General features: G+C 37.8%; 1 protein-coding gene across 1 annotated transcript; it reads right to left on the bottom strand.

Moving 5' to 3' along the window:
* Positions 1 to 27,346: 27,346 nt before the first annotated feature.
* LOC114054166 (carbonic anhydrase 3) lies at positions 27,347 to 47,267 on the bottom strand. Its single transcript, XM_027877326.1, has 7 exons — positions 47,123 to 47,267; positions 46,226 to 46,423; positions 39,584 to 39,702; positions 36,332 to 36,424; positions 33,957 to 34,019; positions 30,843 to 30,998; positions 27,347 to 27,973 (listed from the first exon to the last, which is right to left on the bottom strand). Exons 1-7 carry the CDS (start codon positions 47,154 to 47,156, stop codon positions 27,854 to 27,856), a joined length of 783 nt encoding a protein of 260 aa, XP_027733127.1. The 5' UTR covers positions 47,157 to 47,267; the 3' UTR covers positions 27,347 to 27,853.
* Between the last annotated feature and the right edge of the window lie 24,822 nt (positions 47,268 to 72,089).

The raw sequence follows: 72,089 nt of genomic DNA, 5'->3' as shown, positions 1-72,089 counted from the left end.
GCTGATAAATATGGGTGTGAATCCTGCAACAGTCCATTAAAGAACATGAGTAATAGCTAGATACTATTATATAACAAGACTATATACCTGCACTTTATCTAATCTTTATTGAGCTTGTAACCTGAGAGATCTATATATTACAGCAAAGTAGTTTTCCCTGACCAACAAAACAAGAATTGCACTGAAAGGACACAAGTGGGGGGAAGAAGGAAAAAAAAACCAGATATTGTGATGCCAGGGTTAAAATCTGGAGGTAGTCCTGTCTCCTCAACCAATTCTTTTGGACATTCATGGCACAAAATGTTCTATTAAATGAAAAACTCACAGGGTGCCTTCTCTTTTGGAGTTTTCTGGTCATATTTTCTCCTAGCGTAACTAATAGAATGGCAATATCTCTGGCAGAAGCAGAGAGATAGAGAGAAAGGGCTTGTTGGGAGGTAGGGGGAATAATAGTTCCTACTAAGATATGCTTCTATACTATATAAAAAAAAATCCAAGCACCTGCCTTTGGATGGGTTTGTTTATTCATAGGTTCACAAATACAGCACTGGATGAGACTTCAGAAGTTTAGTCTAGCCCCCTAATTTTCCAAATGAGGAAACTGAGGCTAAAGGAGTTTAAGTGACTTGCTTAGAGTCACACAGCTAGTAAACACAGTGCTTGGAACAGTCTGGGATGTATTAGGTGCTTAATAAATGTTTACTGATTGATCAATAATAAATGTCAGAAGGAGAATCTTAACTGGGGTCATCTTGGCTCCAAGTCCAGCAGCCTATTCAATGTGCTACATCACACTGCTGTACAGGCAACAAGACAGTACTTGGACTGCCCAGCCATTATCTCTCCTGGCACCTGGAACATAGTAGATAATTAATAAATGTGTATTAATTGAATGACTCCGTTCATAGCTAACCATCCCCCTTTTCTAGTCGTATATATCCTTAATGATGTCTTTAATATAATTTCTCCATTCAAATAATTACTCATGATATGATACAGTATATTTATACCCACAACAAACTTTTCCATTTCATTTTGTCCCATTGACACCTTTCAATTTTAATTCTGAGATTATTGTGTTTCATGATTTGTAGCCATATAAAGTCTCTAAGATCATATTGAGTTTTTTGCATTGATTTTGCATCAAAAGCAGCTTGGAATCAAAGTAACATGCAGTTTACCAAAGGCAATCTAACCCGCTCACTCTTCCTCTTAGTCAGTTCTGGGCCTGGAGCATCGTCCATTGGTAGCATTTGTCTAAGACATTGATAGACATGTACTTATGACTCAGTGGGTTGACTGTCCAACTGCATGTAATAATCTGCTTAATATGCATTTTTCTTCTACTTTGTTTTTTCAATGTGTGTAATTAGACTAATCTCTTTCAATGACAGAGGATTTCCTCGAGGAGGTTTTGTAGTATTCTGAAGCTCAATGCAACTAGTACAATTTACAAATATAAGTGTCTGGAGATCCTCACCATCTGTACCATGGCACTAGCAAACACCCTAAGTGAACATATGTCTCCCTACCTTTATGTCTCACTTGATATTAATGCTCAGCATTAACCTACAGTCACATCTATTACAGAATTTTGTATATTTTAATATGTGTAAGAGATATATTTTTAGTAGACTTTAACACTTAATTTTTACTCTAGCAAATTTTTTTTAAAAATCAAGAAATAATAAATACAGTGGTATCTTATAATCTCCGTACTTTTCAGTCAGGTATATAGCAGTGAAGATGTGATCTATTGCAGAAAATCACTTGTGAAAGTATAACTACTCTGTTTTCATGCTTTAATGAACGTGTAACATTAATTATTTTTACCATTTCCTGAATCTTCTCCTCTTAAGATATCTTGAAAATAAATCCTTCAGTGCATTTGTAACTATGCAATCTACAGGACAGATTTCAATTCTATGTATTCAGTCTGATCCATCCACTATGCCTGACTATCCCTTCTTACTGCCTCTGCTGTTTCCTTCACTAGTGCATTAGACACGGAGGAGGGTATAGAGGTGGTACAGCCCAAATGTGGTAGATACACCATTATTGCTAATGAGTACAGAATTACTAACCCATCTATTCTCTTTTACATCTTTTAGTTGTCTCTCTTCTAGTTTTATCAATAAAGACTTTTGAGGGGCAGTTAGGTGGCACAGTGGATAGAATACTGGCCCTGGAGTCAGGAGGACCTGAGTTCAAATCCGGCCTCAAACATATAACACTTACTAGATGTGTGACTCTGGGCCAGTAACTTAACCCCAATTGCCTCTCCAAAAAAAAAAAAAAAGAAAGAAAAGAAAAGAAATACTTTTGAGATGAGCTAGCTTAGCTGGTTAAATTTTGTTCAGTTGTTTTTCAGTTACATCCAACTCTTCATAACCCCATTTGGAGTTTTCTTGGCAAAGATACTGGAGTGGTTTGCCATTTTCTTCTCCAGATCATTATACAGGTGAGAAATTGAGCTAAAAAGGGTTAAGTGACTTGCCCAGAATCACACAGCTAGTGTCTGAGGCCAGATTTAAACTCAGGAAGATATCCACTGCTCCACCTAGCGGCCCCAGTTGGTTAAATATAGCAGTTTAAAAACAACAGCCATTTTCAGTTGCGTCCAACTCTTGGAGACTTCATTTAGGGTTATCTTGACAAAGATACTGGAGCTGTTTTCCATTTCCTTTTCCAGTTAGTTTTACAGATGAGGAAACTGAGGCAAATAGGGTTAAGTGTCTTGGTCAGGATCTCACAGCTAGGAAGTGTCTGAGGCTGTTTTTGAGTTCAGGAAGGTGTGTCTTCCTAACTTCAGGCAGGGCACTCTATCTACTGTGCCACTTAACTGCATTAGGATTTTTTAACATTATCATTTCCTAAATTTTGTTATGAATTTATTTTGAATTTAGAATCCCCACATGAGCATTTTTTTTATCAGAATACTTTACTGGAGATTCACAAGGACCTGATTTAATTTCTTTATGCAATATTATATAGTGAATAGAATAGTGTGGCAGGATGCATCCTAGATATGAAGTAAAAAAACAGGGTTCAAAACTCACTGATGCTATTAACTGTGGTGACTCTAGAAACCTGTGCAATGTCAGGCAAGTTAATTCAACTCTCGGGCCTCATTCTCCTCATCTGTAAAGATAAGGGGTTGGATCAGACGATTTTTAAGGTGCTGTCTAGCTCTGCATCTATGATCCTATAATTCCATCAGACTGGTGCAAAGCGAAGTGCTCTGTATCAGCTGAGTAATCAAGGAAGACTTCCTGGAGGGAGGCACTGGAGTTAGACTCTAAAGATGGGTCAGAATCCAGCAGGTAAAGAAGAGGAGGCACAGCTTTCCGGATGGACTTTCATACATGTTTCCAAAAATAATTCCTTACAAAATAAAATGCTTGTTATGCTACAATTGTGTTAATCAGAATGCTTATGTGAGGGGAAAATGTTGACTTGCAAAGATCAAGTTAATTGTTTAAAGAATTATGGTCATTATAGAAAAATCTGTCACACCATGTATGGATTTGATTGTCTAACTGAACCAAGAAGAGCCAAAGATCATCAGTGCCACAAACAAAGAGCAGCAATCATTTTGTCCTGAAAGGTAAATGTTGTATAGTCATTTTTAGTCATGTCTGACTCTCCATGACCCCTTTGGGGTTTTCTTGGCAAAGGTACTGATTTGCCATTTCTTTCTCCAGCTCGTTTTATAGATAAGGAACTAAAGCAAAAAGGTTTAAGTGATTTGCCCAGGGTCACACGGCTACTTCTGGATTTCAAAGGCTAAAGCAGGGCCAGGTAGGCTGAGGAGCGACTTAGTGCCGATTGTATTCTAAGGAACAGGCTAGCTGAATTTCAGGCTCACCAGCAAAAGTTTGGCTACAGGGTGATTAATTTTCTGGTCCTAGCACCTCATGAAGACTGTCTATTAAGGTGTGAATGGGTTGAAATTTGTGTTCACGGACTCCAACCCATCTTTTTGAAGTACTGAACTCATGTTACTTTTAGTAATATTATGGTTAAAAGAAAAAAATAGGAGCTGGGTACAATTATGTAATGAGCAACTAGGTGGAGCAGTGGATAGAGTGCTGGGCCTGGAATTCCTGAGTTCAAATCTGACCTCAGGCACTTACTAGCTGTGTGACCCTGGGCAAGTCACTTAACTCTGCCTGCCTTGGTTTCCTCATCTATAAAATGAGCTGGAGAAGGAAATGGCAAACCACTCCAGTATCTCTGTCAAGAAAATCCCAAAATGAGGTCACAAAGAGTCAAACACAACTGAACAACAACATAACACAGTTATGTAGATAATATGATAAAGAGTTAGAAAAGACCTGGTGATCATCCAACCGAGAGTGTGCTAGTAAATGTTTAACAACTCTTCCTCAGGAAAAAAGAGAGGTATGAATAACACATTTTAGTTTAATCTGCATTATTAACATTTTTTCCATCACTTTTAATACAACAAAACAAAGCTAATGTTAATAGCTAATTTTCTAAGTCAACATGTGGCAGCGGGATGCTTATGTAGAGTTTAATGGCCCATTTGAATTTGACACCATTGGTCTAGGAAATCAGCAAAATAATAAATCAAACCCTAATTTGTAGCATTTGCTGATTTCTGAGGCATACATGCTAATGATGAAAATATGACAATCAGCTCAGACAGGTTCAAGTTGGTTTCAGCACATGTCTGCATCCAGTTCTTTTATTTTACAGGAAACTGTTACCCAGAGGGGCTAAATGACTTGTCTAGGGTATACAGTGGAAGAGCTACAATTGAGCCCCATATCTTATGACAACATCCAGTGCTAAGTGAAGACAACATCAAAGACATCAGACCTTGGGTTTAGTGCAATGAATGTCAATGGTTTCTAATCCTTCATTAAATTGTGGGCCCCTGGAGGACAAGGACTGTCTTTTGCCTTTCTTTGTATCCCTAGTGCTTAGCACAGTGCCTGGCATGTATAGTAAGCATGTAATAAATGTTTATTGACTGACTGACCTATGGAACTACTTTGTTAAGATTAAAATACACAGCCTTCTTTTCTTTTAACAAATTGTAAATAATAAAAGTGAACATTTGCATGTCCAACCACTCATGGTTATTTTTATATAGTTATATGTTTTAAGGGTTTTTGGGGAGAGGGTGGGTTAGTGTATTTCATTAAGACAAAATTTAGCACCTCCCCAAGAAAAAGGGAAAGTATTATTTTTAATCATGGGACCAATACAGTTTTTAATGGCAATTTTTTTCCCTTTTTTACTGACCTCATCAAATGTACCCCTATGGTTTGGACGACTGAACATATATAACTTATCAAACTGCTTGCCTGCCTTCTCAGTGAGGGACGAGAGGAGGGAGTGTAGGAGAGAATTTGGAGCTCACAATTGTTAAAAAAAAAAAGGTTAAAAATTGTTTTTACATGTAATTGAAAAAAATATTTTTAGTACCTTTAACACTTTGTTTCTATCTCTCTTGCTCTTATGTCTTATAACATCATGCTCTGATGCTTCATTGTAGCCTAGGCTTGATCAAGAGCTCTCAAAGGCTTTTGCAGCAAAGCACAAAACCTGTCAGGTCCTATCAAGTTCAAAGAGATTCAAGCCCAGACCCAGGGACAGACTAAATGTTTGTTATCCAAGGACCACCCAAGCTAAGTCATCGTGAACTTGGTTGCAATATGATGATTTTTTTTAAATCTTACCACCTTTGAAAGCCTGTCTACTGAGTTGAAAAGATCATGGGATCATAGATGTAGAGATGGAGAGAAACTCAGAGGTGATTTAGTCCACTCCTCCCATTTTACAGAGGAGAAACCAAGACCCATGGAGAAAGAGTGTAATCTGAGTGAATAGAAAGAGAATCCACAACCGCTCTGTCAATAGTTCTCCTATCACACCACAAATCTGAGTACAAGGATCAAGTTTTCTTCCTTTTTTGTAAACCCCCAGATGGTGTCATTCACAGTCAATGGATATTTATTTACTTATTTATTTGTTAGGTGAATGGTCAGATAGAATACCTAATTTTAATGGGAATGAGCACTAAGAAATTAACTCTCATATCTAAAATCCAATATCTTTTGATTTCTTGCCAATTTGCCCCTATGAGGAGACTCATGCTGAAAGTTATATTCAAAATATATAGGTCCTGGCAGAACTGTGCTTGAAACCACTAATACATCAATAGTGGCTCTAATGTTTTTATTTATCCTTTTTTTAAAATTTTTTTGATTGGACAATGGGGGTTAAGGGACTTGTCCAGGGTCACACAGCTAGGAAGTGTTATGTGTCTGAGGCCGGATTTGAACTCAGGTCCTCCTGAATCCAGAGCCGGTGCTCTATCCACTGCGCCACCTAGCTGCCCCTATTTATCCTTTTTTAAAAAGTAAAAAGTTTGTGCTGATCCAGCTGTATTCACATCCATCTGTAGAATAGCTTATAAAAATTATGAAAACTAGGTTTATGGTCTACTCTTTTCCCCCTCCATTACTTTATTCTTATTTATCTGCATACATTTCTTCCCAACAGACTATAAACCCTTTAAGGACAGGGCCTATTTTCATTTCTGACTTTTTATTACCAGCACTTAGCATCAGAGATGTTTAATAAATGCTCATTGAGTGACCTGATTAAATCAAATCTAATTGAGCCTTATGGAGCTGTAGCCTATGACCTTACCCTTGTAACTCACTGGTCTACCTACCTTAGCTAATGCTACCTGTAGCTGAGACAGTGAGAGCACAGATGTAATTCTCATGTTCTAAACAGCAGTTTAAACTTTTTCTGTTTCCTGTTCCTCCTTTCCTGCCTTTGAATAAACATTTAACATATTTTAAATATCCATGTTGTGTTAGGTATCGTGCTCGAATTCGATAACCTCTCACCTTCAGCAGGCAGAGCCAAGGTCTTGCACAATTTCTCTTGGATTATGTATTGAAATATTTCTTTTCTTTCTGTCTCTTTGGTACAACTAATCCTTGTCTTATTTTTGTTGCTGCTCAGTTATCAACATGCAAACATTTTGAGCAGGGATCAAAAATTAATTCTATTATCAGACTGCATGCATTTCTTTAAATTTAATTATCAACTATCCAACATGCTCTTTGTCCAGCTCAAGCCAGGAGCCTCTTTTTGCAAACATCCTCCTGTAAACTGAGTGGTTATTTCATAATTCCTCTGGAACTCTCCATCCCTCAGAAGGCCTAATCAATGTTTCATATCAATTAAGCTGTTAAGAGACTTCTTGTACCTCCCCAACATAACGACAAGACTTTTGTTAGAACAAACAAATTAGAGGGGAAAAATGATAACTCTTCCTGACAAAATAATCTTTAAAAATATAATTTGAAAGGACAATATCAGCAGTCAGGAACTGGAAATTTTCATGTTCAGTTTTTATAAATTGCCATGAAATTCCTCACCCAAATAAAACCTCAATTTAACTTTTGAAGTACTCACTATCCCCTAGTGAAACACCCTGTGGATGTTTTTCAAATAACTCTTATCTCCTGTCTAAGTTCAGTTCCAGATAATTGCAGTTGAAGGGAGAGTGGGGAGAGAGACAGAGACAGCTAGAAAAACAGGGACAAAGAGAGACTGATGAATTTTTTTATTGAATTATGCAGAATATATTAAAAGCTGACATTAATAGAGTACTTAAAAGTTTTCAAAGCATATCATATGTACAATTATATACACATTACAAGCACATTATCTTATCTGAATCCCACAAGAACTTTTCAAGGTAGATGCTGTTATTATCCCTATTTTGCAAATGCACAAGCAGGCTAAAAAAGAATTAAGATAATGAGACTGCTATTGAAAATGAAGATGAGATTAAAGTAATAAAGGAAAGAACTGAATTATCCAGATTGACTATTCATTCACATAGCCTAAAGACCCAAGATCATTGACAAGTTTCTACTACATAAGTTTATATGTTGATAAATGAAAGGTAGTGTTGACAATAGAATTTTCTTCTCTAGTACAGGGCTCTCTCTCTTTTCAAATCATTTTTGGAACTATGGATTTTAAAAAATAATACTAATATCCCTCAAATGCATTCCTGTGACGTGGAGTGTAAACCCTGAAGGCTAAGCCAGTAGAGCACAAAGACAAGCTGGGAAGGCTGCAAGTAGGTTTCTAGTGCTGGATTTTATGTCTGTCAGCCAAGCACTGGATAATCAAAATTCACAAAATGTTACCAGTACAGGGTTGGCCACCAGGGAACCAATGAATATTTCTAAGAGGGGATCCCCCTAGATAAGTGAATGATTCATTTGTTACTCATCTCAAGATGAGATGCTTGATATACCTGGTTTCCTGCAAAGTCACCTTCCATATGAAGCCTTTCCTGATCCCCTCAACTGTTCTTATCTTACACCCAAAATTATCTTATATTCATTTGGAAGATATTTTGTATGTTTTTATACCGCCCATGTAGTGTCTCCCATTAGAATGTAAACTCCTTAAGAGGAAGACTTTTTCACTTTTTCTTCATATTGCCAGTGTTTAGCAAAATGCCTAGAATAGCATAGTCACTTAACAAATGCTTGTTGATAGATAGTTTGATTGATTCATTAACATTTACTCCCTGGAGAGCTCTGGCACTGGCAGTTTGAGTCCTCAGAGGGATACCTACTATTACATTTAGGATTTTAAAATAACACTGTGGGTTACTATCCTCCTATTATGTAGCAGAAAGATGCCCATTGGTGTAGTTCTCTTTAACAATCAATAAGTAAACTCAGTTTTTTAGAAAGGCATTTACTCAAATGGCTTAGCAATAGTTGCAAATGTCTTTTAGAAAGGCAAGAATAGTAGTTACAAATCATTTCTCCCCAAAACCTTGGGCATCTTCTTTTACACATACCGACAGTATCCACTGAGGGAAGAGCAGATAAACACTTATAGTATAATATAGCGAGGGACTGAAATGCAGAGCCTTGGTGTCTTTTCTTTCTCAGTGGGGAGAAGGGATCCTTATAAGGATGGCTTTGGAGATAGATGCTTCATAGTGCTGTTCAAATGGGCTGGCTCCTTTTAGTGCATACCGTCTCTGCTGGACATGAAGCTCAATTGGGGCTGCTTTTCATAGGCTGCCAAATCGTGACTGACTGGGTCAAAACTCTGCTAGGCTGGGTCATTCAGGTCTCTTGGTTCCTGAACTGGTTCCTCATTGGACTCAACTTCTGCAGTGAGGAAACTCAGCACTGCTTTTCCTCTGGGCAGCTGCTGATGGACTAGACCAGGAAGATTTTTTGGCCATGCGGCTGTTGCTTCCCAGGCTGAGAAAGGCGGGTTGCTCAGCAACTGAGTTCTTCTCAATATGTGACATCTCTTCTGGATCAGTCAACCCACTGGACTCCCTGAACTCAGTCTTTGATGTGCCACTGAAGTCTTTCACCAAATTAACCACTGGTTCAGCTGAGTAATTTTATGCTAACTTCAGCTGTAGTGTTACAATGCTCTTTTCATCTGGGGTACTTCTGTGGCCCTGTGGGATCAAGAATTGGGCTTGGGATTTTGGTTTCTTTTGTTTGTCCATTTCAGGCAGTAGAATCATTAAACCCAGAAGTTCAAGCTATGAGACCTTGAAGCCCAGCAGGGAAATCAAAGCCAAATTTGCTGCCAGCCCAGCAAGAAAGCCCTTAGAAGCCAGACTGTCAGTCCTAGGATCTGGGCTGAGGGTGGGACTTGGAGTTTAAAGCAATTATTATGTCATGTAGGAACTGAGTTAAGCTGTAAAACCAGCTTCCCTCCCACCCCATCCATCATCTACATCTCTATGTTGATGCTTCCAAAACTTACTTATTTAACTGTATTCTCTCTGCTGACCTTCAATGTCACATCTCCCAACTACCTATTGGATGTCTTAAACGCAACATGTCCAAAACTTTACTCATTATCTTCTCCCCCAAACACCCCCCTCTTCCTAATTTCCCCATTTCTATTGATGGTACCTTCAGCCTTCTCTTCACCCAGGGCCACAACCTAGGTGTAATCCTTGACTCTTCCCTTTCTCTCCACTCCCCGTATTTGATCTGTTGTCAAGGCCTGCCTATTTTACCTTAAAGACATCTTTGGAATATGATCGCTTTCTCCTCTGACACTGCCACCCATTAGTGCAGTGATGGTTCAAGCTCTCATCACCTCATGTCTGGACTATTGAGGTAGCCCACTGGTTAATCTCCCTGCCACAAGGGTCTCCTCACTCCAGACCAAAACGATCTTCCTAAAGCACAGGTCTGACCATGTTACAAACCCCTACTCAATAAGTACATCCTGTCACCCACAGGATCAAATACAAAACCTCTATTTGATGTTCAAGCCTGCCCCCACTACCTCTCCAGTCTTCTTATACCTTACAGGAACTGGATCTTACAATGCCTGAAATGCTCTCCCTCCTTATCTCAAGGAATCCTGGATGTCTTGGCTTCCTTAAAATCCCAGCTAAATCCTACCTTCTACCTTCCTGATCCTTTTTTATTCTCATGCCTTCCCTCTGCTAATCATTTTTTAATTTATCCTTTATATAGCTTGTTTGTACACAGTTGCTTGAATGTTGTTTCCCCCATTATACTGTGAACACCTAGACAGCAGGGACTGTCCTTTATCCTTCTTTGTATCTCCAGTACATAGCACGCTTCCAGGCACATAATAGGTGCTTTTAATAAATGTTCATTGACTGACTGATCACTATGCTCTTTCATCGAGGGGAATGACCCTTAGCTCAGGATTAGCTCTGACATTTGTCACCTCCAAGCAGGACTAGAAAGAAGTCCAAACCCTCTTGTTCAACAATCCTCCCTGATTTCTGACCCCGTTCATTCAGTATACAACTCTACCTTTGCTTATCATGATAATTCCTTAATACAACCAGTAACCTTCCCCAGCTTGCGGATTTTATATAGATGAGTGGTTAGGAACAAAACTATCAACATAGTCTATGCCCTAGAGGTAAGTCCTAAATCTCACTCACTTTTTCACCAATAATTGAGCTATCTGAGCCCTTCCCTTTCTCCCCCTTTCAGAAGTGTAAAATGTTTCTTTTTATAACTAAAAGGATTTCCTTTTTCCATTATCTGTTTTTGCCCCTTCCAATCCCGGCTTTGCTAAGTTTCAACAGGTAGACTCATATCTGGCTGGCTGAATATGAGAAGTTTCAGAACTTTGGTGGACTCCCCTTCACTGCCACATCCATACCTACGCCCATCTCTGAGGCGTCCTGGTTGAGCTAGCTTCTGACGCCTGTACATCATCCATTTTACTTCTTGTTTAAAGGGATATTGCCCTTCCCATAGTAACTCTTCAAGTCTAAGCAACCTCTTCCAGGTACTAAATAAGGGGGATTCCTCTACTGTCTCAACAGTTATAGTTTTGATAGCCTATCAGGAAGTCACAAGCTTTCCCGAGGCCTGTTGAACTGTTCTAAGGACTTAAGGATTTTTTTTCAAGGTCTCGATTGTTGGTTTTGCATTTTTTTTCAATCTATTGCGAACTTTTGAGTGTTCTACCAACCTGAATTGTGATTTACTACTTTACAATAGGTGAAACCAACACCCTAAGAGTAACTTGCCCAAAGTCACACATACTTACCCAAGGTTGGTACATATTGGTACACATAGGTTTTAGATCTCGAAGGGACCATAGTGGTCTTCTAGCTCTACTTTGTCATTACATAGATAAAGAAATACCCAGAGAGGATAAGTGATTTGCAAAGTACCATAGAGTTCCTTAGTGACAAAGTCAGGAGCAGAGCTCATTAAGTTCAGGTACTGCTGATTCATGTTATTTTCCAACATTTATTTGTCTTCTAATTTCTTAGGCACCAAGGTGTCCTTAAGGGAGCAATTGCACTTGAACAAATGCCCTTGAATGCATCCAAACTCCAATGAACAGTAAAGAAATTTATGGGCATGTTGGTACAAAGTATATCAAAGCTTAATGGCCTGAATGGATCTCCCTGAACATTGAGTTTGATACCAGTGAGAATCTGGGTCCATATTTACTCTCTTTCCTGGCTAAAATTGGGTTTTGCTTCACCATCATGTACTGCTCTGGTGAAACTTTGGTCTCTTGTGACTGTCCTTTGAAGTCAACACTTGGTCATGCCATGTGAATGGCCAAAATCCTGCAGGTTCTAGGATTAGAAGCCTACTGGAGTGGAGTGGAAAGAAGACTGGATGTAGCTTCAGAGGACCTGGGTTCATGGAGTCATAAGTTTGGAGATGGAAGAGGCTATCAAGTCCATCAAGTTAGATTTTGAATGAGATAAGTCGGAAGATTGTTGTTCATCCTTTGTTCTCGAAGAGGGCCAATGACATTGGGAGGGTAATGTCTTGACTTGCAAGTGAATTATATTTAAGTGAGGCAAGAACTGCTCAAAGTCATCAGCCTCCTTCTGTCCTCCAGAGGCATTGGAGTCCAGTGGCAAGACATAAATCAAGACAACTAGTGATGGCCCATAGATAAGTCAGAATGGGCAAAGGAGAAGAGTCATTTGAAACAAATGCAAATGTGTATATGAGGTATCCTTGTACATATAGATGGGATTCAAGTTTTCCAAAAGGAAGGGACATGATCTAGTTTGAAAGAAAGAACAGGAGCATAGATTTAGAGTAAGAAATAACCTTAGAAGTTATCTATTGAAACCTATTCATTTTACAGATGAGGAAAATGAAACACAGAGTAGTGACTTGCCTGAGATCACCTAGTAAGTACCTGGGGCAGGACTTGAACTCATGTCTTCCTGACCCCAATTCTAGTGTCCTATCTGTTTGGCCAAGCTGCCTATGACACTACTTGTGTAATCTGGAATCAGTCTTTCATGAACAAATACGTGAAAAAGTATTAAGTATTTTCTCTGTGCCAAGTCCTCTGCTAAACTCTAGAGACACAAATATGAAAGCAAGACAGTCTCTGCCCTCAAGAAGCTTATATTCTAATTCATTCTTTCTGGGCCACAGTTTCCTCATTTGCAAAATGAAAAGGTAGCAGGAGATTCCCTCTATACTTCTAAAGTCCCTTCTAATTCTAAATCTATGTTCTTGTTCTTTGCTTACCTCCTGACTTTTAAACTGGGTCACTTCCCTTCCTTTGGAAAACTTGAGCAGGGCTGTCTGACACACAGAGTTGCCTGTATGTCAAATGGCTCTCTTATCCTCTGCCCATTCTTCCCTATCTCATTCAAGTGTATGATCTCATGACAGCTCCAGTCAAGTTCGAAACTAGTCTCATGACAGGAAACCTTCTGCATCACTGAGTTTACTATTAGAATAGATTTTCCATTTCACATAGAAAGAGATCCCAATGATTTTGCCATGATAATAATTAGGAGCCAATAAAACATGAGTATTTATAGTCCCCTTACCTTTCCTCCTTAATTTACCCATTTTGTGAATGCTTGGCTGAGGTATACTTCCTCCAATAGTGACGGGTGTTATGACATATGCTTTCCATCCAAATAAAGTTCTATAGCACTTATCTATCCTATTGAACGACAGCTCCCATTTCATTTGAGCTTAAAGAACAGTGAGATTCTGTGTATATGTTGGATTTAAGAAGAGAGAATTCTGGCCTTCAGAGTTAGAAAGAACCCTCGGGGCAGCTAGGTGGTGCAGTGGATAGCGCACCAGCCCTGAAGTCAGGAGGACCTGAGTTCAAATCCAAGCTTAGACCAAACATTTGACATTTACTAGCTGTGTGACCCTGGGCAAGTCACTTAACCCCAATTGCCTAAAAATAAAAAAAAAAGAAAAAGCTGAATAAAATAGTTCATTTGGGCAGCTAGGTGGTGCAGTGGATAGAGCACCGGCCCTGATGTCAGGAAGACCTGAGTTCCAATCGGGCCTCAGACCAAACGCTTGACACGTACTAGCTATGTGACCTTGGGCAAGTCACTTAACCCCGATTGCCTCACCAAAAAAAAAAAAAAAAAAAGAACCTTGAAGGTCTTCTCCTCTTCACCTGTAGAAGAATTTTCTCTGTAACATCCCTGACAAGGAGCTCGCCAACCCCTATATGAAGAACTACTATCATGGGGACACAAGATGTTCCAAGGTAGCCCCGCCCATTCAACTTTTAGAAACTTCTCATTGTGAAGGCATTTTGTCACATATCAGGCCAAAATCTGCCCCTGCAACTCCAGCTATTGTTGCTGGTTCCACAACACAAAAAGACTTTAACTGTAGCATAATAAATGTCACATTTAGCAAAGAGCTATTAAAATATTCATGGAATTTGGAGCTGGAAGAGATCTTAAAGATTATCTGTTCTAATGCCTTTGCTTTACAGATGAGGAAACTGAGGCCCAGAGAAAGGAGGTGACTTGTCCTAGGTTACAGGTAATAAATAGCAAAGAAAAGACTTGAAATATCCTCTGATTCCATGTTCATCATACCTTCCATTATACTACATTTCCTGCTTTTTTAAGTCTTCCATGAAATTTGTTTACTTGGGATTTATCACAATTAGGCCTTACTAAGTATGTAAATAGCCTTTACCTTCTTCCCATTTGGGGATAATGATAACAGCTTAACATCTATAGAGTGCTTTAAAGTTTGCAAAGCACTTTCATATATATTCTCTTATTTGATCCTCACAGCAATCCTGAGAAGTTGCTGCTACTATTATTGTCTTCATTTTCAGTGAGAAAACTGAGGCAGACAGAGGTTGTGACTTACCCAGGGTCACACAATTAAGTAAGTAAGCATCTGAGGCAGGATTTAAGCTCAGGTCTTCCTGACTCCAAGTCCAACAGTCTATAAACTGTGCCATTTAGCCGCCATATAAAAGTTGTAAGGAATAGAATATCATGTGTTTGAATGGAAGGAAAAGGATTTCAGTTTAACATAGAATGACTACAATCATAGACCCTCAGAGTTGAAAGGACATTTGAGGTCATCTGCTTTAACTCAGGCCTAAGCTGAAATCCTAGAGGTCACAACACGCCCCACAAGTCACCATCCAGGCTCCACTTAAAGACCTACAGTGACAGGTAACCTAGTGTGTTGTGAGATATTTCATTCTGCTCTAATTGTTTGGAAGTTTCTTGTGATAATTCGCTATTTTGTTGGATCCCTGATCTTATTGATATAGGAATAGCTCACAACTTATCCATGCCTACTCATCCTTGTAATTCTTGTCCACGTCCTTCCATCGAACCCTCCTAGAGGATCTAACCAACGTCACAATAGCCTTCCTCTTGGCAATACTTATACAGGTGATTTTTTTTTTATCTGAGTACATGGCATTACATTTATCCTTATTAAATCTGACCTTATTAGACTTGAAGATGCAGTGCACTGTGGTGGGTAGAGCTAGCTTCAACTCTAGAAAGACTTAGGTTCAGGTCCCCGTTACGACACACGGTGGCTATGTGATCCTGTGCAGGTCACTTACCCTCTTACTGCTCTGAGCAACTCTAAGATGCCAACTGACGTGGGTAAAGGAAATTTCCCTGTCTGGGAGTTTCCTGCATCTATGAAGTCATAGTTCCAGTCCCTATCCCTTTCCTTAATAGTCTTAATACATTGCCCCATCAGTACAAATCGTCTTAGATCCCAATTCTGGCATGCCTCCCAACATCATATCATCTGTATATTTAACAAGCAGGATATCCACGTCTTCACTGAAGCCATTGATAAAAATACCAAACAACTAGCCAGTCAGTCAACTAGCATTCATTAGTTCCTTACTATGTACGAAGTACTGTGCAAAACAAGGAAAGGTAAATGATCCCGCTCTCAAGGACCTCGAAATCCAATGGGTGAAACAACATGCAAACAACCATGTGCAAAACAGATACATGCAGAATAGATATTGGGGCAAACTCAGAGGGAAAAAACGAAGATTGAGGAGGATTGAGGAAAGTTTTATAGATTAACCGACTCTATCTTGTTTCCTTTAAAACTCATTTCAGGCACTACTTCGTACATGAAGCCTTTTATGAGCTTTCCAGATGCCTGTTCCTCTCCTCTATACCTTCACCTTTCCACCAATTACATTGTATTTATTATGTATGTTTGTCTGCATGTATATGTGTATGTATATAAATTTATATTGTTTTAAAAGTTTGGGGTTTTGTTTGTTTTTTATTAAGGTGGATTCATTAGTTTGGAGCTGTGATTTCAACTGTATCAGGTTATGAACAATCAAGTCAAAATTATTTTGCTGCCATCTACTGTCCTATGTGAAAACAACGTATAAAAGTGAATAAGCCTTATCTCATCCTTTCTCTCAGTCTGCAAATGCAACATCAGGGGAAGTTTTCAAAAATCATTTATCTATTTCTCATGATTTGTGTTTGACAGTATCTTCCCCGAACTATCCACAGGTCATCCTGTTGCTCCCCAGGCCACAGGATCTCAGACTTTGCCGTTAAGCTTGGCCCTAAAGAGCACAGCTAGTGACAGGTGGGACCTGAAAGGCTTACCAGTTCAAAATTATACTTGACCAATAATCTTCTCTAAAATGGTGTCCCCAAAAATCTTAATTCAGTTTTAAACTTTAATAGCTTAAAACTACACTAAGACTCTTGTGACACCTTGTACATACAAAAATGGGTCGTCCAGGATTTGTTTGAATGTGTCTGATGAAGAGGAAACCAATTGTTGAGAAGTTTTTTTCCCTAAAATCAAGTCTAAACTTACCTCTTTGCAACTCCCCTTATTTCTAGATCTGCTCTTTGGAGTCAAGCTTAGCAAATTTAATCACTCTCACGCTTGACAATTCCTCAAATATGTACGTCTCTTCAAGCTGTTTTCTTCCTCAAGCTAAACATCTCCAGTCTATTCTAAGTAACAAGTTTGTTTTCACTATAAACCTTTTCCTTTCTAACTCCTTCCATTTTCTTGTACTCATTGAGACCCAGTTTCCTCTCAGGGGAGGACACAGCATCCCTGGACACCCTTTCCAGAGCTTTCACTCTTATTCCCCTTATGCTGACTTACTGGTCTTGGTGGGGAGAACTGGAATATTCCTTGATCTCTATGGCCATTTCCAAGATCTCCTTCAACCATCAGCACTCAGTAATTTCTCTTCCTTTGAAGTTTATTTGGTCCATATTTATCACCCAATCAAGATTCTGATGGCTGTTATCTACCTGCCTCCAGACCCTCCCTTGCCTTCCTCAATGAGCTCAGTATCTGGCTCATGGTCTTCTCTTCTCCCCAACTCCTGGCTTGATTCTAGGGGTCTTTAATATACATGTTGATATTCCCTCAACATTTTAACCTCCCACTTCCTCAATTTGTTCATTTGCCATGACTACTCCTCCACTCTGTCACAGCCACACATTAAAAAATTCATATCCTTGACCTTGCTATCACCCACAAATGTTCCATTTCCATGTACATGAACTCTGGAATTCCTTTATCTGATCATAATCTTGTATCATTCCACTTCTCCCTCTAACCTGGTTCTTCATTTTCACCATGACTTCAAATTGCTTCACCCTTCAGATCTTTCTCAGACTATTCCTCCCTCTGCTCTGGCTATACTCACTTTCCTTTGACTCTTTGGTGAACCGGTTCACTTCTATTCTGTCCACTTTCTCAGGTCCCTTGCCTTCTTATCTTATTGCTAAATTTTCCTGCCAAGCCCCAAACTTGGATGACTCCCACCATTCACTGTCTTTGCTGCTCTTCATGTAGTGCTAAACAAAGCTGGAGAAAATCATGACGCTTCTAATTAGGTCCACCACAAATATATGTTATGTAATGTCAAGTGGGCTCTTGCTACAGCAAGGCAATTCTTTTACACCTCCCCAATCGATCCACTATCTCACTCACCACAGCAACTTTTCTAAAACTTTTCATTTCTCCTTAAATGCCCCATGGCTCCCCCTTCCCCATCCTCTCAGCTGAGGACCTTGCTTCACTGAAAAATAAAATGAAGCCATTTACCAAGAGCTCCCTCTTTTCCTTATGTCACTCAGGTGCTTTCACTCACTATCACCTGCTTCACCCTATGTCAAATGAAAAGCTAGCTCTTTATCCTTGCCAAGGCAAACCCCTCTACATGTACAAATTATCCCATTCATCTCACCCTTTCTAGAGGATTGCCCCCTCTATCATCCCCATTCTCTCACTAATCTTAAATCTCTCCCTGTTTACTCCTTGCTTCCCTGCTGCCTACAAACATACCCATGTCTCCCCCAACCTCAAAAAATTCTCACCTGATAATCCATCCCACCTGCTATCATCCTATATCTCTCCTCAATTATGTAGCTAAACTCCTTCCATCTATAACCAGTGCATTAATTTCCTCTAATTTCTCTTCTTAAATCATTTCAATCTGGCTTTCAAGCACACCATTCAACTGAAATGGCACTCTCACAGGTTAGCATTCTTCTCTTAATTGTCAAATCTAATGACCTTTTTCTACTACCTTGTCTCCTTCGACACTGCCACCACACTGGTGCAGACCCTCATCACCTCATGCTTGGAATATTGCAAAAGTCTGATGGTTAGTTTCCCTGCTTCACTCCAGTCCATCCTCCATTCACTTGTCAGCTCAGTTCCTAAAACACAAAAACAGTTTTGACCAAGCAGATTTCTCTCTCTCTCTCTCTCTCTCTCTCTCTCTCTCTCTCTCTCTCTCTCTCTCTCTCTCTCTCCCTGCCCCCCTCCTCTCTCTCTGTCATATATACACACACAAACACACAGAGTCATTCAACAAATATCAGTCTCACTCTCTATTATCTCCAGGGTAAAGTATAGAACCCTCTGACTTTTAAAGATTTTTAACCTGACCCCCTTCTGCCTTTCCAGTCTTCTCACATCTTACTTCCCTCCCCATACATATTCTGTGATATGGTGAAATAGGTCTCCCTGATATTCCTTGGACAAGACATTCCATCATCAGATTCTGATAATTTTTATTGTCTGCCTCCCATGTCCAGAATTATGATATGGAGGCTAATACTTATTTCTCCAATAATTATCAGAAAAATTAAATATCTATTTTCAATTACTTATAATTTGAACATAATCATCATTACAAAAAAATTATATAGTGCCTTAAGGTTTATAAAATATTTTGCATATGTCAACTCATTTGATCCTCACAATAACCCTTTAAAGTATATCATTCCCCTTTAATAGATGAGGAAAATGAAGCTGATAGGGTTTAGGTTACTTGCCTAGGATCACACAGATAGTCATTGTCTGATGCAGGATTCAAACTAAAGTCTTCTTTTCTCCCAGTCCAATGCTCTATCTACTGTGCCACCTAGCAGCTTATGCAATGTAACTGTATTTAAATGTGATTTTATTATTTGGTTGGGTTTTTCTCTTCTTCATATCTAATCTCTCACTACAGCCTTTGTGTTGAGGCACTTGCAGACTATTGCAACATTTTGAGGCCCAGCTAGATTTCCATTTCATTACAAGATGCATAATTGTCCAACATGTTATCTCAATGTTTCAATATTTCATTGATATATATACATATCATAAATTTAAATATATATGTAATATATATATATATTTAAATCCTGGTCAAATGATACATAAGGAACAACATTTGGTTTCTGGGAGAAATGAGGCAAAGCAACCAACTCTCCCAGTTCCAATAGACCATTTCTAGTCTTGGTCCTAAGGTATCATGAGGTGAGTTAAATGGAATGTCTTAATTACATGCTCATCCATTTCCTTTGTAGTTTTGTAATGTGGATTTGCAGGAACAGAGACTATAACCAGCAATATAACAAGAGTTAAAAATATATTCTGATCATAACCAAATATATATATATATGTATAATGTATGTGCGTATGTATATATGTATGTATATGTGTGTATATTATATACACATATATATAATGAAAGAATCCTATAGTAGCAGAATATTTCAGTTTTTAAAAATGATGAATATGCTGCCTAAGGTGTGTTTTTGTCAGCTAACTGGGAGCTACTGTTTGGGGGTCTGGAATTAGTGGAAGGAGAGACAAATGAATAATCCATTTTAGCTATGCACTAAAATAGCTGAAATGCTAGCAGCTACATTTTAATAAAAAGACCAGAAGATGGCAGCAGAAAAAAGCTCAGCATAGATACTGCACGCAGAAAGAGCGGCACGGCAAAGAAGACATCAGTCAAGTGGGGGAATGGGTTCATTGCCTCATGAAGTCACCAGAGGACCTCAGTATCTCTTCAAGGAAGCAAGTTGCAGCCCTGGAGGCAGAGAAGTGTTCCATTAGGAATACCACCTCAGAAGCAGGGGGTGCCCCACATGTAACTTCCCTACATTTAGTAATATGTGGGAAAATATATCCTTATGTGTACAGCAGGAACATTTCCATCACTAATTTTGCCATTCTGTTTGTCTCTTTTGCTTTGAACTCATGTGTCTTCTGGTTACCTGGCAAAATAAATGCATCACTGGTAGCTCAGGAGCAATGACTTTGAGTGGGTACATGAATCAAATCTGAGGTAACTTTCAGGGGGGTCCAAGTATGTATATATCCCAAGTGTATCCCTGGGTGCAAAAGATAGCTGTGCCATTTTATGTAACATGTGACATGCAACCTTTCATTATATTTGTCTTGCATTGATGACTCATCAAGATGTTGAGGTGACTCTTGGTTCTCAAAGGCTATGTTAGGGAAGTGCAAACTGTTGCAGGTGCTACCAAGCTAGAAAGCCTTCAAGTATGGACTCAGTGACCAAGGATATGTCTATTGTCCAAGGTCTAGGTAAGTGAGAACAGGTTCAGCACCAGGACTCATTATGGGGGGGCGGGGCGCGGTTTGAGATTTTCAGCCTCAGGAATTCTTGAAGACAGGCTAGAAAGATGCTAAAGGTCATGAGATAGGAAGGTAAATGGAAGGGAGTCACCACACAAGTGACATTACAGATAATTGAAGTAAGAAGAGTTCACTTAAAAAACTGCATGTCCTATAACATTGGCTTAAATTCTGGTTCTGACAGTAGCTGAGAGCACATCACTTGATCTTTCAGGGTCTCAAACCAGTAATTTCTAGAGTGGGATACACACATCCCAGACAGTATGCAGGATCATCTATAGGAGTATAAGAATAAGATACTAGAACTTCTACTGACATTTTTTTCAAAAAGAAATTGAGCTTTACTTATAGTTTATACAGGGTCTCCCAAAACTCTTAGTGCCATTTTAAGTAACTGAGACATTTGGTAACTCAGTAAGGATTGACACTGGTCGTCTTCACTTTGTCCATACATCATATGAGGAGGCACTGTATGTGGTAGGGAAGGCATTTATGAAGGAAAAGTGAGAGTACCAGTGGAAGTTGACAGTAGGAGTTGATAGCAGCACCTTCACATCCACTTTCAGCATATTGCTATGCATTATAGTTAGCTTGTGCCTGTTTAAATGAAAATATGGATTATATTCTCATACTTTATTCAGAGATTCTTAACTTTTTTTGTGTGATGGACCCCTAGAGCAGTCTGGCAAAGCCTATGGACCACTTCTGAGAATAATGTTTTATAAATGCATAGAATAAATGCATAAAATGTATGATTTTAAATGCTAAAATATATGCTTACAAAGGAAACCAATTGTATCCAAATGTAGTTATCAAAAAAATGTAAGTTCATGGACCCCAGATTAAGAACCCCTGCTTTAACTAAATTATAATGACCCATAACATAAGCAAGTGGAGTTAAAGAATTCCCACAAAGAAAACACAGATTGAAGATAATACCAATACATGAGGACAATCAAATAATAAGATGACTGACCTGACCCCGCTCCTCCTCCTAGTGCAAGTTTATTATCATGTTATGGGGTAAAAACAGTGATGATCTAATAGGATCTAAAAAGAAGCGAGCCATAAAATTCCAAGATGATCAATATTATCTTAAATACGGATTTACGGCCACTATCATTAGCAATAAACTTTAGGTATATATTGTTCCTTGAGATATTAGCTGATGACATTATATAGGCCTCAAAATTATAAGACATTTAGAAACTAAGCTTCTGTTGCTGAAAATGAAGTAAATATAAAACGTCTCACTTAAAAACTCACTTTAAAAACTTTAAGACGTCTCATTTTAAAACATTTTTAAAACGCAGAAACTTAATTTTCTAACCTGCTAAAAATTCTTCTAAATAAAATATCTCAATGAACTTTGAATCAATTCGTTAAAAAATATTAAAATGCAACAAATATCTCCTGAGTAGTTTCCAGGAACAACTAATTGACATCTGGGGAAGATGGAAATTTACTAGTCAGATTTCAACAAAAGCTTTTGCACAGCTGTTGGTAGTTGGCATTTAAACATAAGTCTCGTGGTTTATTGAATGTAGCCAACAATTGACTTCTTCCATTTGGTTCTACATATCTTGATGTGCTATCTTATTCAGTTATGACAACCATTAAAACCAAGTATCTAAAGAAATTGAACTTAGAACTGCACACTCAAATTACTGTATCACAAATAGTTTAACCAGTATTTTAAAAAACAATGGAATATATTACCCAACCTTTAAATATTATTAATAAAATTTTAGTAATACCATAATAGTGAGAGCAGTTTTGTACTATTATTAAATACATTAAAATTATTTTTAAATATTAAATTCATCTTGATCTCATCCTTTTAATTTCTATTTTATGCATTATAACAATAAATATACATGCAGTAGTACAAATACAGCATTGGGTCATAGGATCATAGGCACAGACCTGGGAAGATATTCACTTTACAAATTAGCAAGACCTGAACTGTCAAAGTGACTTACCCAAGGGTACACAATGCCGGGGATAAGATTTGAATAGATATCCTGGGCACTCCAAGTTCAGCATTCTTTCTACCATGTCATAAATAAATATACATGTATATCAGTGATATGTGCTAAAAAAAAATTAACTAGTATGTGATAAAAAAAACCCAAGGAGATTGCTAAGTTAGACATCAGACAGATAAGTACTGTCAGTGACCAGTCAGTTTTGTCCAAATAGAACACTTTCAGGAGAATTGCAACCAAAATTTCTGAGTCAAACCAATTTTTAACCATTTGTGACTATCACCTATAACTACAAACCATTATTCTGCTGTCCAAGAAGATAAATATTGAGGCTCCATAGACACAATCTGTTTGTTCATTATGTCTTTCCATGATACTGTATAATCATAATACCATTAAAGCAGCTAAGTGGCATGTTTGCATAGAGCTTCAAACTTGGCGACAAGAAGAGACCTGAATTCAAATATCACCTCAGACACTTACTAGCTGTGTGACCCTGGGCAAATCAGGTAATCTTCTCTCTAAACCTCAATTTCCTCAACTGCAGATGGATAAGAATAGCACCCACCTCACAGGGTTGTTGTGAGGACTAAATGAGATATCACGTCAATTGCTTTGCAAATCTTAAAACACTATATAAATGCTGGCTATTATTGTAGTAGCTATTTTTATTCACTTTCCTATAACATTTTACAATTTTTGTAAAGACTTTTTGCATATTATTCTTTTTGATCCTGGAAACAACTGTTTGAGGTTGGCAGAGATTACCATTTTTTTCCCTCTAAAATCTACAATGGCAGGATCTTTATTTCATCTAAACTTTTTCTCTTTCCCAGAGCCTAGCATTTAACACAGTAGATATTTAATAAATGTTTGTTTAATTGAACTGGATTCTCTCTGTGTAAGGAAACTCTGGGAACACTAACTAGGAGAGATGAAATTTTCCCAAACTGATATGTTAAGAGTCCTAGAATCCAGGGCTATGCTAGGCCAGTATTCCGTGCACCAAGTTTAAATGTGTATGGGCCATTTTGTCTTCTCTCTCCAAAGGTGTTTTGTTATAATGTCGCTACAATGTTAACATCACCACAAAATAATATACATAGGCAGTTAGTGTTCCCTAAATATCCTTTAACTTGTCAATCGTTGCCATGAAAACCTTTTAAACTTTTAAAATGTAAACTATCACTTAAGTGTCTCTGGAAAAGCAAGTAAATTCCCCTGACATTAGATGAGCTGTGAATACCAATTGTAACTCAAACCCACTATCCCTGATTTAGCAATCCAGTCAGTACCTTATCCATTAGGCCCATTGCTGAAGAAAAAGCCCAGATCTCCATGGTTTCTATTTTACACTAGAACCCTTTACTGCCCTGTAAAAGAGGCAAAAGTTAGTTAGTCAAAAAACATTTATTAAGCATCCACTATGTGCCAGACACTATGCTATGTGTTGGAGATACGAAAAAAGGCAAAAGACAATCTCAGCTCCAAAGGAGTCCAAAGTCTGATGAAGGAAAAACATACAAATAATTATGTACAAACAAGATTGGAAACAATCAACCTAGGGAAGACACAATTGTAATGGATAGACAGTCTACCTCAGTCAGGAAGACCCTAGTTCAAATTTTGCTTCTGACACTTACTTACTGGGTGACTATGGAAAAACCTCTTAATTTCTCAGTCACTCCAGGTAACTCGCTAAAACTACAAACTTCAGGACAGTTTCTAATTTGCCTTGGTAGAGAGAGTTCCCTACACATATAAATTATGTCTGCTTTTTTAAAGGCGATATAAACACCTATGCTTATGTAATAAGAAGTATAATTACCCAAATGGTTTTTAAAGTACCCTGAATGCTCATTGTTTCCCCCACAACCAATATTGGGAGCTAAGTATCACAAGAGGAGAATTAGCTTTCCACGTTAGCACTAATGATGAAGGTTCCACACCTGCTAATTTCAAGGGATTTAATTAGACATGTAATTTCACACTGACCAACCTGGTTTCACTTCACCCAAGTGGAAGGTAATCTATTAAATGACTTTAGCCTCACAGGAATCTATCACCAGATTGAACTTCAGGGACTCTCAGGGCTCTCCTGACCCAATATCATTCTCATTCCTTGGGGCAATGAAACTACCAGCTTACTAGCTGATGATGAAAGGGAGGGCATTTCAAGGCATGTTACACTATTCTGTGAGGACATTAAAGTTCTAGCGATATTATGACAATACACTTTTGGAGGAGTAAGACCAATTGACTCATGCAAATTTTTAAAAGTCTAAAGAATATAACCTTCTATTGAACCAAGCAGGTTATCGTCATACTCTGAAAGACAGTCAAATGTCTCACTTGCTTTTGCTTTATTCACTCATTCAACAAATATTTTTAAATAGCATTTATTAATTGGCTATTATGTACAGAGCACTATGCTAGACCCTAGGGAACACAAAAACAGAACAGACCTTGCCCTCAAGAAGTTTACATTTTATTGGAAAAAAACAACATGGCTAAGGACAAATAAGTTCAGAATATATAAAAAGTAAAATAAAATAATTTGGTGGTAGGGGCAGAGGACACTCGCCACTGGAAGGCTCAGGAGAAGCCTTCTGTAGGGGATGGCATAAGAGTTTGGCTTTAAAGAGCCATAGGGATCCTTGGAACTGTGATGGGAATGGAGTGGGTTTCACGCATGGAAATAGTCTGTAGAAAGACACAGAGATGGGGAGAAAACATATTATGCATGTGTAACAGCACACAGATCAGCATAACTGGAACACAGAGTATGTGAGAGCAACTGTAATTTAAGCTAGAACCAGATTGGGAAGAGCTTTAAATGTGTATTTACCCTAGAAGCTATTGGAGTTTCTTGTGGTGCGTATGGTCAGACCTTTACATGAGGAATATCCACTCGGCAACTACATAGAGGATGTTTTAGAGATGAAGAGGAGACTAAAGGTATGGGGCCCAATTAGAAGACCACAGAAAGAGCTGAAGTGAGAAAAAAGGAAGCTGTGAAGTAGGGTGTTCTTGTTCAATCATTTTCAGTCACATCCGACTCTTTGTGAGCCCGTTTAGGGTTTTCTTGGCAACGTTGCTCGAGTGGTTTGCCATTTCCTTCTCCAGCTTATTTTTAGATGAGGAACTAAAGTAAATCAGTTAAGTGACTTGCCCAGGATCACACAGCTAGTAAGTGTCTGAGGTCAAATTTGAACTCAGATTTTGCCTCCTCCAGGTAGAGTGCTGTATCCACAGTGCCACCTAGCTGCCCCCTAGGGAAATGACCCTGAAATTTGAGAGAAGGGGATGGACCAAATGTATAGGTGGAAAGAATCAGTGGAGAGGTGAGTTGAGGATGACACCTAATTTGTAAACCTGATTGACTGGAAGGAGAGTGAGGCCTTCCAAAGAAAGAGAAAGTGATGAAGGAGCTGGAGAAGACAGCCTTTGAGCTGAGTAGACAACCCTTCCAGTTCTAAATCTATGGTCTGATGGCATAGTGTCAGAAAGCTACACCAGCTCTGGAGCTTTGTAAATCTGTCTATCCCCAGGGTGACAGCAGTAAAGCCATGGGTTACCCTTCTCATCTACAACCTACTCAAGAGGTGTTGCTTATTTGCATGCTATTTCATCATTGCCTTCTTTGATAAACTTTGAAACTACTCTGAAAATTATGCGCTTTGGAATAATGAGCTTGTGTTTACCAATGTTGGTAAATACTCTTTTGTAATGGTATTTATTAGACTTGTGTTTAGTATTATAATGACTTTTAGCATTCATCACCTTAAGGGAGAAGATAATCTCCTACATTTACACGTCCTCCTTGAAGACAGGCTCTGTTTCATCTTTATCTTTGTTCTTCCCCATAGTGACTGCACAAAGTGGATGCTCAATAAATGCATATGATTGATTGCTTGATTACAGTTTAGACTGTAAACTCCTTGGAGGAAGCATATCTTTGTGGATGTTTCCACCTTCACATTCCTAGCACCTAGCACAATGTCTACACAGTAGGGACTTAATAAGTATTTGTTAAATTGGAGTGAGTTGAATTAAAGGAAACAACCAAATTTACAAGAAAGGGAGTAATCTATGAACTTCAATTATAAAAGAGATTTAAATGAATTTCCTGGTCTAGTTTTTACCTTATTCCCATTATCATTTTTTGATGGTTCGTTAAATTGAATAGGCAATTGAAACCATCATTTTTAAAATGAGTCTTTATTTGGGTTGGCACTCAGTTACACTGTTATTCTTCCAGGCACAATCATACAATCCTGTATGGTGCAGTCAGGAGATAGGAAGTCCAACAGAATCCAGATGTCTATTATAGTCAGCTGTGTATAGGCATGCAAAGATACAGTAGGAGGAAGAAAGCTCCATGGCCCTCATGCTGGGCCAGAAAATCTATATAGAAAATCATTCACCATTATGAAGAAGAAACACCAATGCAAATAATCCTGGGGTTAAACCAGGCATTTCCATTTCTTTAGATAGTTAGTTTTGATAATTAAGCTAATGCCAATTATAGTAGTTGCTAATATTTTTTCTCCTGATATGTGTTTCTCTTTTATTTCATTTAAAACTTCAAAACATTGTTACAATTGGTACCAATTTAATTTAACTCTGGCATTTTATGATGATTTGCTCTCCACATGCTGCTGTTCTTACATGGTAGATTACTCATCACTTCTGTGAAGACTGGAAACTCATAGTATGGAAACAGTAAAATTGAAAAAAAAAAAGTTAAGGGCTGGTAAGAAAATGCTTGACCAGCCATCAATTACAACTTCTCTTTTCCTTTCCTTTCTCTTCTTCTTTAAAATATTTCCAGGTGTGTTACTTTCATTACTGTTAAAGACAATTGTTACGAAGAATCAAACATGAACCTTACGTTTTTTTTTTCATTTTAAAGTTAAAGACTGAAAGTTTTAACTTATCGTTCTCTAAGCAGTGACAATCAGAGATTTGTGATGTTTCTTTGCTGAGTTTTACACTTGGAAAAAGAAAATCTGCTTTGAGTGTAGAGCAGTGATAGAAGGTGCGCACTTAACTAAGCATTGATTGTGGGTTTGATTCCCTCACTTTCCAGCCCTTTCAAAGATGGCCCTATTTGAAGGAGGCTCTCACAATTCTGCCCTTCTGAGGCTGTGGAGGGCGCCAGTTCCCCACCATGGGCACAGGAGGCTCATTCTCAGCACTGAAGTAAAGGCTTCGCAGCTTGGCCATCTGCAAGAGTCCACACATTCCTTGTTAACATGGCCTGGAGCCTACTTTTGTTACAACTCATGAGACAGGGAATTAGGAAACTATCTGGACATTTCAAGCAACACTCTCTCTCTCTGTCTCTCCTTGTCTCTGTCTCTGTCTCTCTGTCTTTGTCTTTCTCTATCTCTGTCTCTCTATCTCTCTGTCTCTGTCTCTCTCTCTGTGTGTGTTTTTCATTATCTGAATGGGCAATTCAGTCCTAAATAACTAATCTTTCTTGGGGGGTACGTAAAGCATTTTTTTTCTTGAATGATCAGCCTCTTGGCTCAGTAACACAAGATAAACAAGGACTCCTGCCAAAATATATTCTCCCCTGATTTATCAAGATATTTGTAGCTGCATAAAACTTGGAATGAGGATTCTAGGGGAGGCACAATATATATGGAGGTAATGATGATATGATGATAGAAATAATAGTGTAAGTAATGAGACATGATACTAAAAACTCACAACTGCATGCCACTTTCTACTTTATTTTTAGTAATAATAGCTAGTATTTACGTAGCACTTTAACTTTTATAGAGTGATTTACAAATATTATTTTATTTTCTCCTCACAACAACCCTGGAAGGTAAATGCTATTATTATCCCCATTTTACAGATGTCGAAATTGAGGCAGACCAAAGTTAAATGACTCGTCCAAGACTGCTGAGCTAATGCCTGAGGCTAGATTTGAATTCAGATATTCTGACTCCAGGTCCAGTGTTCTGTCAACTCCGCCACCTAGCTGTCTCTAGTTTGAAAGCACTTTTCATACATTATTTTGTTGGATACTTACAACAATATGATTGTATGTTGTTGTTCAGTCATTTCAATTGTGTCCAATTCCTCATGACCCCATTTAGGGTTTTCTTGGCAAAGACACTGGAGTGGTTTGCCACTTCCTTCTCCAGTTCCTTTTACAAATGAGGAACTGAGGCAAACAGGGTTAAGTGACTTGCCCAGGGTCACACAACTAGTATGTGTCTGAGGCCAGATTTAAACTCAGGAAGATGAGTCTTTCTGACTTCAGGCCCAGCACTCTATCCACTGTGCCACCTAGCTGCCCCTCTTATTTTCTAGAAGAAGAAAATTGGGGTCAGGTAAATTAAGTGACTTGCCTAAAGTTAAATACATAGCTAGTAAGTGATGAAGATGGAATTTGAATCCACCTTCTAATTCTAAGCCTAGTATTCTTTCCACTTTACTTCTATGATGGAAAATGGCTTCAGTTTCATATTATTTTGAACATACAAAGGAACAATAAGACATCTAAGTGTTATTAGTCCATATTTTTATGTTTTTTTCAAAACTTATTTTTTTATCAGAGGCAAGGAATTTAAAAAGCCTCCATAAACATGGTATAGTAGTCAGAAAGCCCGGGTTTGAAGCATGGACCTGCCATTGATTTGTTTGACCTTAAGTAAGTCAATCAATCAAACAATAAACATTTATTAAGTGCCTACTATCTGCCAGATGCTATGCAAGTCATTTGATTTCTCATCTCAGATTCCTTCTCTATAAAATAAGAATATAATATTTACTTTATAGGATTCTTCTGAAAAAATTAACATGTGAAATAATATAAACCACAAAGTTCTATCTTTATTTCAGCTATTTACAAATTGTAATGATGGGAATCAATGTGTTATAATAGATAGAGAGCTAGAGTCAGAGTAAGGAAGACTAGATTGCTTATATGTATACAAACTGGCCATGTAGCCTGGGTAAGGTACCACCTTGCATTTGCCCGTAGCCAAGTCTCAGACTCTAAATTATAGAGCAGCTGCCCATCTGCGTTGGTAGAGCGAGTTTCCTTACCAGTTCCCTATACCAATGAAGTCATAGATCCAGTGCCTACTCCATCCTGTTCTTCATTCCTTGTGTTAAAAAATCATCATCATCATCATCATCACCATCATCATTATATTGTAGTATCTCACAAATGACAGAGCCCTCAGAGATTATCTCATCTGATTCTAGGCAAATTACAAATCCCAACGTCAACTGCCTTGACAAAGCATAGGTTGGGTCATCCAGTCTCTCCTTGAGACCCTTCAGTATTGGAGAACTCATAACCTCCCAAAGCAGCCTATTCCACTTATTCACAGCTCTAATTGATGAGATTCTTTTCCTTGTGTAAAGGAGATGTACATTTTTATAAGTTCCAGCCATTCATCCTAGTTTTGCCTACTGGAGCAAAGCACAAAGAGTCCAAATCACCTTAGACATGAGAGCCCTTCATATTCTTAATGGCAGCTATCACTTCACCTCTACCATACCTTTTCTTTGGATAAAATATGCCCCGTTGCTTCTAATGTTGCTTATATGATGTGGTTTCAAATACCTTCACCCATTCTGGTTGTCTCCCTCTGGACAGGATATATATACCTTGACAACGTCCTTCCCAAAATGTGGTGCCCAGAACTAAGAAGAATGCTCCAGATGGGATCTGGAGGGAAGGCTTTCCAGGTGGACTCTCACTTCCCTTATTCTGGGCACTAGGATTCTATCCATGTAAATACCTTTAAATAGCATCAATATAGTCTATTCTCCTGGAGGCCTCTGAATGTGAACAGTAGTGTCTAAAATTTTCTATTGGTATCCCCAGAGCTTAGCAAGTGGTAAGCACATAATAAATACTTTTCATTCATTCATTCATTCATTCATTCATTCATTCATTCATTCATTCTTTCTTTCTTTCTTTCATTCAAATAGATTGAAGGTGATTAACTGGGCCAAAATACCAACTCGTTAGTCATCCAGCTTTTGTGAAACAATGAATCACCAAGAAATTTTAAGTAAGAAATGAAAGTTGCCCTTAAATTCTTATTAGGGAGTTGAAGTTTACCTGGTCAGGGCTCACAGTTATTGGTTCCTTCAGAAGAATCCAGATAATGCACTCCTCACAAGGTGGGGTGGTGAAGGAGCCATGGTAAGTCCAATAATCCCGGCAAGCAGGGAAAAGACAGGATGGGTCAAAGTGTGTGAAAGGAGCGTCTTTGCCCTAAAAGAGATTCAATGAGACCAATAATTCACATGTAGATGCACATCATCATATCAAACCATACACAATCAGCCATCTATTTAGGATACTGATTTTTAAACCATGAGCAAATTTTCTTCAAAATGTCAAGGAAAGGGGCAGCTAGGTGGCGCAGTGGATAAGAGCACCGGACCTGAAGTCAGGACGACCTGAGTTCAAATCTGGCCTCGGACCAAACACTTGACACTTACTAGCTGTGTGACCCTGGGCAAGTCACTTAACCCCAATTGCCTAAAAATAAAAAAAAAATAAAAATAAAAAAAGAAGATCAAAATGTCAAGGAAATTAAAATTTTAAGAAATAGAAGTACTTTCATAAAATTACCACCTGCTCTGAATATATCATTTTTAAAAGAGAAAAATTATCCTTTTAGATACAAAATACAATTTTATTAACAATTCAGTAATTCATTCAACAAGCATTTATTCAACATCAGCTGTGAAGACCACTTTGCTAGCTGGTAGGGGAAATTGCCAGTTTTAAATAAGGCACGAACCTTGACCACGTGGAGCTTATAGTCTAGTAAGTGGGAAAGATTCACATATTTTAAAAGACACAATATTACATCATAAGGTCATTTGAAACTGCATCACAAAGTTCTTTATGAGGTTGAAAGGGGAACTTTAGGTCAGTGGGTCAGAGAAGATTTCATGGAAATGATGCCATTTCAATTTGGCTCTGAGGATAGATGAGAATTCAACAAGCATGAGAGGCCAGAGAGGATATTCTAAATACAGAATCAATAAAGATACAAAGATAGGAGTACACAAGGCATGGGAGCAGAGAGGCCTGGTAGGATAGTGTCCCTAAACTGTGGAGTACCTTAATGCCAGGCAGAGGAATTTGAAATTTACTCATTAGGAAACAAGGAACCACTGGTATTTTTTGAGGAGTAGTTTAACCATATTTACATATGTGTATATATACACATACACACATACATATATGTGTATATAAATACATAAAATTCTAGCAGCAATATGAAGGCTAAGTTAATAGGAGAAGAGAGAAAGGAGGCACTAAGAGTTGCTAAGAAGCTATTCTAATAGTCCAGAAAGGAGAATGGAGTACTATAATGGTGGTAGAATAGAGATGAGGAAGGAAATCCAAGAAATGTTGTAGAGGTAAAGTCTATAGAACTTAGCAACTGATCAGATATACAAAGTGGGGGATATGGAAGGAAAACCTCAAGGTTTTGAACATTGTTAGGCAGGGTAAATGTTGGTTCTACTGCCAAAATAGTGAAATCAAAAAGATCAGATTTGGGGGGAAAGATGATAAGCTTGGTTTTATACATAGTAAGTTTGATAGGCCAATGGGACATCTAAATGTAACAATCTTGTAAGCAGTTAGAGATATGGGCCTGGAGCTCAAAATCTAGTTTAAATTGAGAGATAGAAATTTGGGAGTTATTTACATAGAAGTCCATTGACTACTGACTACAGAGATAATGTGGAGTTGAAGAGAATATTGACAGAGAATAGCTTTAGAGGAATACTCACATTAAGATATCTAGAGGATAAGAAGTGAGCAAAGAAAACAGAAAGGAAACAATTCTAGGTAGGATGGGAGCCAATGATTCTTTCTGTGAAGCCAAGAATAAAGAGAACCAAATATTTTGCAATTTTCAGAGAAGTAAAAGGTGACAAGGAGCATAAAAGGCCAGTAGATTTGGCAACTTTAAAAAATAGTAATTATCTTTGAGAGAGTGGTCTGAGTAGAATGGTGCAGGGAGGGGTAGAATAGTTTGCACAGGTCTAAGGAAAGAATAATCAGGAAGGAAGTGGAAGCATGCGGTAGAAGCAAATTTTTCAAGTAGTTTGGCAATGAAAATGAGGAAGGAATATAAGAGTGTCTGCATGGGGTAGAAAAGTCAAATGAAGGATTAATAATAGTAGTAGTAGTGGTATAAGTAGTAGTAGTACTAGTAGCAGAAGCAGCAGCAGTAGTGGTAGTATGAGTGCTAGTACTTCTACTAGTAGTATTAGTACAAGGAGCAGTAGTAGTAGTACTAGTACTACTGCTAGTAGCAGTAGCAGCAGTAGTAATAGTGGCAGCAGTAGTAATAGTGGTAGCAGTAGTAGTAATACTAGCAGCAGAAGTAGTAGTAGCAGCAGCAGTAGGAGGAGTAGCAGTAGTAGTGCAGTAGTAGCAGCAGTAGTGTGGTAGTGGTAGTAGTAGTAGTAGTAGTAGTAGTGGTAGTACTAGTAGTAGTAGTAGTAGTAGTACCTGAGCATAAATTTCATTATAATTCCTTGACTACTTTTTTTAAGCTGAAAGGGATGGGGCATTTGGGGAGCATGTTTATAGGCAGATAATTATGATTCCATGGCTAGAAAAATATTTTTTAAAATTGAATTTGGACATTAAACACCATAATAAATCACATTGGCTTATTTCCAGTCAAAATGTTTATTTACTTTCCTGAAAAATACAGGTAATACTTAACTAGGATTTTGATAGCCCAAATTTTAGGAAGTAGAAAATCTATGCATTAATTATATTAGTATTCATATAAGCATGCATTCACTGTAAGATTTCTAATAGAAAGTACACATGATTCCATTTAGATATTACATTTAATCTCTAAGATAAAATTATTATTTATGAAAATGCTCCAAAATAGAATTTAAAATTATCTCTTAAAATTAAAAATGCCTACTGATCAGGTGTATAGAATATAAACTCCTTGAGTCGAGGAATTGTTTCATTTTGTTTGGTTTTTATCCCCAATGTGTGTAATGCGTGGTACACAGTAGGTATTAGCAAAGGCTTGTTGTGATTAACTGAAGATATGCATTCTTAATGTTTTCCCTGGCAAAGAAATAGGGTTGAAGGACTTTGGAAATGTATTTCAAAAATTTGAAATCTCCTACATCATATTCAAAGGAAAGGGCATCTTTTGTTTTTTTTTTTTACCTTAGTCTTAATTTTGTCCAATGCATCAAGAAATATCTGAAATTCCCCTTTCTCACGTCCTACCTGTAATGCAGAAAGAAAAAAAATCAGTTGTTATGGAATGTGATTGTTTGAAAATGCTGACTCTGACAGAACTTTCTGTTCAGAATTAAAATGTAACTCTCCCCCTTCTACCATGATTTTAGATTATGTGGTTTTCTTGATCTAAATTTGAACTCCAAGTCTATAAAATGCAATAGTCACAAAATTATAGGCCTTCTTGCTGTATACTTTGGGTTTCTGCCTAAGTCTGCTCTGTGATGGGAGATGTTGACAGAATCAGATGTTGAAGGGCTTTAGCAGTGATGTGGTGTACTATGGCCACATTACCGCTACACTGTCTCATATGCGTTTATCTCTTTCTCAGGTACCTCTAAATGATATTTGGGCAAATATGGTGACTACCAAGGAGCTGTCCTTTATCAAGCAATTCCCTAGAGACATTCAATCAATACATACAAAACTATTGTGAACAATTATACAACTTTACTGTAATGATATCTACTAGGACATTAGTAGTTAAAAGCCGATATTTATATAGTGTTTTGAGATTTACAAAGCACTTTAAGTACATTGTTTCATTTAATCCTCACACTAATTCTTTGGGGTAGATATTACAGGTATGGTTATCTCCATTCTGTAGTTGATAGAGCTGAGGCTCAGAGAAGTTAAATGATTTATCTAGAGTCATAGAGCTAGCAAGTAATGAAAGCAGGATTTGAACCTAGGTTCCTCCTAACTTAAAGTCTGGCACTTGTTCTACTACATAGGCTGAGTTATCACGTCCATCAAATTATATTAAGAGCCCCTGTAATTTATTGAAAAGTATTCTTATAAGGAGAGATTGTTATGTAGCAGATAGAGTATTAGACTTGGAGCCTTGGTGGGCTGGAGACAGCTCAAACCAACTTGGGAGAGCTAATGGTAAAATCTGCAGTCTGAGCATTTACACCCAATCAGCAGATGTTACAAAGAAGGGCATGATTTATTGTTTTGTTGATTGTCTATACTTAAGAAAGTGATGTAGAGAAAGTGTTAATGTAGATTAAACTCAAAAGTGTTTCTAGGGTATATCCTACCCACCCCTCCATTGACCATATTGTTAAATATTCACCAGCACATCCCTGACTTGCAATCAGAGTCAACTGGAATCAGCTAGCACTTCTAACCTTTAGCTCTGCAAACCTGGGCAAACCCCTTAGCCTCTGTGCTTGAGGCAATTCCCAAGGATTTATCTACTACAACCTAGAGAAGATCTGGTGTTGCGTGAGGGAATTCTCACACTAAGTGTTTCCAACACTAAAGAAATCACCGAATGTTCACATATTCATGTCCCCCTGAGAACAACTCTTCTTAAAATTTATGCCTAACCAACTTGCTACATATCCTGTTTCAGAGCTAATGCTTCCTATGCTATGGTCCCTTCCTAACAAACATGTGCTTCATTCTCTCATTAGCAAACTTCACAAAATCATAACAAAATAGCTCCATAATAATGTAATGGTTTTGCCCTTCTGTGTCTAGCATTAAAAATTACCTTCTGAATTTACAGCACATAACAAATTTGGTCATTCAACAAGTAAAAGAGGAGCAAGATTTTCACCTCTGGTTTAACTCTGGATCATGTTACTACTACATTCATGTGAGAATGACACTTAAGTACTCATTAAACCAGAGTTGGCTCAACAACATAAGCATTCCATGTGGTCATCTTGGCATGGCCTAACGTGCATGGTGGCTAGTCTGGGCTGAGTGAATCGCAAGCCAGAGATTAGAGATCAAAGTGTTGATCTTTCAGTTTTCAGGGAAACTAATGGAGTAGCAAGGGGGCCCAGTGAGTAAATATCTCTAATGTCCCTGAATACCAACAATTATAAATCACACACACACACACACACACAGACACACACACACAGATGCCTTATAACTAAGAAGTGTATGAAAGACTGGGGTGTGCCCTGGCACAGGCAAATCTTTGCAGGAAGAAAACAAAACAAAACAAAACACAACACTTCTTGGCCTGACCTTGGTTGACTTAACTTAAATCCATAACTTAATTTGATTCACAATTTTATATACCATCCTCTATTTCTATTCTTCTTTGTAGATGGAACTGTTCTTGATTTTGGTGTTTAGAATAACAAGATTTTTTTTAATTTAAGAAATAACTTGATATGTGGGATGAATACTGAATTGAACCTGGAAGAAGGACTTTGGGAGTTCCTTTTCCCTCCTTTGAGGAGAAAAGATTATGGCAGCCCTCCAAAAGCCAAAGGCAATTCACTGATAAAACACTAAACTTTCGAAGAAAAAAGTATGGTTACTGTTTATTGGACCTTCAGAAAAATGCCCACGACAGCAATTCCATCACGTTGTTTCAAAGCTGTTCCATAAGTGCTATATTTGGGATTCCAGTGAACCAGGTGAAGCTGAAACCATACAATAAAAATATGCAGTAAATAAGTAAGAATATGAATGTACAACAACCAAGTATATACTACTCCATTAAACATGTACACAGAGTCATGGATATTTGGCCCACTAAGCCAAGAAATACTTCCTTATCTTTCTGACCATGTGGAAATTTCTTAACTTTTTGCATCTCCAGACTCCTCACTTACAAAATGAGGAGGCCTAACTACATTGCCTCTAAGACTCCTGCCAAATCCAAATTAATGAATTTTGCATATTGTGAAGTATTTCTCCTTTCTCCCTCATCTAAGTGTGCAAAGTACATGGGGAGGGATTTGAGGGGGTGGGAGATTTTCATGAGAATTAAAATTACTTAAAATTATAACAAGTAGATTTGAAATTAACAATTTTATATTTGTATTTATAATTGATACAATTGAAATAAATGATATTTCCTGGGGAACCATATTCCAAAGACACAGTTCATGTGATGGGTTGATTGGTTTGAAATGACTTCTTTTCTCTCACCAACTTGAAGTTGTACAAAGAACTTTTTAAAAAAGAACATCAAAGACTGTAAAATCAAAAGTGATAAAGTAGGAGTAGAAAAATGAGGGAGAAAATTATCTTTTGCTTTTCAGATATGGCAATTTTCAGCCTAAAGGGAATTCATTAATTATAATTTTGAGAAAAAGAAGAGTTAGCATTACTGCACATGCATAACCCATATCAAAATGCCTGCCTTCTCAACGAAGGGTGGGAGGGAGGAAGAGAGAAGGGTTTGGAAGGAGGAAGGGAGAGAATTTGGAACTCAAAGTTTTTAAAAATGAATGTTAAAAATTGGTTTTACATGTAACTGGGGAAATTTAAAAAAATACATAAAAATATTTATAAATAAATAAATGAAAATGCAAGCCAAAAGAAAAAGAAATAAAAAAAAGAACTTAGTGGTAAAAGATTAAATTTATAGTCATTTTAAACCTGAATACTAGATTCAAAATACATCAAAAGTTTCCTATTGAATTATGTATAGAATGAGAATGGCACATGCTATTCTACAGTGGCAAAATTTATCATTTCTTAATATAAAAATTTCTTACTGTTTGGTAGAAATATTTTGCCCTAGATCAATTATGAGCATAATCACACAAAAAAAGTTTATGTACAGGAAAAGATAAAATTTCATATTATGTCCAAATCTGAAGTCAATAAACGAGCTTATTCTCCCTTCAAATTGTGAACAGAGGCACACTATACTCATGTGATATTCATGTGTTTGTTGGAGAAAATATTGCAAGGGGGAAAAAACCTTCGTATAATTCAGTACATTTCTCACGTGACCTTAACCAAAGGTTGATCTAACTTTAATTTTCCTATAATAGAATAGAATTTACTCCAACCCTTTGAATCTGGAGTTAGATTCTCCTATGCTTGGCCTGGTTTTGGGACTTCTGCCAGTTTTATTAGATATTACCATCTCTTTAGCATTTTTCTGCTTAATCTTTCCTAGAAAGAGTTTGTAGCCAGGAGTTTTCTTATTCACTAGCTAGCAATATTCATGACTTCTTACAACATGTCTTACATGCCTTGTCCACCTCCTAACTTACAGAAGCTGTTTTTCTGATTCACAGAACTACTGAAAGGGAAAAATCACAGAGATGCGGGTTGCATTTACATCTGCAGCATGGAAAGCCATGTAACTCATTTCTCAAACCATAAAAAATTTCTCTCTATCCACCCTAATCAATAAATTAGTTGAGTGTACTATAAAATAACATTCATATTAAGTTGTTTCCATAGCAACTATCCTCTATCTCTGTCTCTCTCCTCTCTCTCTCTCTCAATGGTTTTAAAGGAACTCTATTGCTTTTTCAGTTATAAACACAAGCGACATCACAAGATGCATTTTTTAAAGACATGTATACTATTAGTTTAGAAATAGAAAAACAAAGTGGTTTCACTACAGTCACTTTTTTTTTCCTTTTAGGATTTTTCTCTCTTTTGACAAACCTCTACTTTTCTTTTCAGTGTATCTAATGTCCACCTGCATTTCGGCAGCCTCATTTAGGTTCGCCCTCTCTAAATAGTAACCTACTCTCAGGCAACATCTTCACCTGCTCTTAATTAAAAGTTACTTGATGTAATACTTTGTCTGGCTTCTAGAGTGGTTTGCCATTTCCTTTTCCAGCCCATTTTACAGATAATGAAACTGAGGCAAACAGGTTAAGTGACTTGCCCAGGATCACACAGCTTGTAAATATTTGAGATCACATTTGAACTCAGGTCTTCCTGACTCCAGGGCAGGCACTCTATCCACTGGGTCACTGAGACATTCCAAGTAAAGAAGTAGCATGATACAATGGAAAGAGCACTAAATCAGAGGACCTGGGTTGAAGTCTCACTCCTGACACTACCTGTGTGATCTTGGCCCTCAGTTTCCTCATGTATAAAATAAGGAGGTGTCTAAGGTTCCTTTCAGCTTTAGGTCTATGATATTAGTACAAGGCAGTGACAAAAGCACAAAGCTGAATCAGGAGGTCTGGATTCTGGGACTATCTTTGCCACTAATAATCATTTATTAAGTGGTATGTTCCTGACACTGTGTTAAATCTCTACCCTCAAGAAGTTTACATTCTAATTCTAGGATATTTGGGGTTCAAGACAGCTAGGGGGCAAAGTGCATAGAGTGCTGGACCTGAAGTCAGAATGACTCAACTTCCTTAGTTTAGATCTGACTTCAGACACTTACTGGCTGTGTGACCCTGGGCAAGTCTCTTTATTCTGTTTGCCTCAGTTTCCTCATCTGTAAAATGAGCTGTAGAAGGAAAGGGCAAATCACTCCAGTATCTCTGCCAAGAAAACTCCAAATGGGTCACAAAGCGTTAGGGCTGAAACAACTGAACAACAACACTTTGGGGACAAGGAACTTAAGCCCTCTGCTTCCCTTTCCTTATATGTAAAAAGACTTGATGATCTCTAAGTTCTCTCTTAGCTCTAAAATTCTATTCTACTTGAGCACATGAAGCCTTCCCAGAATGCACCAAATCTCACAAGCTGATCTACATGTAAGACACCTGACCTTGGCTTCCACTCATTTTTCTGCAAAGAGGAGAAAAAAAGAATGTATTTAATATTTCTGCGCACAAGTCTGTGAGGGGCTTAAAGGTAGTTCCTACCTCAGCGGCATATTTCTCTCCATCCACGGTATGCTCTGAGCCATGATCATCAGAGGAGCCCCAGTGAAGGTGAAACTGGCGCAGTCGATAGGGTCCAGGGAGTGGTCCCCCTCTCAGCACTGTAAAAATAACCTGGATTAACACTGAATTCAGTTCAGCTTCACAAGCTTCCTCCTAAGCAAATATTTCTGCATTTTTAGGAGACCAGATTCAGAAACAGCTCAATAGGCTCCAGAATCCTGTGACTACAAAACTCCAAAGCCTAGCCGAACTAGATGGTATGTTTCCTATTGAAAATTTGTCTCATTTTCTTTCCTATATTGCAACAGGGCATAGTATTCATGAGGTGTTGGTTTTCCCCCTCTGTCCTCTCTTCTAGCAGCACTTAGTTTTGTGTAGGGAAAAGTCAATCCCTTTTCTGGTAGCCCAGTGCTCAGGGGCACTAATCTATTTTCCTAACTTTATCTTCCAAAGCTTTCTTTATATCTTGCCAAGGATTTGATTGATGGGTATTTCTACAGTGCCATAGAATGCTAGGGACCCTTTTGATACCTCACACAGACTTTGCAAATATTTTCCTCTCAGAGTTCTAAGACATCACAGTTTGTTTACGAGTGAAGAGAATATGAGTTATGTAAGACAGTTGGAAATAATACTATCTACAGCAGTCTTTCAGAACTACAAAATTACACATGAGAACATGAATCAACAAGCATTCCTCAAGCATCTCCATGCCAGGCATTGTCCTGGGTACTGAGAAAAAAGACAAAAATGAAACAGTGCCTGCCCTCAAGGAGTTTGTAATCAATCTGAGTGAAGTAGGTATGAGAAAAATGGATACATGTAAGAAATGCAGCTCTAAAGTAGTGAATCTAATTCTGTAATCCATGATTAGAAAAATTACCTCTAGTCACATTTCCTATGTACACAGCCACATACCCACTCCCAAAGATAGATGAGAAACTTACCTTGTCTTTTGTGAATAAGGATAATTTTAACTCATAATTTAATTTCAAAGTATTGACTGTTTCCTCTGGATAAGGCATTCAAAAGTCACTTTGCTTGGTAAAAGGAATCTATTACAAATTTAAAAAAATTTAATCCCTTTTGTGCCAAGAAGTTTCAAAACATTATTTTATGTAAGTCATCACAGTTGTGAAAAAAAATGATACAGAAGTTGCTGTGAAGTACTAATTTAAAAGAAAAAGTTGTCACTTTAATCATAAATGTACTAAGCCATTGTCTACAGGATAAAATACAAAATAATGAGCTGGCATTCCTGTCCTTCACAATCTGGCTCTCATCCACCTCCCTTTCCAGCCTCATTCCACATAACTCCCTGTTATATGCTTTATATTCAAGCCAAACTGAAGAGCTTCATTCCTTGGTTTTGTCTTGCTCTCTCCCACCTCTGCGCTTTTCTCCATGGTTAATCCCTGTGCCTGGAACTGACACCAGTCACCTCTTCCCCTGTTGAAATCCCTCCCTTCCTTCAAGGCGCAGAACAAGTGTTAGGCTGAAGCCTTTCTTCACCTACTTCTCCCTCTAACTATGGTCCTTCCCTCCTCAGATCTTTCACATCACCCTGACCTTTCTCATCTAACTTACATTACAGCTTTTTCATGTGCAAATTTTACTCCTTCTACTAAACTGTATTCTCCTTGAGAGTAGTGTTATATTTCATCTTTGCATCCTTAGTGCCCAGAGGAATAGCTGGAAGTTCATAAATGCCTAGTGAATCCAACTGAGCCAGTAATCTGCATACTAAGACCTGCTTGGAGATTTACATGTGCCCAGCTCTATTACAGTGACAAGATAAGGTAAGGGAATGGGCCTGTGGTTTCATGAATATAGGGAATTCCAGATGAGAAATCTCCGTCTAACAGTGTAGGTCTGCCTCTTCTCGGCAAATCTGAGCTTAGAGATTAGTCTAGTGGACTGAGACATTAAGTGACTTGTTCAGGGTCACTCAGGCAGTTATGTGTCAGAAGGAAGGCTTGAACCAAGGTCCTCCCAGCTCCAAGGCCAGCCTTCTATCCACTGCACCACAATGTCTCTTAAGAAGCGATGAACTGGATCATTGAAAAATTGATTTTATCAGTTCTAGACAAGGAGCCAAAAACTGAACCATATAGCACCACAGCAGTTGTCTGAACTATTCAGTAAGAATATTGGTTGACCAAAACACAACCAACACTCAAATGTTAGGAGTCCAGTAAAGTAGATTCAACCATTAGAACAGATGTTGGTTTGTCATGGGAATACTACCTCAGTAAAGAATACACAGCCAGGATAGTCACATAGAGTTGATAGTAATGGCTTTCTGATGTGAATCAAGTGAGTGTGCATTCTGTTAATGGCCTGTGTTAAGGGGATAAGGTTATAGATCAATATTTGGATTTCATATGGCATCTGCCTGAAGCTTGAAAAACCCATCAGTGTGAACTTAGAGGCTGCGATGAGCAAATATTAAGGAGGGTAAAGTATCATCTGTTGGAATGTGGGGAGACAAAGCTCCGTCATTAACATTTTTTCCATAGCACTTATTATAGCAGAAGACAAGGACAGATTCTATCAAAATGTAACCTTTGCTGCTTCTTGGCATCAATCTAATAAGAAGGAGCAATAGAGTGTGGCCTTTCCCATCTACAGTATACCTGCTTCACAAGAACCTCTCCTCCTTTCATGGCATTATGATCTACAAAGTCAGGTTTCTGAAAATGTCCATCACAAATCTCTCCATAACAATCATTTATTTGAAATAACTAATACAGTAATGTCGGTGATGGAAAATAAGACAGTAAACTGTTGGAGCAGGGTTTTACTGCATGTAGCTGGTGTCATAGGTTAACTTTTGTAATAAATATTGGACAAAATTAGAATACTAGTCTATTTGGGGGGGGAGCAAGAAGAAAACAAATGAGCACTGTTTGAGGCTTTATATCCATGAAGCAAGTAAAAAGGTGCTATTTCCTCAAACCATTTTTTCTCTGCTGTGAATCTACTAATTGCATGATCCGAATAATAGGTTTATAGGAGCATGCTCTTTTAAAAGCATATTTTAAAATCTATATTACCCAAAACTAGAGACTGATTTTTCACTTTGAAAGGAAAAAGAAAGAAGAGAGAAAACAGGAGATGAGAGTGGAAGATAAGCAAAATATTTATTTTTATTATTATAATATATTATTATTAATAAGCAAAATATTCAACTCCAGGAAAATAGAGTTGGAGACCCAAGAAATATCTGATGGGTGTTGGGAATACACTCTTCAATGCTTCTTTCCTTTCCCTTAAAGTGATGTGGCAAAAAAAGAGGGCAAAATTTGGAGCTAAGGGGTCTGGGTTCAAATCCTAGCTCTGCCTTCTGAGTGACATTGGGCAGGCCATGTTACATTTTTAGACCACAGTTCTTCACCTATGAAATGAACCTATGATGTTCTCTGCAATGCTCCAACTGTTTTCATGTTCAGCCTATATATGAAACTGCTCCATTGACCCCAACTAACTTAATTCTCTTCCTCTCTCACCTTCTACAGAGAAGTAGTCAAAATTAAAACTCTTAGAACCGAGTGAGCGTGGGATATATGGCCAATTTTCATCACGTGTAGAAACTGTGGTTGCAAACTTCTGACAAAAACTAAAACACACCCTTTAAAGTTGTTTTCATTTTAAGTGAGAAGAATCCTTCTTTTGCAAATGTTTCAGCCATATTTAGACAGGCTGTCTTCTAGAGATTACTTAACCAAATATCTTGTCAGACCAAATTTATTTTGTTGTTGTCCCAGTCAGAGTTAGCTAGCTTAAGGCAAAATTGGGAAGTGGGGGAATTGTCTTTGCAACCTCCAGCCTCTTCCTTCTGCACCCTTTCCCCTTTTCCATTGTGTGATCCCTCTAACCTCTTACCCTCCACTCTACACACTTTCAGGCACCCTGTGCACTCCTACTTTCTCTCCCTCTGACTTAGTCTTTATCAAACTAGTTCTCAAGCATTTTATACTAGCTATTTGGACTTGTGAATTAAAGTTAATATGCTACTTCTCTCAGGGGTATTTGTTTTTCCAGCCTTGTTTCTAATGGTGGCATAAAAGGCTTTGTCTGCCATTAAAAGAATTTTTGGCATCAGGGAACTGGTAGGGAATGTTTTTGGAGTGGGGGGTTTTGGTACATAGCAATCAATGCCTCCCCTAAAAACATTCCACAAATCGAGGTGGGTAGGGTCAACTCTGGGATAATACCAACCTTTTTGCTCATGAAAATGGATTCTGAGATAATGAACCCAAAATAAACATTTCCCACTCTGATTTCCTTAAAATATTAATTTGACATTCATGAAAACCAAGGCCTAGCACAATGAATATAGTCAGAATAAAAGAGAAGGAGACTAGGTCTTTAATCAAGATTCTTACTTCTAATTATCTTTCCTCTTAGACTGTTATGTAAACACTTTCATCCAAGTTTAATTTGGATTCTACCTAAGCAGATAAGAAGAAATCCAAGGTTCAAAAAGTTGCCAATAAATTCAATTAATATAAATAGCTGACTTGGATAATTCACACCCCAAAACTTACTCAATATTTTGAGCCTGGGCCTGAATTATCTGATTAACTAACCAAGCTTGGCAGATTGTTTTATAGAATCAAGAGTTAGGAGGGATCTTAAAGATCCTCTATTCTTTTTTTTTTTTTTTTTTTAAGGCAATTGGGGTTAAGTGACTTGCCCAAGGTTACACAGATAAGTAAGCGTCAAGTGTTTGGTCTGAGGCCTGATTTGACTTCAGGGCCGGTGCTCCAATCACTGCGCCACCTAACTGCCCCCAGACCCTCTATCTCTTTGAACATAAGAGTAAACTGAGGCCCTACATGGCACAGTGGATAGAGTGGTAGGCCTGGAGTCAGGAAGAACTGAGTTCAGATAGGCTTCAGATACTTACTAGCCATATGACTCTGGCTGTCATTTAAACCTGTTTGCCTCAGTTTCTTCATCTGTAAAATGAATTGGAGAAGGAAATGGCAAACCACTCTAATATCTTTTCCAAGAAAACCCCAAAATGGGGTCATGAAGAGTCAGATAAAATGGATAAATGACTGAACAATAATAAACGGAGACCCAGAGAAATCAAGTGACTTGCCAAAGGTCACACACGTGATAAATGACAGAGCCAGGATTCCACTTCAGGTACTATGTCTCCAAATCCCCTACCCACCCCCCTCCACACCAACCACAGCACCATTATGTTTACTTTATTTGAAGATCATCTTTTACCAAGGAAATTAAGTGAAGAGAAATATAAGATGAAAGTTAACAATACAAATTGGTTTAATATAAGGAATGACTTTTCAGAGGTGATTAGAAAGCACAATCATGAAAGCTACTACACCACGCTGAACAAAATAATTCCATCTATATAAGCTTGGCCAGAGTAGCCCAAACTCCTCAATTTATCTGATTTGCTCTGGCTTTTCTATATAAGTACTCAGTAGAGAATTGAGTCAGATACCTTGATTGTGTAGAAATATTGGTCCAGCACGAGAACCACAGAGAAATATTTTCAAATGGGTTGACTTTTGTAAAAAATAAATGCAATTTGAAAGAACAAAAAATGAATTAATATGAGATAATATTTAAGAAAAATTCTGGCATCATCTTTTCATGTGTAGCCTGGGACAGAAAAGCTATACCTCCTTTGCTCTCTACTACAACTGAGAATTTTTGTGTGAATTAATTATAATAATGATAAATAAGCTATTATTACAGACAGGTATTCATTACTGATGTTTGGAATGCTTTTAGAAATTGTGCTGCATCAGGTAACAGATACAATGATTTTCCCTAATCTTACTGACAGCAGAACTAAATCTTTCTCCCAATCTTCTTATGATTCAGTGGGAAATATGGGGGACTTATGATAGATCTTCCAGGTTCACACAAAGATGCTACTGAAGTGTAAATTTTGTGAGAAACTTAACTAACGCTCATTCAAGTAATCAATTCAACAAATATTTATTGAGCACCTACTAAGTGCGAGAAATTGGGTTACTTATTGAAATAAGTCCCCATTAGTCCTTGTTGGGCTTCAAAAAAATTAGTTGGAAGTGATGAAGTACTTAGCACAGTGCCTGGAACATAGTAGCTACTTAATAAAGGTTTCCTGACTGACTGATGAAAGAAGCAAACCTGGAATCACACAATGAGTTGATTCTTTTAAGGGGCCCGACACCTTCCCAGGAACCAAAAGGAAGAAATCTCCTATTTTGTCTCCTTTTTGGATTGTTCTTTGCACGTTCTACTAATCCAGATTTCCTCCACCATTTAGAAGGGGAAAGGAAGAGCTTTGTAGGGAGGGACATCATGGCAGCAGTCCAGCAGGACTGGGAGAAGATCCAGGTGTACACATGTTGACAGGTTTGCCTTGCCCCAGTCAAGCCCCCTTTTAGATACAGGGACACATCTCAGTAACACTGTCTGAGACAGTTTTACTTCACTGCATAAATATGTTTCCTTGCATCTAGAGCTGACTTGCCTCTTTTCACCATTAGATCAACTATGTAACAAGGTCCCTTCAGCCCATATTTACATTGAAAACATGCATAGTTATTTGTTGAGAATGGATGCAAAATCTTTTCAAAAACTTAGACTTACTCGATCTATCATAGGTGTCATCAAACACAACTCTGCAGGTTTTTCCATTGTTCAAAATAGTCTTTGCAGAACCTGGGTCATAAGCTGCCGTCCAAGGCCCCAGAGAGGGATCATGCTTGATGTCTTTGGTATGAAGTTCAATAGGGGATTGGTTGTCACCTTTAGCATTTGGGTAAAATTCGTGCCAATGATCAGGTCCTAGGGGAAATAAAAGTCAAAGAAGTTAGTGATTGAAATATCTCTGATGCTACTTGCTAGTAGGTGAACTAACAATACATAGTAATGAGAGAACTACATGTTTGCAGGGAAGAAATCTCATCCCATTTATCCTGTCTCAGGGATAGTGTGGAAGGCATAAGTTAAAATTAAACTTCTATATAACTTTGTTTACAGCAAAATGACTTGAAGGGCCGAGGAAACCACTGTTTTCTGTCTTCTGGTAAAGGCTAAGGGGATGGAATCCTGCTCCTGCCTCTAAAATAGATGCAAAAAAAAAAAATCTTGCATTTGGATAATGCCCTTAAAGTTTTCAAGAAAGATTCCCATAAATTGTCCCATTTAAATTTCACAACAACCTTGGACGACATAAGTATCTATGTTTTAGAAATCAGACCTTTAAGCTTCCCAGACATGGACTTTCCCAAGGGCCATACCATCAGCAAGTGGAATAGAACGCAGTATGTACTGATACTCAGTGTCACAGTCTAGGACCTAAATAATTGCTGACCAGCAATCATAAAGACTTGCAAAAAAAAAAAAAAATCTCAGCAATATGGAAAAGAAGATGGGAGGTACTTTCAAATTCTGTCGAAAGCTGACTTCCGAAAGAGTGAGCTTGAAAAATATGAGAGGATCCTTCTAGTCCCATCAGACTAGACGGCGTACATCTTCACTCACCATTGTGGCTCGCGTAGCCCCACTCCTTGGACATGGTCTTCTTTCTCAGGACTTGCTGCCTTCTAGTCTCTCCTGCAGGACGTCCTTCTGTGTCTGTCTGAGCCAGGGACTTTTATAAGTGCCCGCCAATACCATGTTCCTATTAGACCAGGGGAGGAGGGTGGAGCAGGGGGCTGGCTGATAAGGACCGGTCTCCTGTTTAGGAGAGAAAGAGGAGGGGTGGGAGGGCAGAACTTCTGACACTTTGACAGATGGCGTGCGGTGGGGGTGGGGGGCGGCATTGCTATAACCTCTGTCCCCCACCCCACCCCACCGCACCCTCTTGCTCCCTCTGCCGCCTCTGGGTAGAGAGGGGCTTTAGGACATGTGCGTTTTCTCCCAGCTGCAAAGCGCAGAAATCCCCTTTTTCAACAACTTCTGCAAGGTGCTGGGCAGTGTGGGGCTGGTTGGAAGCTAGGACATAGGGAAAGTCTTTAAAATTCTTTTTTCTTCCTTATCCCTTCTCCCTACCCACCCCATGATTTTTTTTTTTTTTGAGAGGGTGAAGGGAACTGGCAGAATCAAGGAGACACTTTTTCATTAGCCTTTACCAGAAGACCGCAAAGAGCGATCCTTCCAATCCCTGAGTCCAAGTCCTAAACCCGCAGTCAGGATCGGATCTGGGCATCAGCCTCGGGATCCCTCCAAGGAGCTTATTACTCTCCTTCCCTAAGATTTCTGTCTGCGAAGAGCAAGGAGCAGACTTTCTTACCTGTGCCCCTGAGCAGGGGAGCGAGGGAAACATAGGAAGGATGGGGAGGAGAAGAGGAGACCCCTTTGTCTGCCTTATGCCTGAAAGTCCCATTCTGCAGCCATTGCCCTGGAATAAATATCAGCCCTGGGCAAACCCTGCCCTGTCCATCCTGCGGGTATTTGGAAAGGGCTGCACTAAGTGTGAGAAGGAATGGGTGTGTGAGGATGTTGCGTTGCAAGCCAGAGCGCGGCTGGAGCTGCCAGTGTTAGCTCCCCGTTAGTTGTCTAAGGCCAGGGGAGCTCGGGGAAGAACACGCGTGTAGCACGAGTTGCCTTGGGGTTATTTAAACTTCCCATTGCCCGACATGTACTGAGTGAGACTCTGCAAGGAAAAGGGAGCGATGAGGCAGTTCGACTCTGCCCGCTGTTTTCTTAACCAAAATGCAAGGAGGACAGTTACCAGGCATTGTACTCCATTACCTGCATGTCTTGCTGTATGTAATAGAAAAGTTAAGGTGAAATTTGCAGTGGGGGAAAGAGGATGCAAAATTGAGAAAGTGCAGACATAGCAACGCCGCAAGAACTGATTTCAACATCTTCCTCCGAGTTTTAGGTCAACATGTAGCAAATAAGGCAACCTTGAAAAAGAAACCTAAGGTTAAATATATTTGCCGCATAGTTGCAAAAGACATTGCTCCCTGAGTTTGACATACACTACATATAGTGCATACGTATTTGGAGAACGCAAAAGTAAAAAAAGGAAATTATATCCCAGAATGGAAAAGATATTTCATCTCCAAGACATGCAGAATGTATTACCACATTCACATAGACTGCCAATCATGAGGGTAGGATATTTATACCACAGCTAAAGGGTTAGAGACGAAAGTCTACATTACCAAAGAGATATCAGGAACCGAAGGAATTGTTCAAATAATTCACAGAGGCATTTACAAACAAACCCTTCTCTCTAATCCTCACCCTTCCAAAAACAAAAACAGAAACCCTAACAACCCAAACTTTAAGATCATTTTTTGAAATATATCATTTGAAGACACTCTGAACCTAAATTGTTTAGAAAATTTTGTCAATTCTTATCATTGATACTACAAACCTGACTTTAATGATTAATAGAGGTGTTTTGTCATTTTTATTAAGATAGAAAAGTACTTGACATGAATAACTCATAATTTACATCACCACCATCTCAGGTTAATTCTGTTTTTTCATTCCCTTTTTCTAATACATATAATTACAATCATAATATATACAAGGTAATAATTTGGCGATTTTTTAAATACCATCTTTATCCCAAGACCAATCAATGAAACTGTAGTCATTTGTGCACAGGAGTGTGTGTGCTAGGGGTGGTGGAGGTAGGGGTACACAAAGATTGTAAGCTCTATTTAAATAAAGAATATGCTTAGATGGCAAATTATTTCCCTCAGAGAGGTAGAGTGCTTATAAAAGGAAATACTGCAACATACATTCCATTGCTAGATGAATTCCCTTAAAAATCATGGTTCCCATAATTCCTTCTTAGTATCAATGCTAGAAAAATTGTAGTTTAAATGCAACTCAGGAATAGCTGAACCCTTCCTGAGGTTCAAGTCAAAATATATTTTAGGGCACAAAAATTATTTTGTTTTATAATGAAAACAAAAGCTGATTGTCTCCTCCCCCTTTCAGCTGATTTCTTCTTTGTCAATGATAACTTGTAATTCTTTGACCACAGAGAAAAGTTACAATGTGATTTAAAGATTTCAGGACCTTGAGATTTCTGGAGTTGCCTTGCTTTTTCCCAAGAGTCTTGGGTTCATGCTGAGGTAATATTGGAAAGGCAGCCACCAACAATTATCGAGTACTGATAAATTAGCACATAGACACCTGTTTGTTGAAAATGGAATCTTGACTTATTAAGCTACTCAAGAATAATAGGAATTATTCTAACGAGATAGTTTGTGCTTATATAGCATAAAGTGTATATAGCATATAGCGTAAAGTTCACTATATGGCCATCTAAACAAGTTAATGGAAACCATGCTTCTTGTGAGGGTGACGTGGTGAAAAATGAACTTTTAAGGCCAAAAAATGCTTTAATATATTTATAGGTATGGTTTTCCATCTTATTAAGCATAGTACCAGACCATGAACATGAACTCAAATTCACCAAACTCTATCGTCATATCTTCTGTCATATCACAATGTGACAGAGGAGAAATAAAAAGAAAGGAAAATAATCAGTTTGGTGATCTCTAATCTCTAAATACTAATGAATTATTAGTATTTAAAAATAAAATATGGACTCCATAATTACATAACTTTATGGAACTCTCCCAAGGATATATATTTCCTAATTTAAATTCCTATTTTTATGGACTTGGAGACTGAAGAAAAGGAAGAATGAAGAGAATCAATCAAAATTTTTAAAAGAAACTCTATTAAGGTTTTCTTCTGCATAACTTAATTTGTATATTTAATTTCATTCTAGTAACTTTTTTTTTCTTTTCTGAGCACTCGACTGTACATTGTACAAAGAAGACTGTATTCAGCATCAGCTCTGGAGATTGCTGCACCCAGCTAAGGTCTATTTTGGTTAAATTAGATAGCAAAGCAATTCCCCCTTATCTCCAAAGTTGCTCAACAAACACAGAGAACTATCATCCAAAAGCAAATTTTTCTTATACTTTTAAACATGCTTTTAAAAAAATAGAATAACTCTATCTGACATGGAGGAATATAAAGGAGAAATGATCACTCTGCTAGGATATATTTTCTACAATGGTTCCAATATAGAAATCATAAGAGCTACCTTCAAATAACTTACCTGATAAACGTTTTCTTAAAAGACAGGTTTATGTATGCATATATGTACATATCCACACGTGCATGTATTTATGTGTGTGTACATATAATGTCTAAGGTCACACAGAAGCAGAATTTGAATACAGAGCATCACCTAATTCCATAGCAAGACCTTTTTCCATTGTACCATACCACCTCCATAGTTGGGTCTTGAAGGATGGAAGGACTTTGATAGACCATGATAGCTGGAGATCCATTTTAGACACAATGCACGGCATGAACAAAGGTACAAATGAGAAGACAAAAACAAGGGATGGAGTATGGTCTGATTTGGTCAGAATATAGAGCATGTGAGGAGGAGAAGGAAAAGAAGAAAGAGGAGGAAAAGAAGGAAGAGGAGAAGGAGAAGGAAAAGAAGAAAAAGGAGGAAGAAGAGTAAAAGGGGAAAAGAAAGGAGGAAGAGGAGATGAAGGAGGAGGAAGAGAAAAAGTATGAAAGAAGGTTTGACATTCTCACCCCCATTTCTTAGAATCCAAGTACTACCTTCCATGTTGGGCCTTTCCTGATTCCCAGGTTGCAAGCCTTAGTAATTGGCAGAATGGTAGTATAAATATAGAGAAATTATGAGGAGAGAAAGGTGTTGTGGGTGGGATGATCATTTTGGTTCAGGACATGTTGAGTATGAGGTCCTATTGGGACATCCAGGTGGAAATGTCTGTTGGAAATACAGGATTGGAATTCTAAATGGAGTGTTGGGGGTAGAAATAAATATTTGGCATTTATCTGCATAAAAGTAATAAATAAAGCTATGAAAATAAATAAGACCATCTGGAAAAGGGTATATATAGAGAAAGGTCCAGGGCAGAACTTTGGGGACATGGAAGTAGAGGATAAAGATTAGACAAAAAGTAAGAGAAGAAGCATAATGGCAACAACTCACATTTGTATACTCTTTTAAGTTTTACAGAGTCCTTGCCTCACAAGAATCCTGTGAAATAGGCAGTGCAAGAATCGTCATTCTCATTTCATAGATGAGGAAACTGAGAGTCAAAATAGTTGAGTGATTTTCCCACATAATCATACATTAAGTGTCAAAACTTTGAAAAAAACTCAAGTCTGTCCAGTCCGGTTCCAGTTCTAGTTCATCATCATTTCCTCTCAGAATCACTGAAGACAAAAGAAGAGAAAGTATCAGAAAGAAGAAAAGAAGAGGTATGTTGGTTAATATCATCAAATGCTTCAAAGAAGTGTAAGGGTATGTATCTGAGGATGAGGACTAAAAAACAAAGGCCACTGGATTTAGTGATAACGGAGTCATTGTACACTTTGAAAGGAGTTATTTCAGTAGAGTGGTGGGTTTGAAAAGGAAAAGGAAGTCCTATCACAATTCAATTCAGTTCAACAGGGAATAGAGCCAAGATGATGGAGTAGCCGGAAGCAATACAAGGAGCTCCCCCTCAAAACTCCTCCAAACAGACCTAGAAAATGCAGAATGAATCCTGATGGGGAAATTCAAGAAAAAGTCCCAGTGAGCCATTTTTTTTCAACCCAGTTTGACATAAGGACACAAAGAGGCCTTAGGACACTGGGAACTGAGTGTGTCTAGGAAAGCATTGCACTGTTCAGGTAGAGGCTGTGCATGAGGACAAGAAGAGATCCCAGATCCATAGCAGGATGTCCCCAGACTTATACAGGTGCACTCTGATGAGGATAGGAGCAAACTGGCAGCTTTATTGTCCACTACTCAGTTGTCAGTTACAGACCCAGAGCAGACAGATGAAGGAACTCCTACACACACACCCACAATTGATTGGTCTCGGGTCCTAGGTGGTGAACAGAGAGAGGGATAGTTTCAAAAGCAAGCAGTAACAGTGCAACTCAGATGCCAAGAGCAAAAGAAAGTCAATTCCAATCTTCAACTCAGTCTAAAAGCTGCAGAGGAATAACTAAGGCAGAAATACCAGATCAAAGAGAATGCTGCAGGTCTGTCACTCTGAATCAGCAGGACTCCCCAGCTGGCTAATAGTGGCTGAATCCAACAACAGTCTACTGTTGATCAGACCCAAACCCAGGTCAGAAATTTTCAGAGCTCAGAATGATAGCAATCAGACTTTCCCCTAGATCAGACAACTTTAGGAACACTGAAAACTGGCAGGTTCCCAGCCTGAGCCATTCCTAAAAGCCTGGAACAACACAATACTCAGTACCCCCCAAGAAAGCAGTAACTGGTTCAATTCAGGCCTTCATTGCAGAAGTCCATAGAACCTGGCTCTAATGTAAAGTCCAAAGTCTGGAAGAAGACTGGAAGACTAAGCAAACAAAGAGGAAAAAAAAGGAATTCCACAATAAAATTGGTGACCATAATGCTGAAGACACAAACCCAGAATAAAAGAATGACTATAAAAATCTACAAGCAAAATCTCAGAGAAAAAGATAGCTTGGATACAATTCAATTAGAATTCCTAGAAGAGATAAAGGAAGAGTTTACCCATTCATTCTTAGGATTAGGTTATTTATTTTCCAATCAATTTCTAATTAATTTTAAATCTGTACTTCCACAGCCCTGTATTGAATATAATTTTTATTGCATTATGGTCTGAAAAGAGTACATTTAATATTTCTACTTTTTGCACTAGGTTGTGAGGATTTTATGCCCTAAAACATGGTCAATATTTGTTTTTCTGTTTGTTTGTTTTTGTTTTTGTTTTTGTTTTTTGCTAGGCAATGGGGTTAAGTGACTTGCCCAGGGTAACACAGATAGTAACTGTTATATGTCTGAGGCCAGATTTAAACTCAGGTTCTCCTGACTCCAGGGCTGGTGCTCTATCCACTGTGCCACCTAGCTGCCCCAAGACAGCGATTCTTAACCTGGGGTCTGTGAACATATTTTAAAAATATACATTGATGATTGTATTCAATATTTGTGAAGGTATCATGTACAACTGAGAAAAAGATACACTCTTTTTTATTCCCATTTGATTTTCTCCAGAGGTCTAAGATTTTAAGTTTTCTAAGATTCTAGTCATCTCCTTAACTTCTTTCTTATTTATTTTATGGTTAGATTTATCTAGTTCTGAGAGGGGAAAGGTGAGGTTGCCTACTAATATAGTTTTACTGTCTATTTTCTTCTATAATTCATTTAACTTTTCCTTTAAGAATTTGAATGATGTGCTCTTTGGTGTATATGTTTAATATTGACATTACTTCATTGTCTGTGGTGCCTTTTAACAACATATAGTTTCCTTGCTTATCTCTTTTAATTATGTCTGTTTTTGCTTTTGCTTTGTCTGAGATCATGATTGTTACCCCTGCCTTTTTTAATTTAGCTGAAGCAAAATAGATTCTGCTCTAGCTCCTTAATTTAACTCTGTGTGTGTCTTTCTGTTTCACATGTGTTTTTTGTAAACAACATATTGTTGAATTCTGATTTCCAATCCACTTCTGTTTTATGAGAGGTCATACCATTCACATTTATAGTTATGATTGCTAACAGTGCATTTCCTGCCATCCTATTTTTTTTTGTTTATCTTTCTCTTTTTATCCTGTTCTTCCTCTAAAGTCTGTTTTGCTTGTGACCACTACCTACCTTTATCAGGTCTCCTTTTTATTATCCACCCCCTTTTTCTCTTATTCCCTTCCCATCTTACTTCTGTTGGGTAAAATAGATTTCTATACTCAATTGAGTTTATAGAAATATTTTTCCCTCTTTGAACCAATTCAGATCAGAGTGAGGTTCAAGCTTTACCCATACCCCACCTCACCATTTTCCCCTTTACTGTAAAAGCTCTTCCTTATATACCTCTTTTATGTGAGATAATTTTCCATATTTCTCCTCTCCCTTCCCCATTTTCCCAGGGCATCCCTCTTTCTCACCTGTTTTTTTACATTATCCCAACATAATCAACTCATTCCTGTGCCCTCTGTTTACACAGAATCCTTCTAACTGCTCTAAGAATGATAAAGTTCTTAGAAATTACATGTAGAATCTTTCCATATAGGAATATAACCAGTCTAACCTTATTGAGTCTCTTATGATTTCCTTTTTGTGTTTACTTTTTTCGTGCTTCTCTTGAGTCTTATATTTGAAAGTCAAATTTTCTATTAAGCTCTGGTCTTTTCATCAGGAATGCTTAAAAATTCTCCACTTTATTAAATTTCTATTTTTTCCCCTGAAGGATTATACTCACTTTTACTGGGTGATTATCGTTGGTTGTAATCCTAGCTACTTTACCTTCTGGAATATCATATTCCAAGACCTCCTCTTCTTTAAGTTGATAGCTACTAAATATTCTGTGATCCTGACAGTGGCTCCACAATATTTGAATGGTTTCTTTCTGACTGCTTGCTATATTTTCCTCCTTTACCTGGGAGCTCTGGAATTTGGTTATAATATTCCTTGGAGTTTTAATTTTGAGATTTCCTTCCAGGGGTGATTGGTGATTCTTTCAATTTCTATTTTTCCCTCTGGTTCTAGGATATTGGGGCAGTTTTCCTTCATAATTTCTTGAAATATAATGTCTGGGCTTTTCCTTTGACCATGGCTTTCAGGTAGTCCACTAATTCTTCAATTATCTCTCCTTTATCTAGTTTCCATGTTAGTTGTTTTTCCAATGAGATATTTCATATTTTTTTCTATTTTTTTAACTTCCAACTTTGTTTTATTGTTTCTGGATGTCTTGTGTATTTGTTAGCTTTCACTTGTCCAATTCTAATTTTTAAAAAAATTCTTTTCTTCAGGGAGCTTTTCTACCTCTTTTTTCATTTAGCCAACTACTTTTTAAGGAGTTATTTTCATCAGTGAATTTTTGTATTTCTTTTTCCATTTGGCCAATTTTTTAAAGATGTTATTTTCTTTAACATTTTTGTGCCTGTTTTACCAAGCTATTAATTGTCTTTTCATAATTTTCTTCTATCACTTTCATTTCTGTAACTTATTTTTCCCCTATCACTAATATTTGATTTTGAAAATCATATGTTAGCTCTTCCAGGAATTCTTGTTGCACTTGTGTCCAATTCACTTTTTTTCCCCCTTTGAGGCTCTGCTTATCATTGTTTTGACTTCATTGTTTTCTGAGTTTGTGTCTTGATCTTCTCTTTCACCAGTTTTTTTGTGGTCAGGTTTTTATTTTGATATTTGCTCATTTTCTTTTTAGCCTATTTCTTGATTTTTAAATTTTATGTTAAAGTTGGGTTTTATTCCCAGCATTGAGGGGAGGGGGAGACTGTCTCAAACATCAGACTTTTTTGCATTGCTGTTTTCAGAGCTAGTTTTGGGGGTTTGGAAATTTTCAGTGCTTCTAAGGTGGTGTGAGCTGGAGAGAGGTGTGGTCACTGCTCTCCTGGTTTGCTCTCTGGTCTATTCCTAGGAGGGGCCCCTGATCTCTTGGGATTGCAATTGATGCTACTTCTCAGGGTCTCAACTCCCTTGGAACCAGAAGCAATACTGCTTCTCAGGGCTGCTGCTCTCTCTTGACCAAAAGTGCTCCTCTTTGGCCTTGAACTGGGACCTAGAAGTGGGTATAGACAATGGAGTTGCCAAACAGTTTCCAGGCCTGTGTCCATTGCTAGCATATGAGTCCCCTATAATCTCTTTCTGACCAGTTGCCAGGTCTTCTTTCTGTCTCTGTCTTAAGAGATCCCAAAGTTTCTGCTACTTCTGTCACCACTGCCTAATCCCACCGCTAGTGTTGCATCCATGTGAGGTCTAGGCTAGTCTTTACCCCTGTGTCACAGATCTCTTTTCCCATTAAGTTATCTTGGGCTGGAAGAAAGTCACCCTAAACTTTTGTTGATTCTACCACTCCAGGTTTTGATTTAAGTTATTATTTTAAAGTTCTTTGGAGCGGAATTTTGGAAGAGGTCAACTGAGTATTTCCTCTACTCTACCATCTTAATTCTATCCCCCAAAGGAAGAATTTTTAAGAAAAGTTAAAAATGTTTTGTCAATGAAATGAGAACACTAGAGGAAAAGAATTTAAAAATAAATGAAAGCTATGGAAGAAAAAATTGAAAAGAAATTAAAAGTTTGGCACCAGAGTATAAAACCTTGTCCAAATAACAAACTCTCTGAAAATTAGAATGGACCAAATAGAAGCTAATGACTCCATAAGACAACAAGAAATATTAAAACAAAATCAAAAGATTGAAAAGAGGAAGAAAATAAGAAGAAAGAAGAAAGTAAAGTATCACATAACCAAAGCAACTGACTTTGGTTTTGCTCAAAGAGATCAAACAAGAAAAAAAAATTGAGGAGAAAAAAATTTAAGAATCATTGGATTATTTGAAGGCCATGACCAAAAAAAAAGAGACTAGACATCATATTTCAAGAAATCTTTATATATAGTTGCTCAGATCTCTTAGAACCAGAAGTCAAAGTGAAAACAGGAGGAATCTACCACTCACCCCCCTCCCCAAAGAAACTCCAGAATGAGAACTCCCGGAAATATTATAGCCACTAGGTGGCTCAGTAGATAGAACTCCGACCTTAGAGTCAGGAGGACCTGAGTTCAAATATGACCTCAGACACATGACACTTACTAGCTGTGTGACCCTGGGCAAGTCATTTAACCCCGATTGCCTCACCGAAAAAAAAAATTATAGCCAAAATCCAGAGTTTCAGGTTATAGAAAAAAATACTACAAGCATCCTGAAAGAAAAAAATCCAAGTACTGAGAAGCCATAGTCAGGATCACTATGGACTTAGCACTATAAAGGAGTGCAGAGCTTGGAGGTACAGAAGACAAAAGATATAAGCCTGCAATCAAGAATTACCCATTCAGAAAAACTGAAAATAATACTACCTTGTGGAAAATGAATTTTTAATGAAATAGAGGATACCCAAGCATTCCTGATGCAAAATCCAGAGTTAAAATGTATGGTTAAAACACAAGAACTTAGAAAAAGATAAAAAGGTAAACACAGAAGAACAGTGATAGAAGAGTGAACAAAGATAAACTGCTTACAGAAATGATATAAATATTCTCTATGAATTCTATCATCATCAGGATTCACAGAGGGAGCCTACCCAGACAGAAAATATGACAGCAATTCTGTTACATCTTGATGAAAGAAATATAAAGAGAGAGGAAGAGGAATACACTAAGGGGGGAGGGGAGAAAAGGAAGGTTAAGAAAAATTATTTCACGTAATCAGGGTATGCACATAGACTTCTATACAAACAAAGCATAGGTGGGGAAGAACAGCTGACAACTGAACCTCACTCTCATCTGAACTGGTCAAAACTGAAGTTGCCAAAGAATATACACACAAAAAGTTGCATGCAAAAATACATTTCACTTAACAGGGAAATAAGAAAGAAATGGGAGGAGAAAGAAGAAGAAATTATAGGAAAGGTACATTACCGGAGGGATTAGTTCTAAGCAAAACAAACCCTAAGGATGTACACACATATTTATAGCTCTATTTGAAGTAGTAAATGTTGGGAGATATCTCTTATGGGGATGCCCATAAATTGAGGGATAGATGAACAAGTTATGGTATATAAATATGATGCAATTCTATTATGCTGTAAGAAATGACAAAGTGAATAGTTTCAGAGAAACCTGGGAAGACTTATAAGAACTGGTTCAGGGTGAAGTGCACAGAACAAGGAGAATAATTTATACAAAGATTATAATATGATAAAGAAAAATTGCTTTGAAAGAATTGAGAACTCTGATTAGTGTGACAAGAAGAGTAAGAAAATAGGAGAAATAAAAGAACAGGAAATTTTGGTCATTAAGTGAAATTTCCTAGTTCAACATCTTGGAGCACATTTTGTGTGATATAAGGTGTATTCAATCATCCTGATGTTGGCTTATGAACATGGAAATAGAGCTGAAAGAAGTTGGTAAATGAAAGGAACTATGAAGACAGAATGACAAAACCAGGTTTCAGTTAATTGGACTAAATGGAAGGCGTACACAATGTAAATCAGCAAATTCCTGCACAATAGAAATATCCTGCTGTAATAAGTAACAATGATAAAGAAATTCCTTTGAAATGATAAAAGGATGGTAAAAGAGACTGTTAAAGAGACTATTCTAAGTGTCTTATATGCATCCATGTGTATTCATAGAACAGTGAAATGCCCAATTTAAGAGTGAACATCTGAGCTAAGCTTTTATATACTTCTGGCACTATTCAGTTTGTTACAATCCAGCAATGCACATTTGAGGTAGTGGTATGCTTTTATAAACTTCAAATCTGTCTGCTCTGAAATTCTCTTCTTGACTGCAGTATAGGTTGGATTGCTTTTTTTTTCCAACCTCCCAGTGACCTTGAAAATCATAAGACTTGATAAGTGAACATGCAGTCAGATGGCGGTCATTTCAAGTGTGATATTATCAATTGATAAAAGAAAGTGAAAAGGGATCATCTTCTACAATAGTTATGTTTATAATGCTGTCTGAAACAACCCTGTCTGGCTACTATATAAACAATTCAGAACAAGTCATTCATAGGAACTCGCTTAATGTTAAAAGCTCATGTCAGGATTTTTTTCTCATCACCTCAGAAGCATCATATGAATTTGAGAGACACAAAGAAGCTTAAGATTCTACAAAAAATCAAATTCATGTGTAGGGTCAGTATTTTAATTTCTGTATAATACGATTTTTCAATATTTATATTTTCTTGCGATGTCATACAGGAGACAAACGGAGCTGAAGGGATATTACTTACATAATATGTGAATGAAGATTTTAAAGCTTTCTAAACATTTAAACTTTTTTCAGTAAAAAGTTTTAGATCAAAACATGTGTGATGTGGTTGTTGTCTTTTGACATGTGATTATATAAAAAAAGTAGATGAGCAACCCTGAAAAGGGTTCATTCAGCAAGCCTTCATACTCTCAGAGGTGTTAGTCCTCCCCGAACACCCCATACACCTGAGCCCTTTTCAGGGCTGTTCATTCATCTTTAGTGTCTACCTGTCACCCAGCTTTCACCTGTAGCTCAAGAAGCTATAGTATGCTCAGGGGCCGCACTCTGGTAAACCATCTGGTAAATCAGTTCTTATAAGTCTTCCCAGGTTTCTCTGATGGGCTAAACCAGGTTGAGGGTAACTGACAAGTCTCAGACCCATTGCTGAGTTATGGGGTTGTCTACCCCAAGCATGTGAAAACTTCCCCCAGTGGAATGGACAGAAGAGAACAATTTGTTTCAACAACTATGAAGCTGGCTAAAATAGGAGCTGCAAAGCACTTAGAGCTTGGTCAGACATTGAAGTTGCCGAAGTCATCCACTACATCCTGAGCTATTGCCACTTGTCTTAACTTTTGTTTTGCCCCTGAACTTCCATGAATCTGGAAGAGATAATGAGACTGATGATTTTGTGCAACTCTACCTCACTCAAATCCAATTCACATACGAGTCAAGACATCACCATGATGTAATTGGTCCTCTTCAAAAGCAAAAGACAAACAATGATATCAAAAAAGTGGAAGAGTTGTAGAACTCATAGGCTATACAGAGATAAGAAGATTCAGATTAGATAGAGACCCAAAGGAGAAGGAGAAGGTAGCTGGAAAGCTAAAGGTCAAGAGTGGAATGTTGATTTTAATTATAAGATCATAGAATGGAGCTGGAAGGAACGTTGGATAGAGGCCATCTAGTCCAAGCCTTTTGTGTTACAGATGGGGAAACTAAGGCCTGGAGAGGTAAACAGACTCATCTTTAAGAGTTCCAAAAGCTATTTAAAAAAGGTTTTCCTTGAACAATTAGTCTCACAGTCTACTTTGAGGCTGAATGAGATATGTAAAGAGTCACTATCAACAAGCTAAGAATTAAGCTGAGAAATGGTCACAGTGATGGAATTTATATCCCTGAAACTTTCACTTACTTTTTTTTTCTAGAAAATTTGACAGAAAGGTTTTTATCCTTGGACTTATGCATTTACTTCATATAAATTTTGAATTTACTTACTTGTGTTCATGTGATCCTCCCCTCTCCCCCAAGTAAAACATGAGCTCCTTGAGAATAGGGATTGGTTTGCTTTTGTTTTTATATCCATAGTGTCTTGAGAGGCAACATGGCATAGTGAATAAAGAGCTGACCTTGGAATCGGGACAACTTTGGTTCCAGACCTTACCTGCCATGTATTAGCTCTGTCACCCTCAACAAATAACTTAAGTCCTCAGTGTCCCTTCCCCCAGTGCCTTGTTTTCCCAACCTCTTAGCTATTGTCTTTGTGATGATCTGCAGTTTTACAGAAAATTCCTACCTGCGCACTCCCTAGAATGGAGAAATCACAGATTGAGTTTTTTAAAATCTCCGGGGGCTGGTATATAATAGACATTTAATAATATCTTGTTGAATAATTGAATTCCTTAATGCATTACATTTCTAAATATCTTTACCAGAATGGCAAAATGTAATTTTTAAATCTCATAATATATGTAACTTCAATATACTTCATATTATTATGATTGCTAAAATTATTAACATTTAAACAAAAAAGTATCTTTCTAGGAGTATGCCTACATTGTACATGTGTTGGATATGTTGATTACATGTTCAGTTAAGAATAAATGTGTCATACTCTTTTCTTTGAGTTCAGAATAGCTCTAGTTTTGTTTTGTGCAGATAAAAGGAAAGGTTTTTGCTCCTACATCGTAAAAGCAGTTTTGCCTTAATTAAAGTAACCAAACCTAAAAGGGGGATAAACACAGGATCATTCTGTGTTTATCGACACCATTAGCTACACGCTATTTCAGCCCTACTCTCCATCTATCCAACCACTATGCTTTAGGGGAATAGAAAGCTAGGGCAACATTATGTGATGTTTGTTTTAAAGGCTTTCCCCTCCCTACTCTAACCTATGTTAGCCCTCAGAGAAACTACCCCTCAAGCTTTATGATATGGCATCCAGAAAAGACCAAGGCTCGACATTTGTTTTTACCATAGGGCTATTAATTTATTATGCTAGACATCTATTATTGACATCAAAGATATTACTTTGTAGTTTATTCTTCTGTGAGGCAGCAGATGAGGTAAGTGGAGTACAAAAACTTCTAACAGAGATATCCTTATTTGAACAAGATAGATGGACTAACCGCACAGCCCATGTTGGGCAAAAGCAGAGATATGAATACCTTGCTCACAGCCAGACTGGTGTACATAACTCTTCCAAAATAAACAGAGGGGTAGATGCTTTGAATTTGGCGCCTATAGCATGCAGAGATGCAATTACTTTTCCAAGGCATTTACTTTTTTTTTTTCACACAGGGATCAGAGCTGAGCCCAAGAGGAACAGCTGTTCAGATCCTTTCATCTTTGGCCTAAGTCACAAACTTCCTACATTGATGTTTGATTGAGAGGATGAGTAATAGGCATTGTTGACCCAAACTGGAGACTAAGATTGCAGCTAGCAGCATGTTTAGTGTGGGACAGTGTGACTAAAGAAATAAATGACACTCCATGGTGTCAATCTGACTTGACATTGCACATGCCTTCCCCTGACTATCCTTCAAGGGTAACATGGCCTACTTAAAAAGAATAATCAAAGTTGATTATCTTGGTCCAGGAGTAGCTATTGCCTCATGCCTTTCACACTGGTGAGCTTCTGACTACCAGACATCTCTCTTGCCCTTTAGTATGTTGCATTATTTAGGCAGATTTAGAAATAGACTTTGGCATGGTTTGGCTAGGGAGTGCCCAGTATAGGTTGACCTTTAAATGACTTCATTGTTCCATTAGGAAAGACAAAGTGAGAAAAAATATGTAGATTGAATTATTTAGTTGAATTATTGCAAATTTTTTAAAACAGAAAATTGTTTTTCCTTTTCAGCGAAGAATTAACTATGGCAGTAGTGATGATGATGATGATAAATCACATTTACACTTACAAAAGACTTGTCAGCATTTGTTATGTGAAGTTCCAATTGTCAAATATTCCTCCTCAATTCAGTCTTTTATAAAAGATGTTGATCACTGACACTTGTGGAAACTTTAATTCATAAACCTTAGCACAAGTGTTAATCCCTCAGAAATGGTTTCTTTATCACTTACTGACAGGCAGAAACATCTGAGATCATCACATTCCATTTCATACAGCTCATGGTTTTTAGGTCATCATTGTGCACAAATGCATTTAATCTTGTTCAGCAGCACATCCAACTTACTATTCAAAAGCATCAGATATAGGAAAATACCATTTATTTTCTAGACTGTAAAATTACAATGTGAAAAACTGGGCAGAACCTGAAAGACAGTTCCCATTGGCTTTCCTTTTTAAATAACAAGTTTCATTATATTTTCTATACTAGTTCTACTGAAGTAATATAAAATCTCAAAGGCTGTGGCTTTCACATCAAGATATCTGCTGAATTTCCAATCATATCTGTAGGGGGAAATAAAACTAGAAAGAAAACATCCAGAATTAATAGGATAGAATGATTGCTTCAGTTTTGGGGGGGGGGTATTGAATTCCTCTTGTCTGAGGGCAATGTAATGATAAAGGCAGTCACCTCTTAAGTACTGTCCTAATTCTGTTATCTTCTTTAATGCTGTAAGTACTTTTAAAAATCCATAATTCTATCATATGTTAATGGATACTCCTCCCATTGATGCAGACTGAATACCTTTAGCCCTTCAGTACATAGGTGGTTATCATGAGTAGCTGTAGATATGTGTGTGTGTGTGTGTGTGTATTATCACCTGGTGACTAATCTATTGGTAATTAACTGCTCTGAACTTGGGTAAGCTGGTTACATACTTAAACCACACATACATAGTTCATCATTGGCATCAAAGCCTTTCCAACTTGGTAGGACCTGCCCAAGCTTCAATTCCTCTGGCCTAGTCTTTGAGAACTCAGGGTTACCTCTTCATTACGGTTAGCCTGTGGGGGAGGCCTTTCTGTAGTGGAGGACAGATTTCACCCATTAAACTTTAAACATCTTGCTTCAACAGTTACTAATACAGTCTTGAATAATACTTTCTTGGCATTTCTCCCTAAAACAGTAGCTGTAGTTAATTTGATGATGTGGATAATGTGATACTTTTCATTGTACTCATAAATATGTTTATCATCATAAGTACACCATTCCAAAAATACTCTTTACTGTTGCTTATTGGCAGTGCATGAAACCTGGAAGTGAACTCCAGAGGCTTCCATGTAAGCCCATTGACATTACATACAGCTCTCTCTCTCTCTCTCCCTCTCTGTCTCTGTCTCTGTCTCTCTCTTTCTGTCTGTGTGTGTGTGTGTTGAATGCCAGAGCTTATATTCAGACTTTGTCCAAGATCCACCATAAACAAACCAAGAGCTACTGAAAATGAATCTATGAATCTCCAACTTTCAAAATTTTAAATATGGTAATGGGATTCTAAACTTAAAGGTATACTACTACAATCCACCAATAGGTCTACAAGAATATACTACTACAGGTGCAATAGATACAAGGAAAAATGATAATATGCTCCAAACAAAGTAACATTCTTAATATACCAACAAACATGGTAGTTCTTATAAATGACTTGTTCTTCTTGTTTTCTCATAGGCAATCACCTGCATGGCATGCATATTGAAACTCAGATTCAGGAATGAAAATCTGAAACCAAGTTTTTATTTATTCTGGCACTACCCTGCTTAAAATAATCCAAGAATAAAAATGTGAGCTAGGCTGTTTGCTTTTATAAACACTGATCATGTCTACTCTGAAATTCCATTCAATAGGCCTTTTCTCTCCATAAAGCCACAAATAATTTTGACCTTGAATATTCAGATTTTTGATAATTCAGTAACTATGTCTATTACATATTTAATATTTACTATACAAATGAACCAGATTGCCTTAAAAAATGTCTGTCACTATCAAAATTCACATAGAATAAAAGAGAATCTCCAAAAGACAGTTTGTTCAAATCTATTAATATTTGTAGAGGATAATAATATATGAGTTTTATATTACATTAGAGCTGTAGAATAGAGAATGATGGAATTAGAAAACCTTTTAGAGGCCATCTAGTTCAGTATCCTGACTAGTATAGAAATTCCTTCTGTAACATCCCTGGCTGGGGGGTAGCAAGTCTTTGCTTCAACACTTCTAGTGATAGAGAGTTAACTTTGTGGGAGACCATTCCATATTTGAGCAGCTCCAGTTTGGATGTTCATCATTGTTTTTTGTCCTTTTTTTTCAAAGAGGATCACTGCTATCCACATGGCGATGTCTTGACTTCCTCATGAATTGGATTTAAGTGAGGCAAATTTGCACAAAGTCATCAGCCTCACACTCTCTTCCTGAGTCACTGAAATCTAGTGATAGGACAAAAGTCAAGATGACTGGCAATGGCGTGGGATGCCTGCCCAAGCTCTAACTCCTCCACAGGGCCTGCTTCAGCAGCTTTCATGGCCATTGGAACAAATGGCTTTCATCCATATATTCTACTGTACAAGGTCTTCACGTGCTTGGGGTAGACATTCCCCTAACTAACTGAAGGGTTTGAGGACTGTTGGTTATCTTTCAAGATGGTTTACCAGAGTGTGGTTACTGAACATTCTACAGCTTCTTGAGCCACAGGTGAGAGTTGGGTGGACACCAAAGGTGGATGAGCAGCCCTGAAAAGGCCTGAGACAAGACAGCAAGGGATTTAAAAGCTAAAGGATAGAGTAGGGTTGAAATGGTTCACTATTGGGTTGAGATTCAAGAAAAAAAAAGTGTACTCTGGCCATTATTCCTGCTCTGATGAGCTCATTCTGTAGGGTGAATGAGAGACTCTTGGTGAACTAGAACACATGAGATATTGACAAGACAGAGGAAGGCCTATAATGGAAGGCTTCTTTTTGGAGGGTTTACAGAAAGGCATAGAAAAGAACTGCACAAGATAACAACGAGGATGGAAAGACTAAAGCAAACAGAGTTAAGAGAAATCTGAAGCTCGAGATGGGAGAATTAGGAAAGTAGAGCATTGGTGGATAGTGTTGACCATCCTTGTGTGTGACAAAGATATAGATCACAGGCTTTAAGGAGGGTAAGGAATTTGGAGATTAGAGTTGTTCTTAGCAAAGTTATGCCGGCATCCAGTGCTGCTGCTTCTTTGTCTAAGTTCTCACAAACAACCTGTTTAATGCACATTATACAATTTTGCCAGGGTCTACGTCGGGTTCCTTAGTGTGTAATTTTTAGATTGCTTTTGATCTACTTTTTTTCTGCCATTTTGAAAATTGAAATACATGCCCATCTCTAGTCCTCTAACACCATTCTTCTCCATGATTTCTCAAAGACCATCAGCAACGTTTCTATGAGCTTTTAGAATCCTTACTTATAATTCATCGAGTTTGAAGGCTCAAACTCATGGAAAGCATCTAAGTCTTCTTCCAGTAAGGTCTTCTTCTGTCCCAAGTTTCAAATTCCTCTTCACACTGTTTACTTTAGCCTTTCCAATTTAAAAAATCATGACATGATAAATGGGTTGAGAATTTCTGCTTTCTCTGTCATCTCTGCCTATTACACAAATGCCCCAAACCCATGGACTCATCCTTGCCTTATTCTTCTCTCTCTGATCATGTCTGTGAAGCTCTTTTTCTGATCCCGAGAACATTTTTTCAGACATCACAATACCCATCTTTGTCATTCCTTGTCTTACTCAGGGGTGCTTTTTTGTATTACCCTTTGGTTGTGTGCCCCTCCCATACCAAATTAGAGAAAATCCTGATCTAGATACCTGGATGAATCTGTGATCTCACTGCTGTAGCACACTTTTCCAGTACGGATCACCTTTGGCATGGTGGGTAAGAATGTTGGATTCGATGTGATGAAGATCTGAGTTCAAACCCTGCCTCATTACACCTACTAGCCCTGTGTGACTCTGGGCAAGTCATTGTTTGGAATGTTCAGCCATAATTTCCTTACTTGTAAAAGGGAGATAAGAATAGCACCTATTTCCCAAAGTTGTTGGGAGGATCATATGTACATCACTTTGCAAACCTTAAAGCACTATACAAATGCTGGCTAGCTATGATTTCTCATCCCGTATAATTCTTTTCTTTGCTTTTCTGTAAGCTCTCCGAAAAGAAGCCTCCCCTTAGAGGCCTTCCTCTGGCTTATCAATATCTCAAGTTCCAGTTCACCTACAGTCTCTCATTCTCCCTACAGAACAAACTCATCGGACATTGTAGAGTAGCAGAAAGAACATGAGATTTGGGCTTAGAGGACCCTGCATCACATCACATTGACCTCTATGACCTCGAGATGAACATTTCTGGGCCTCAGCCTCTTCACCTGGGCCAGACTAGCTGATCTCCAAATTTCTTCCCAAGTCTAAATTCCAAGATCTTTTTTCAGTTATATATGCCCTGAATTACATCTTTTATACTTTCTGTAAGATTGCTCAATCAATTCTTTTTAATGGTAAAGAAGTGCCTTCTTGCTGAAATTACTTTCCATCTACAATATGTATATACCTATGTATATACATATAATATGTATAATTAATAGTTAACATTTATAAGACACATATTATAAGACACTATATTCTAGGCACCGTGTTAAGCACTTTACAATTATTATTTCTTTTGATTCTCACAACAACCCTGGGAGATAAGTACTATTACTATTCTCATTTTATAGATGAGGAAACTGAGGCAAACAAATGTCAAATGACTTGCTCAGGGTCACACAGCTAATGACTGAAGTCAGATTTGAACTCATATCTGTGTGACTCCAGGCCCAGCACTTTATCTACCATATCACCAACGTACATAGTTGTTTAGATACTGCTGTTGCCATTAGAATGTGAGTTTGAGGGTGAGGACTGTGTATCTATGTATTGGGGATGGGACAGGGGAGGTGTTCATTTTCTTTGTATCCTCAGGCCTTGGTACAGTGCTTGGCACATAGTAAGTGCTTAATAAATGCTAGTTGACTGACTGAATGACTTACCTTTGGTCTACAGTTAGGTAATTTTTCTATTAGTTGATCTTTTGGGAAACCATACTTCTACACCCTTTTTCTGGAGTGTGTGTGTGTGTGTGTGTGTGTGTGTGTGTGTTTGTTTGAAGAGGCAATATGTCATAGTGGAAAAAGTATAAATTGAGAATTCTTGGGTCCTACCAAAGCCCATGCTTTTCTTTCTAAATTTTGCTGATTCCTAGGGCCATTTGCATTGACAGCCTTTCCCTGTTCCCATTTGTACCTCTGCCCTTTCTATTTCTTTCTTTGACAGCCAGCACCTGTCTCCATGCACTATATAAAACATTCCTGTTTCTCTTGTCTGCTATTCTTCCACATCAAACACCTCTATGCATACTTGTCTTATTTCCAGGCTGCATCAAATATCTTTCCACTGTGTTTATTATGGAATATGTGTTCTACCAACATGAAAGACATTTACTATTCCAAGTGACCTTTACCTCTCAAAGGTATTGACTTATATCATGAGTACCTTCTAATAGAAACCTGTCCTTTCAAGAATTTCCCCTATTTGAGGTACTTGGACCTCTCCTGAATCACTTGTCTTCTTCACATGCTTAACTATATTACTTACTGAGAGAAAATACTTCTCAATTTCTGTCATTGTTGGCTAGACCAGGATTCTTCACTACCCTTATTTTAAACATGATTTAGACATTAATTTCAATTGATATTATAAAACTTACATTTAGCAAAATTGATAAAAATCCAAATTCTACCATTTTTGTTGAAATGAGTTTACAGCAAGCTACCAATGGTTTGTTCCTATTTTGTAAAAACAGACATCTTCATATGTCTTGTTAAATGAGCTTTAGGGATCTGAAGAAAGGAATAGAACCAGGATATCCCAGATTTACAGAGTATCCCTTCCTCTAAGAAGCTGGAAGTAATTCTATTTTCCTTTGTGTGAATGTGTGGAAATGTTTTGTTAGGGTAGCACCCCTAAAGGTAAAAATAGTCCTAAAATTATATTTGAAATGTTGATGAATATGGAATGATCATAGTCCACTACTTCTTCCTCCTTGGAACTGTCTTCCCTTGACTTCTTTACTGGTGACTCCAGACAACATTCTCTCCCATTCTCCTTTCTTGGTTCTTCTTCTTCCTTCCCCCAAATATAGACTTTCCCCTTGTTTCTGTGTTCATCTCTCTTCTCTCTGCCCCTGGGTAAAGTGATCCATTTTTGCAGCTTCAGTTATTATCAATGCAAATGTCTCTGAAACCTGTATTTCCAGACATGATTTCTTTTTGCACGTACTCTTAAAACTGTCAAATGGACCCTCCATATAGGTGGCCCACTCCTGCCTCAAATCTGATGTGTCCAAAGTTGAACTCTTCCTCTTTCTCTCAAACTTGCCCTTCCTCTGAATTTCCCTTTCCTTGTTGATAGCCCCACACTGTTCTCCCTCATCCATGCTAAAAACATTTGACTCCTCCTCCCATCTTGCCCCTAACAGCCAATTATATTATATTGATTAAAAAAAATCCAAAACTCTCATGCATCTTCTCCTTTACTTTCTCCCTTATATAGCACAAGTTCAAGCCCTCATTAACCTCTCATTTGTGCTATTTCATTATTTTCTAACTGGTTGTCAATGAATTGTATACACCATTATTAGAATAGTCTTCTGAATACACACAAGTAAACCTGCAATGGTTTCCCATCATCCACTAAATGAGGTCCAACTGCTTATCTTATCATTCAAGGCCCTCTTCTGTCTGGCTCCAAATTGCCTTTCCAGGCTTATCTCACATTATTTTCCTTTACCACTCAAAGTTCCAACCAAACTACACTATTTCCAATTTCATTTTCCCCCCCATCTCTGTGCCTTAAGTCACACTGACTTTCATGCTTGAAACAGACTATCTCCCATCTCTGACTGTGGAAATTCTTCCCATTCTATTAAACCTAGGTTGGGTGCTACTCCTTCCATGAAGCCTTACCTGGTTCCCCAGCCAGAACGAACCTCTCCTTCCTCCAATCTCTTATATTACTTGGTTTGTTCTTCTCTACATATCACATTTGATTTTATTATAGCTTAGTCCCTCACTTAACAATTCTATTAGAGTGTAAGCAAGCTCCTTGAGATCAAAGACTATGTATACTTTAAAAAACTCAGAACCCAACACAAGTAGATATGTACTTAATGTATGTTTTGTTGGACAGTTTCTGGGGTCACATTTAGGAAGGATATTGATAAAGAAGTAAATGTCAAGGAAAGAACAATCATGTGGTTCAGAGCCTAAAGAATATGATATCTGAAGATTTGTTAAAGTAACTGGGGACTTTTATCCTGGAAAAGAGAAGATTTAGGGGAGACAGAATGGCAGTGTTCAAGTTTTGAAAGGCTGTTACGTGGAAGAATTATAAGAGTTGTTTTATTTGCCCCCAGAAGGTAGAACTAAGGGCAAGTGTGGAAGTGTTTTTGTTGTTGTTTTTGTTTGTTTGTTTGTTTGTTTGTTTGTTGTTAAAAGCACATTTAGGCTTGATATAATCCAAATAGAGATTTTCAAAAAGTAGAAAGGAGTTCAGGACGTAGTGGGCTCTACTTCACTAAAGATCTTCAAAGGCCAAAGGAGATTCTTTTGAAATCTGGTTGGTCCATTCAACAACTGAAATTCTGTTATACTGTGAATAATTAAATGAATAGTACATTAGCTAAATTGGACTGATTGTCCAAAAATAGTCATTTCAAGGTAAATTTAGATGGAACTTAATGAGAAGAGAAAGAATAAGAATAAGAAATCTCCCCCCAAAAATGTAGAATCAATTTTGTACATGAACCTCATTTAAAAAAAAATCTCTCCTTCACACTTTTATTACAGTATCACTAAAATCTTTTTGGAAACTAAGACAGAAAAATGTAGCAAATTAGCAAGTAGGCAGATAACATCCTGGTGACAATGCAAGATAGGCGTGTACTATTTCATCAACAATTTAGTGTGGTGTGTCCTGATGGAGGGTGACTCCCTAACCCTGAGGTGACAATATGTAGTTATTCAACTGTTGTTTAGGCTGATTACCTCAGTTGGTTGGAGGTAGAGAAAACAGTTAGCTTTATATTTAATAGCCACAAACAATATATTTTAGCCCCTAACAGGGAGGTATAGAGCCCTGGATTAGGAGAACAACAGCTGCCCTGTCAACTGCCTTGGTCAGAACATACGCAGACTATTGTGGTCATTTTGGGACATTAAGTTTTAAGGAGGACATTGATGAGCTGAAAGGCATTAAGCAGGTGCTCAGACATGGAGACCATGAACTTGTTTGTTTGTTTCTAATACACATTTTGAAAAGTATATTGTAATATAATTGGTCTACTTCGTAATGCAATGTATTTCACTTTATGCATTTAAAAACATTCTTCTGAGAAGAGGTCCATGGGTGTCATCACACTTCCAAAGGTGACCATTTGCCATTTCTCTCTCTCTGTCTCTCTCTCTGTCTCTCTCTCTCTCTCTCTCTCACACACACACACACACACACACACACGCCTAATGAATATGCTTGGAGTCAGTGCCATATGTGGCTCATTTGAAGAATCAGTGGATATTTAGCCTGGAGAAGATAAGACAGAGGGGGTATGATATTGTGTCTTCAGAGATTTAAGAGCTGCTTTGTGGAAGAGGGATTGGATTCGTTCTGCTTAGTCCTAGAAGGCAAAACCAGGAGTAATCAGTAAAAATTATAAGGTGGCAAATTTAGATGATATAGAGAAAAATTTCATAATAGTCAGAAATATCCCAAAGTGGCATTAGTTGCTTCAAGAGATATGAGATTCCCCCTCATTAGATGTCTTGGGATAAAAATCATGTGACTATTTGGGGGGAGTATTACAGATGAGATTCTTGTATAGGCACAAATTGTTCTGTTCGTGAGAAATGGGGACCTCTCAGATCTTTTGTAATTCTGGTATGATTCTTGGATCTTACAAATCTATGCCACTGGACAGAAAGAGAATTAGGCAAAACAGGCTGTGTGGTTTAATACAACAAATAATCACACCTGGAAAAACAGCTGTAAATTCCTGTTCTACTAATCATAGTGGTATTATCTATGTAGGAATAGTTGGCATTTAAATAACAAGGTTTGTGAAACTCAATATCTATGCCATCTCATTTCATCCTCTCAATAACCCTGGGAACCACATGCTCATATTATCATCATTTTGCAGAAGAGGAAAGTGAGGCTGAAGGAGTTTAAATAATTGTCCAGGGTTGCACAGATAGTCAATATCTGAGGAGGGTTTTGAACTCAGGTCTCTCTGACTCCCAAGTTCAGTCCATTTACATACTGTACCACCTAGCTGCCTCTGTCTCAATATGTGAAGGATTCCCTTACCTTCCCTTATCATGGTTCCTACCAGATAATAGAGATAATATACTGTATATACACTGCACATAAAACCAAAACTAAAAGAAAATTGTGTAAATATTTGGAATTAAATAGCTCTTTAAATTTGCAAGTATTATGCATGTTCCTTGAGATTAGAGTCAGTGTGATATTTTTATCTCCAT

The sequence above is a fragment of the Vombatus ursinus genome, unplaced genomic scaffold, assembly GCF_900497805.2.
Source record: "Vombatus ursinus unplaced genomic scaffold, bare-nosed wombat genome assembly UNPS02014812.1, whole genome shotgun sequence".
Lineage (NCBI taxonomy): Eukaryota > Metazoa > Chordata > Mammalia > Diprotodontia > Vombatidae > Vombatus > Vombatus ursinus.
Note: the sequence above shows the minus strand (reverse complement) of the source record. Positions and strands in the feature narration are given on the sequence as shown.

Coding starts and splice junctions, on each gene's coding strand:
- LOC114054166 (XM_027877326.1), bottom strand. CDS start 47,156: ATGTCCAAGGAGTGGGGCTACGCGAGCCACAATG. Junction 36,425..39,583: donor GAGAGAAATATGCCGCTGAG/GTAGGAACTACC, acceptor GTATGGTTTCAG/CTTCACCTGGTTCACTGGAA. Junction 27,974..30,842: donor TAACTGTGAGCCCTGACCAG/GTAAACTTCAAC, acceptor GGACTCTTGCAG/ATGGCCAAGCTGCGAAGCCT.